This window comes from Leptodactylus fuscus, chromosome 9 (genome assembly GCF_031893055.1).
Source record: "Leptodactylus fuscus isolate aLepFus1 chromosome 9, aLepFus1.hap2, whole genome shotgun sequence".
NCBI lineage: Eukaryota > Metazoa > Chordata > Amphibia > Anura > Leptodactylidae > Leptodactylus > Leptodactylus fuscus.
In genome coordinates this window covers 41,227,739-41,299,827 of record NC_134273.1, presented here as the reverse complement: position 1 = coordinate 41,299,827, position 72,089 = coordinate 41,227,739, and the positions used below count along the sequence as shown (strand labels likewise).

At 42.8% G+C, this 72,089-nt stretch overlaps 1 protein-coding gene across 1 annotated transcript; it reads right to left on the bottom strand.

The window, feature by feature from the left end:
- Window positions 1–24,460: 24,460 nt before the first annotated feature.
- GALR3 (galanin receptor 3) lies at window positions 24,461–51,216 on the bottom strand. The gene is made up of 3 exons (XM_075286859.1): window positions 51,093–51,216; window positions 49,567–49,934; window positions 24,461–25,791 (listed from the first exon to the last, which is right to left on the bottom strand). The coding sequence occupies exons 2-3, from the start codon at window positions 49,911–49,913 to the stop codon at window positions 24,984–24,986; spliced, it is 1,155 nt and encodes a 384-aa protein (XP_075142960.1). The 5' UTR covers window positions 49,914–49,934; window positions 51,093–51,216; the 3' UTR covers window positions 24,461–24,983.
- Window positions 51,217–72,089: the final 20,873 nt, after the last annotated feature.

The following is a 72,089-nucleotide window of genomic DNA, read 5'->3' as shown; positions in this document are numbered from 1 at the left end:
ACGCAGTGCTCATTCAGTGCTGTGTATGCAGAGATTGGGTAGGCAGGGACGGTATTAAATTGTCCCTGCCTTCTCTCTGGGGTGTCCAGCTGTCTGCATAGCCAGCTCCCTGCTCCTGCATCTACACATTCACATGCAGCTCTTATCTATGCAAGGGCATACAGGACTGTCCCTACAGAGATAGCTTCCCACCGCCCAGGTGTATATAGTCAGCATCTGGTTAATTACACCAGACAACTTGGTCTTGTTATTCAGACTCTATGACCCTATAACTCCTCTGAAAGTGGAATAGGGTCAGGTAATAAGTGCAACCAGAGATCCCAGAGCAAGGCAGACCTTACAATTATCATAGCAAAGAATGATGAGAAAGATGTATAATAGAGAAACACATTCTGATCTCTTGGAATGCAAACTGCACCATCTGAATATTAGCCAGGAACTCAATAATTTAACATATACGGCAAATGCCAAGGGTGATGTGTGGCCTTACCTGATACCATGTCATGTATTATTATTCCATATTCTGTAGGTTTTTGATGATTATCAGGATCACTATGAAATGACTGGTGTTTGAGATGTAAAGATTATATCAATTCGCAACAACTGCAGTGCTGGAATATGTAATAGTGTAGAATGGAGATACTGATGATGTTCTGCTTTCAAGCTGCTGCCCACGCATTCACTATCCCCTGTTTTCATTGCAGATACATCCAATGTAATTTTCTGAGCAAACTCAGCCATCCCTACCCGTGATCCAAATCCAGTGTTAACCAGTTTCATCAAAGAAAACATAAATCAGACATCTTGTTAGCGTAATGTATTATTAGGGGAAATTCTTACTATATTTATCGACTTTCACATGGCTAAATATTCCAGTTATTTCTTTACATGATAAAAATCAGATAGACAATTGTAGGGAAACAAATCGGAGAGAATTATTGTGTTCAGCTACATTCACAAGACAGTGAATAATGGCCGTGTCATGTCCGTTTTTTTTTTACCATAACAACACCCTAGTATTGTACTCCACGCTGCTAATGGTAAATGACTGATGAAAGAACAAGTTTGACTTGATACAACAAGATACACGAAGAAATAGACAAATGGATTATTGATTTACCAGAGAAAGACAAAAAGAGAATACTGATTTTAGCCTATTATTGCTGCTACACCCACAATTGTAACTAGCAGTAAGATAAACTCATCAGCCTATGAAGTCATCAGGAATCACTTTACACAACGATAGATGACATATCAATGCCCCCTAGGGCGGACATGGTACCGACACTGGTTGAGACAGTATACACATGTTTAAATGAATAGGACGGACAGCAGTTTTCGGCACCACTGGGTAGCTGTGAGCACCGCGGTGCAGGAGACACATCGCTACGCCAGCACTGCAGCCCCTTCATTATCAGGATCAGTGGAGGCTCTTGTGGTTGGACCCCATGAACATAAAATAACATATATCTTATATAAATCAAGATCTAGTTATGTCTAAAAAGTGAATATAAATAGGCAAATTGTAATCAACCTTTTATTAGACCATCCATTTTCTTTATTTATGTTTGTAAGAATATAATATTTATATGCATGTATCTAGAAACTATGAACAGATTTTAGATTTTAATAAATTTTAGAGTACAACTAAACATATCGAACTATGACTTATTTTCTGTCTGCATTAGTGTCATTAATAACTATCACAACTACTTTATATGAGCTTGTTGGATATCATCATTCCAATACTGTAGCATTAATATGGAGATGGTCCCTATAACAGCCTTCACTGAACACTAGTTAAAGCCATGCAAGTGTTTATAAGTAAAATTCTACTGCAGGCCCTTGTTAAAGTTGGTGGGAGATTTGGGTCCCCAGGAGCCTTTGGTCTTGGGTTTCCACTCATTTTATAATCCACTAATTCACGATTGGCATAGGCTAGGTGAATGAGGGTCTCTGGATATGTTCAACATATGCTCCAGATATAAACCAGCACTCCTGAGGTCCTCTTATTGCACCACATATGATTACTGACAGGTACTCTACTGCACTACAGAAGAGAGTGGACAAGTCCTCTACCACAGAAGAGAGTTGCTAGGCCCAGCAGAGTTATTCCGTACTGGGGTAACCAGTGAAAACACATACACTGCATAGAACGTTTTTTTTTTTTTTTTTTTAAATATGGGTTCCTGTGGGTAATGAATGCTACCCAGAGGGATCTCTCCGAGGTATACATCCAATGCTTCTGTCGGAAAGTCCTCCAAAGAAGGACAAAGGAAGACTGAACCAGGGATGAGGTTGATAAAACTTAAAGCTTTTACTGTACTACGTATTGATGCTCCATAGGAGAGAAAAACACATTAAACAAGGCATTAAAATAATATATATACAAGCAGTATAGATTAAAGAACTGTTATTTGGAAGTATTCTTCTCCACAGACTCTTCACCATCTTTAAAGGGGTATTCCCACCTCACATACTCATCAGTCTTTACTGCTGTAAAATCTTTTTTCTTCCTGGTTTCTTGCATCATTTGGTGGGCGGGGTTTCACATGCAACCTGCCATTTAGCTCCGCCCCCAAATTCACGTGTAGCTCCGCCCACCCATATTGGACTATGAAGTACAGGCAGCAGCAACTCCATTCTGTGTTACATACAGAGACTGCCTGTCTCTGCCATAATGAAAACAATTGAATTAGCTAGCCTGATAACTGGGAGAACAGAAGAAATGAAAGCAGCTCCTCTCCTCTATCTGAGAGCAGGAAGCTAGGTCACGTGGTGTAGACACAGGAATAGCTAGATACACAGGTTCGCTCCCCTGCACATAGCCCCTCCTCCCTCCCCTCTTAGAGCAGCAGATACATCACTTGACTCAGGAGCAGCTAAGTCAGGGCTGTGGCTACAAAGAATTGAATAAAGTAAGATAGTGGACAAACAAAGCAGTTGTTCTGAAGCAGTGTATTTAGGAAAAGTCTTACACCCACATTAACAAGCAGTATAGATAGGATCCTTGTGATGGGACAACCCCTTTAACCATCTAACCTGCAGGGAGGGATTCTCCTTCTCCCCACTGCAGGTTTTCCAAAAGAAATTTTCATGACACTGCAGAGGCCTCTTCATCTGCAGATCAGTAACATCATTCTCTCTAATATATTTACTGTCTACAAATGCATGACTGTCCCTAACACTAAACTGTAATACACAGGTCTTACTGACCCAAGGTTCTGCTCCATAGCTGTAAGGAACATGTCAGATTACACACATGTCAGAATACACACGTCAGATTACTGTAACAATCCGCTGTTCACGCTGCAGGGAAGCACACAACACATAGTCATGACTGTTTCATTGTAGAGTGTTGTGTTCTACCCCCACAGCTAACCAGATTCTTACCAAACTCTCTGCTCAGCCGTCTTCTCACTTCCTCCATTCCATATGTGTGGCCCACAGACTAACCCAACAACTACACAGAGGCTTCTTGTTTGATTATTTTGATCACAGCAGCCAGTTTATTGACAAATATTTACAACATGAAACTGTAAATATATTTACAGTTTATATATATATATATATATATATATATATACATTAATATACAACAGTATCAATACCAGTGTTAAAAGCAGGGCCAGAGCCTCCGCAGCGTGTTGCGGAGGCTGCCAGCCCTCTCTTTCATACGCTCCCCTGCATCCAGGTCTTGGGAGGCAGGTCAGAACTTCTGCAGTGTTGTGTGGGGTTTGCCGATCTCTTCCTGAGTCGGACAGGGGCCTTCCAGTTTCCGGCCTAGCAGCAGGCCGGAGCCTATTTTATTTAAAGAGGGCTCTGGCTCGGGACCACCACTGGCTATTCAGTTGTACTCTTTGTCCTGGTAGTAAGCATTTCTCCAGTCCTGATTGCCTGTGTTCTGAGCCTCTTGCTTTGACCTCTGACCTTGCCTTTGCCTCCTGATTTTGTACTGTGCCTGCTCCTGTTTATGACCACAGCTTGTCTTTAGACCTCTGCTTTTTGAACACCATTTTTGTACTGCTCTATCGCTCCAGCTACTGACTCAGCCTGCCTGACGTTCCCTTTGGATTTCCCACTATACTGCGTTGCCCTCTTGTTGACGATCCAGACTGTATGACTACACTTTGATTCCCTGCTGCCATCTGCTGATTGCCTGCCTCAGCCTTCTGAATTTGTGGACCTGCACCACTACCCAAGACATCTTCTGGTAAGAAAATACATGCAAGGACCGGGATAAAGGACCGCGCTTCACCAGATTGCTAGACAACCTCTTTATTAAAGGGCTGAACTTTAATTTATTTATGACAATGTTATTCACCTCCCCTGGACTTCAGTACAGCTCTAGGCGAGGAAGAGGAGGAGAGCATGGCTAATCTCCTGGATCACATAGAAAAGGTTTTTAATTAATTAATTAATTAATAAATTAAGTTATTTATTTATTAGTATAGCATTATGAACTAAACTCAGATGAAAAGAGAGGATGAGAAAAAGAAAGGGATTGCTGGAAGTCTTTTTTTTTTTTTTGGTTGATTTTTCTATGTTTAGTGCTCCTTTAAAAGGAACCTGAGCAGAAGGAGCTGAGCAGATTGATATATAGTTTAATGTGAAAAGATCATTATAACCTGTCATTTATCCATGGAAATCTTTGCTCTTTCTATGCTAAGAAGTCAAGGAGACGGTCCTATGATTGACAGCTAACTTTATATGCACAGTCATGAGGGAGAGGCTGTCAATCACTGATGGGACCACCTCCTTAAGTCCTCAACATAGAAAGAGTAGAGATTTCAATCGCTATATTACAAATTACACTGAATATTTCCCTACAAACCTACATTACAATCTTCTCAGCATCTCCTGTTCTTCAACCTGTTGACTTCAGATTTGACTGCATGTTTGCTTTAAGCATTATAAGTAGGTCTACAAGAATAAGATGGTAAAACAATTCTAAGAAAAACTTGATACATTAGGCCAATAATCCTGTTAGTCCTAGGTAATGCGAGGACTGTCACATTGTCAGGTTGGACCCGATCTAGTGCATATTTAATATGCATACAAGTAAATATAATGGCAATAAATTGTAAGAAGAGAACAACATCCATCTGCTGCCAGGTGAGGAGGCCAACTCTTAGCTCTTCAGAAAGATTTGCTCAGGCCCTCCCCATTGCCTTAAATGTTACAAGGTCCCATGTATGTGTAATTATCATACATCATAAAATCCAATTAGCCACAGGCAATTACACAGGGAGGGAGCCAGCTCAGTTCTGCAGATACTGTCATCTTCTGATCTCTGTCTTCTGCTCATTATCGGTGTATGTACCGCTCTGCTCCCTGTATGCTTTATCTTGTCATCATGTCTCCGCCAAAGCACCTTGTACGTCTTCTCTAATATCTGCCTGTGTTTATTCCAAGTTGCTACCATAGATCCACTGTTTGAGAGTAATCCCCTGACCCTCTGAAATATACCTCATTTATCACTTTACCTGACTAGCGGCCCTGCAGCTGGGCATGTATACCACCCACGCACATATATACACTGCTTAAGAAATAAAGAGAACACTTAAGCAACACACTGTAACTCCAAGCAACAGTGATTGACAATCAACTTCACATTCTGTTGTGCAAATGGAATAGACAACAGATGGAAATTATTGGCAATTATCGAGATACACTCAATAAAGGAGGGGTCCTGCAGGTGGGGAGCACATCTCAGTACCAATGCTTTCTGGCTGATGTTTTGGTCACTTTTGAATGTTTGTTGTGCTTTCACACTCGTGGTAGCATGAGACAGACTCTACAACCCACACAAGTAGCTCAGGTAGTGCAATTCATCCAGGATGACACATCAATGCGAGCTGTGGCAAGAAGGTTTGCTGTGTCTGTCAGTGTAGTGTCCAGAGGCTGGAGGCGCTACCAGGAGACAGGCCAGTACACCAGGAGACGTGGAAGGGGCCGTAGGAGGGCAACAACCCAGCAGCAGAGCCGCTGCCTCCACCTTTGTGCAAGGAGAAACAGGAGGAGCACTGCCAGAACCCTGCAAAATGACCTCCAGCAGGCAATAAATGTGCATGTGTCTGCACAGTTAGAAACTGACTCCAACATTGCTCAATCTGCAGTTATTTACAAACAATTTTGAATGTTTTATCTGTGTCTGTAATGCTACACTTATTGTTATTAACGATATATATGTTCATTGTTGTCATTTTAAAAATTCAATAAAACATTATTTACAAAAAAAAAAAGAAACTGACTCTATGAGGATGGTATGAGGGACCGACATCCATAGATGGGGGTTGTGCTCACAGCCCAACACCGTGCAGGATGCTTGGCATTTGCCACAGAACACCAGGATTGGCAACTTCGCCACTGGCGCCCTATGTTCTTAACAGATCATAGCAGGTTCAAACTGAGCACATGTGACAGACGTGATTATGTCTTTGAGGTATGGGATGGAAATCCATGCAAACAGGGGGAGAACATACAAACTCCTTGCAAACTCCTTTTTTTTGCCCTTGGCAGGATTTGAACCAGGGACTCCAGCGCTACAAGGCTGCAGTGCTAACCACTGAGCCACTGTGTGGCCCCCTCCCTTTATTTTTTTGAGCACTGTATATCAGTGAGGTAGTGGCTGGAGTGTCCACTCCTATACTCTACTCCTGGTGTTACTAACCTGAACTTGGTACCAAGGGTGTGAGCGGCCGTTAATGAAGTTAAAGCTGCCAGAGAACAGTGTGGGGTGGCTGAATCCTGGAATAGAACCTGCTCAGCTGCTAGGGACCCTGGACTGTATGGAGGACAAAGCGAACCAACTGCACTGGTGAGGAGCTCCTTTGACCTATTTCTGTGATCTTGACAGTTAAAGTGATTCTATCATTAAAATCCCATTGTCAGGACACGGAGTCGCCGCGGTCTCCTTGCTGCACGGCGCCTCCCCTGGAGACGTGTTAAGAGTACTGTTGGTTGCGCTTAGGTCATTAGGGGTTAAATCTTTTCCCTACTCTCAGTACTCGATTCCATTAGCCATCATAGGTTTTGGGTGTGTTTTTCTCTGCTGTTATTTAAACCCCACCCAGGCTTGTATCCTTGCCAGCCATTCACTTTGTGTTCCCTGGTCTCCTGCTCTGTCAGATATCCTGTCTGTGTTTCTTTCAGTCTGTGTATTAGTGCAGTGTACCCGGCTCGTATTTGACTGTTCATTGTCTTCTGATTTGGCACTTTATTCTGATATCCTGGTTTAACCCTCTGCTTGTCCGACCTTGCCTTCTCTATTGTGTTTTTGCTGGGACTTGTTGTCCTCCTTGGTTCCATGCTATTTAGTTTTTTGTTTTGCATTGCATTTTACACTGTGCTTTCTACTTAGGCGTGACCCTCGTTACTCCAGCCCCTAGCACTTTCAGGGCTTCCTCTTCCTTCACCCTAGCCACCTGGACAGTAGTGTAGGAGTCACGGCAGGCGCACTTCAATTAGGGAGTGCATTGGTCTGCCTCACCTCAGATATAACAGCCTAGTTCCAGCCACAGGGCCTACAACCCCTTTTGTCATTAGTTGCACAGTTTTGCAGCTGTGTCATCTTGCACCGCCTGACCCTGACTCCAATCCTTACACCCATCTTTTTCTTGATCTCACGTAGGAATAGCCTTAAGATGTCACCTACCATTAGATGTCTTCTCCATGCCTCCGTTCAGTAGAAATCCCGGTTTTCTTCTGTATGCAAATGAGTTCTCTCACAGCACTGGGGGCGGGCCCCAGCACTCAAACAGCACTGGGGGAGTGTCCAATGCTGCGAGAGAACTCTCCAGCACCGCCTCTATCTTTGTCTGGAATGGCCTCTCCCTGCGTCTTCTTCCGGCTCTGGCTTTAAACTTCTAGGCATGCGCAGTTGGCTCTGCTGTCGGGCCTCAGGCAGAACCAACTGCACATGCCCACGGCCATTTTCTTGAGGTCGATTACTGCAGCTTACTGTGTAAGCAGCCACAAGAAAATGGCCGCTTACACCAGTTTACTTTGTAAGCGGCCACAGGAAAATTGCCACGGGGGTAGAGCCAACTGTGCATGCCTAAAAGTTTGAAGCCCGTGCTGGAAGAAGATGCAGGGAGAGGCTGTTCCAGGTGAAGATAGAGGTGGCGCTGGAGATTTCTCTCGTAGCATTGTGGACTACCCAGTGCTGTTTGAGTGCTGGGGCCCGCCCTCAGTGCTGCAAGAGAACTCATTTGCATGCAGAAGAAAACCAGGATTTCTACCGAACGGTGGTGTGGAGAAGACTTCTAAAGGTAGGAGAAGAATAGCCTTTCTTAAAGCTATTCCTATGTGTTGGGGACAAAAAATTGCTTTTTAATGATTGAATCCCTTTAAGAGATCCAGTGATGCTGCTGAAACACATTGCTTGGATGAATGGACTAAAAATTTGTATGAAGGGCCCACACTGATCTTTTACATGGAGACAGTGAGTTCTCAGCAATGCCTTTGGCACCCATGACACATCAGTTATTTATATTCATTTCCAGTTATATTTACTATTTTTAGTGTTTTATCGTATTTGGCAGTTTTTCTGTTCAGAATCATTTTAATGATATTCATTGAAAATAGGGCTTAGAGGACATAGAGCTACAGCAGACGGCGGCCGGAGTTACAGAGCAGCATACAGTAGTATATATAGAACTTGTCGATGGCTGTCTGGGATGAAATGCATGGCTATTTACCTCTCTAGTCTCTAGGTAGACAGCTAAGCGGGTTATCACTTTTCCCAGATCAAATTCAATTAAATTGGATTTTTCTGTTTTATGCTATGTCTAGGCTTCCCATCTTATCAGCATCTATAAGCTGCAGTTTTTACTTAAGGATACAAAAGGTAATGTAATGCAAATAAAGGAAATGCATTGATTTCTGGAGAATTATTGCCGGGACTGAATTTTATTAGTAAGTCAGAAAATTTGTGGACTTTGGGGAACTTGAGGAAATCTTGTATGTGCTTATAAACAAATTTGTAGTCTAAAGTGTACTGAAACGGCAAGTGAAGGGGCAGCCTGAGGCAGCCTGAGGCTGTTGTCTCGAGTCACAGCATGGAAGGGGTGGCCATGATTAAGGCTCCTCAATTCTTTTCCGATTTTCTATGTCCGCCTTCCAAAATTTATAACTTATTTATTTTTCTGTTAAAATTCTTTAAGGAATTGTACTTTCAGTTGGCACCAAATTGAAGCACATAACACATGGGAAAAAAATGTGATAATTATTTTTTCCATTTTGTTTTTTTTACCATTCACTCTGTATTAAATATGACAAGGCAACATTGTCTGGCAAATCATTACAATTACAGTAATATATTAATATTGGTTTTATTTTTGCCTGTTTTGTTGATGGAGATAAGTAAGGGATGTCTTTTGTGGGGAGTTGTTTTGATTAGTACCATTTTTTGGTATGTAAAACTTTTTATTGCTATTTTTGGGAGAGGTGAACAAAACCCATTAATTTGCAAATTGCTTTTTTTGTGTTTTTTTTTTTTTTGCAGCTTTCACTGTATGGGATATAAATAGCAGTAATTTTGTATAGTGCGGACTTATATGCACACATTGCTACCTAATACGTATGTTTGTTTACATTAATTATTTATTTAACTGTAAATATTTTATTTTTATTTAGTTATTTTATTTATACTTTTTTTTTTTTTAAATTTCAACATTTTAAAAACTTTTTTTTTATGTCCTAGAAGGGAACTTTAACTTAGACTCTCTTGATCCCCTGTACAATCTACTGCAATACGTTTGTATTACAGTACATTGCAGATGGATTCCTTATGTGGAATTAGGAGAAGGCAGCCAGGAGGATGTTGACCGGCCTCCTGCCTGCCATGGTAATCTGTCAGACCCTATGATCTCATCGCAGGGAATCCAAGAGGGTTGAAGGGGGAACAATCTTGCCCCTTGATAACTCAGATGCCATGATCGCTATTGATCGCAGCATCTGAGGGGTTAACTGCTGGAGTCAGAGTAAATTTGGCAAATAGTCCTGGTTTGGACCCATAAGTCTTATGACAGACACAGCTCCTATGCCTGTGACATGACAGGACTGTGCTATTACAACTCTGAGCTTAACTATACACTCAATTCAATGTAATATTGTGGCGCTGAGCATTAAGGGGTTAAAGCCCCACACCAGTGTTTATTATTCTTTACCCTAGTAGTACAGGTTATGGTAATATGAAGTGAATGACGCAGCCACTTAGTGGGCACATCATTGACTTTACTGAGCTGCAGAATAGGTAACGCCATGTGATAGCCTGAACTGCTGACTTACATTGGAAGTCACTTTTTTATGTATGTCTATGAGAGCCTGGATGTTATGCTCTGATAAACTTACATAGAAACCTAGCCGGAGTGGGAACTGGCAAGTCATTCTGCTGATCACATGACCAACCAGCGGACCCATTCTGCATCTCAATAAAACAAATGATGCACCGATGAGCGATGCATTATTCATTATATGGTAGTCTGACATATATTGCATTGCTGAGAATAACAACCAGAGAGGGGCTATAACAACTCGTAGCCTCACAAAGAAGTCTATTCTGGAACTTTCTCCTCCTTCCATGCAGCACTCTTTAATCCTGCAAACTTTAAATAGATACTAAAATAAAACTCACCTCTTGTGACAAGTGTATACTGTATTTTGGCATAAAGAGCCCCCAGACTGTCATTCCAGCACATTTTCCATCAGCCGGTTACTTCTATCCCCCACCTGCTGTATGTATTCTCCCGTGTATTCATTACAGATTGTGAGCTTATAAAATTGTACGGACAGGTCTTCTACGTAATGTGTCTTACAAACATGATTTTATTTCTCTGTACTGTACCGTAATAGTTATAGTGTGTTAACCCATTATTGTGCTATAGAAATTGATCCTAAAATCAGGGGCGTACCTAGACGAACTGGAGGACCACATACAGTGAACCCTGAGACATGAGAAGCCGCTGCTTATAATGCCAGAGTTCAACAAATATTAGAAGTGATACAGGGAAACATACAGGCTGTAATACCGGATTTATGGTTGCTTTTTATTTAATTAAAAAAGAAATTTATTTTTTAATAAAGTCCCCATGGTGAATACTGTGTACATGAGAACTATGTAAACTAAAAGTGAAGCTAATCCTTGTAAGCCAGATGAATTGCCATGTCTGCAGACACATTACAAAAACGGCAAAGAACTTAGATATAACAGTTATTTGTGTGTGTATATACTGCAATATACTTACAATTTTTATTTTAACTAACAAAAAACACTGTATAAGTAGCCAGTAGCAAATAAGATATACAAGACAACAGGGAACAAGATATCTGTGCTGCTAAGTAAGAATGCTTTTAGAATAGCCGTCATAATAGTTATCAAAATTCTAAGTAAATGAAGAAAAGAGAATTGTAAATCTAATACAATATTTAGTGTGACCTTTCCCCTTTGGAGAAGTCCTGGAAAGTGATGATATGGTTCCCAAAGAGCCCTGATCTCTATATCATCCAGTCTGTCTGGAATCACGTGAAGTGACAGAAGGATTGGAGCAAGCTTACATCCACGGAAGACCTGGGGTTAGCTCTCCATGATGTTTGGAACAACCTCCTTGCTGAGTTCCTTCAAAAACAGCCAGTAAGTGTACCTAGAAGAATTGATGGAAGGCAAAGGGCAGCCACACCAAATATCTCATGTGACTTAGATTTCTGTTTTGCTTGTTCACTTAATTTTGTTAATTATCAAAAATAAACTATTAACACTTTTTGACAGAACTTTTACATTACAGCATTTTTCCCATACCTGTCTGTATGCAGGTTTTAATCATTATACACGTCACCTGTAAGCTAAGGGCCCCAAAACTGAGAACTTCTGGTTTTCTGGCATAGAAGAAATGTCCTACTTATAACTGTTATTAAAAAACTGCATACAGTTCTTCAGTAAGGCCGGGGCCCCACGGGACGGAAACTCCGAGATTTGTCCACAGCGTTTTACAGTGCAAACAACGTGGGTGGGATTCTAGCGAATCACATGCCCATTTTGTGGTGAAAACCGCCGTACGGACATGCTGCAATTTCCAAAACTGGCGCGGTTTGGGAAATTGCAGCATGTCAATTATACCTATGGAAATGCAGGTGGTTTCCCCATAGATGTAATTGTAACAGAAAGTTCGAAGAGGAAAACCCTGCAAACTTTCTGTTTAAAACGCTGCGGGAAGATTCGCGATGTGTTGCCGCCGCGGTTTTTCCCATAGTGCTTTATTGCTGCAGGACGTCACGTGGGGCCTTAGCCTAAAGATGCACTGTGCAAACCGAGCCTAAGGGCAAAGAAGATATCAAAGCATTACCACATACACCATCACTAGAAATTAAAGGCAATCTATCGTTCAGATTTTCAATTTTTTACTCTGTTCTGAGTACACCCACATCATCTTCCTCTCCCTGCATGGCCGTCCCCTTCTTCCTTGTTATTCGCGCATTCTCCTCCTTGGCAAGTGTGAGATTTCATTTGCACCAACAAGAGGAGGAAGCAAAGAAGAGGAGGAGATGGTGTGAACAGCAATGAAGAGGAGAGGGAATGATGATGCGGGCAGGGTCGGACTGGGCTGCCTAGGGCCCACTAGTGGGATTGTTTCTAGGGGCCCACCCTTCTACCATATGAAATATTGCCCGTCCAGTTTTTGGCATCGTCTAAAGTGCATTTTCGTGCACAATACAGTTTGCAAAACTATTTTAACACAAAGTGGGGAAAGGAATTGCTAGAATCCCATCCACTTTGCTGTGACTGTAAAACGCTGCTTTTTTTCCACAGCATTTACACCAAGTGGGGCCCCGGCCTTAAGGACAGAGAATTGCCTTGCCTATGGCTCCTGAACTTTAGTGACACAAATCCCCACTGACCTCCACTTCCTGCATCTGGATTCCTTTCATGCTCCTGAATTATTAAGAGGCCAGAGTCACCTAACTACTACTACTTTATCCATAGCACAGACGATAAGGAATCCAGGTTCCTGGTCCTGAGAATGGGGTTGTTTTTCTCTGACTAAATTCCAGACCAAATGTAGCCATGCCCTGCTGGACAGGAGGCGTCCATGCCCTCTTTTACTTTAATGGGAGTACCTAAGATAGCCGAAATCCTGTACTTCACTATTTCAGACACTTCCATTGAATTTAATGGGAGTATGGTCGCCTTCCGTCCAGCTGGGCATGGCTACATTCAGCCTGGATTCAGTTAGAAGAAAAACTCAGATTCTAAGGAATCTATCCTATGGATAAGAGATAACTATTCTTCATACCAGGAGTCCTGCTGCTTTCTCACTGTATATAGTGTAGTTGCGGCTTTTGGTATTGTAGGGCTGCCTCATAGACTTCAATGGGACAGCGCTGCAGTACCTAAAGCTACACTTTAAATGGCTAGTGAGCAGTGTGGCCCCTGGTATGGTAACATTACTGGAAGCCATGCTATTCCTCCGCAGCTGCATATTCGACCCCTGCAAATTTAATATTGTTGATATATCAATATTAGAATGTGGATGAGCCCTTTAAAGAGGACCTTTCACCTCCTGGGGCACATGTGGTGTAATACAACTCTAGAAAGCCAACAGTGCGCTGAATTCATCGCACTATTGAATTTCCCATTCTGTGCACCTGGTGAAGAGCTATCAGTGCTGGTACCGTAGCTCTTCACCGTCACAAGGGGGTTTCTGACAGTCAGTCAGGATTGTCCGTCTTCACAGTAGCGTCTATAGCACTATAATGTGAGAGGGGGCGTTACTTACCACCCAATGATGATGAAAAGCGTTATGGCTGGACGGTGAGCAACAACCGCTCTCACAGTACAGCACTATAGACGCTGCTGTGAGGAAGTGCTTTCCTGACTGACTGTCAGAATCCCCCTGCTGACGGTGAAGAGCTACGATACCGGCACCGATAGCTCTTCACCAGGCGCACAGAAAAGGAAAGCCAATAGTGTGATGAATTCAGCGCACTGTCGGCTTTGTAGAGGTGTATTACACCACATGTGCCCCAGGAGGTGAAATGTCCTCTTTAAAAGGGGTTGTCCAGGGTAACGTTTATTTTTTAACTAGGCTGGGTAAACCGAATGACGAAGAGATAGACTGTTAAAATGGTGGTTACACACTGACTCTGACAGACCCCATTGACTAGAATGAGGTCCGCCAGGTGTCCGCCATTTTCAAACTGAAAGTGACGGACAGAAAAGTCCTCAGCGGTTTCTGCAACTTAGGTATTGTTATGCTGGAGTCTTAGAGCAGGAACCAGCATAACAATACAGTGGAAAAATAGCTGTGGGGTGGGGACTACAACTCTCAACAGCTCCAGAGCATCTGGAGATGCTGGGAGTTGTAGTTCTCAAAGGGGTCAGTGAAATTTAAACATTTGGGGTCAAAAGTGTGTGTGTGTATTTCTTACCTTCCCACTGCTGCTCTCCTCTGCTTAATCCTGCCGCCACCATCAATACACTGGTGATGCTAGCAGCAACAAGCTGCAACTCTATTGGCTCTTGCAACTGCCCGTCACAAGTTCAGTTACACTACAGGAGGCGGGTCCAAAAAGGTAGGAATTTTCTCTGCTGCTGCGTGATGCCGGCAGCCACTGATCTTCATGCAGCTTCAGGACTGCGATCCGGCCCTTCAGCACTTCCAGTACTCATGTTCCCAATGCAAATGCATTGCTCAGGGGCCAGATCATCATTGTTAGGGGCCTGATTGGGACCCTGATCAATGCATTTGCATTGGGAACATGAAGACGTATGCTCGGGCCCACCGGGGGATTCACCGGTTCCCCGGTGGGCCAGTCCGACCCTGGATGCGGGTGTGTTCAGAGCACAGGCAGGGAGCTGTTGTGTCATTGCTTCCCCATTGTATTTAACTCTCCAGATGCAGATAAAGTGGAAGCTTGGACATAGTGCTAAACAACCTGGACATCATGCAAAATCTGGAGCTGTCCCACTGAATCCATGTGGTTTCCTGGCCCATACTCACCACTCCATGGTAGAAGCAGGGCAGTGTGTAGGGGACCTGATGCTACTGCTGTTAAAAGTGTTTCCCTTTGATTGCATTATAGGGAATAAAGCTATTTTATAGGAAATGTATCATTTTTAGTTTGCCATAGAGAAGAGGGTTTCTGCTGCACTGCTGCAATTCTTTAGATGGAGAAATTGCCGCCTAAGGCAAGATGCTCAACTTGCTTCATGGCTGGTTGTGCCTCTGACAGTAGATAAATAGTAATAGGAATCACAGTTTGCATCAAAACACATTTACTTTTATGCAGATTTACTAATGCTAATTTAGACAGCATAAACATCAATGAGGCAGTCAGAAGCTGAACTATGTAAAAACAAAAAACAATGCCAGAATTGCTGTTATTTTTGGTCACATTGCCTTCCCAAAAGAGATTAAAAAGTGGTCAAAGAGTCCCTAAATAGTGCCCCTAAATAGTACCATGTGCCCCTAAATAGTACCAATGAAATCTACAGAATAAGTAAAAAATAAAATCAGAATATGAAAATATAAAATAAGTGTTTTTATGGTGCTAAACATAAAACTTGATAAATTTGGTTTTGCTGTCAGTGTACTGATCTGCAGAATAAATGTAACGTGCACTGTACGTGCATTGTGATCTTACACACTAGGCCACCTACAACTGTTACTTTTAACTTGTCATTTGTTGTATCACTCGATTCTATCCCATGTATATCCATCATCTATTTAAGTAAAGTGGACTCAGTGAGAAGTGAAGTGTCTGTGTCCCTCATCACTTGCGACTGGCTTCTGATGAGGTCGAGTTTGGATAGTTTCTTGGGAGGGGTCAGGCCATGCAAGACACCATAGTGGTGCAGCCATATTGGTCCTGGCACTGGCGAGTTGTGCCTAAATACATTGTCTAAACTGCCAGACCTTCACCTTTATGGTCACCAAGTATTGGCATCAGCAATTTGGCAGCTGTGACTGGTTATGTCTTTTTATATGATTTACATTAATCTATTTCTCCCTATTATCAATACAATCCCATCTAATGAGAATTTCTGTTCATTTTATTTAATCTCTGATAAGGAACAATAATTTTAGATTTTATAAGTGGATCAAAATATAGGATTCAATGCAGGGCTAGCTCCATCAATACTGTATGTCCTTAGGAAACAGTCACAGAATGGCCGTGTCTATCCACCCTCAGTGTGACTGACGTACAGCACACTTAGCCAGATTGCCATGGGCTCTTTCAAACTCAGTGGGCCTTGACGTGTGCTGAGTGTTGATGTCAGACCTGAACCTATGTCATGCACCACAGGAATAAGATCATGTTTTTCTCTGAATAATTCACTGAGCAAGACACAAACATTTCATTTGTATTTATTCGTCAACATAACAGTAAGATGTCCTCTGGATAAGAAGAGTAAAATGGCAAAAGAATGAGATTGGTCCAATGTGTAAAATATAATTATTGAGAGAAAATGGAAATAGAAGATTCTACATGCCCTTTTATTTAGGAAGTTGATGCTGCTTTATAACTGTGATCAATGAGGACAGGGTGTGAAAATTCCCATAGGGATTAGGGAAATCTGTATCAATTATTACCTGCTAATTACTTACAATAAAGTCATCAATAGCCTGTAGATATCCCCTTCCTTCATACCAACCAATTTAACAGAAAGAGATAGACATAATTCCATGACAATGAGATCCAACTGTGTTTAGTGTATCTAAACACATTCAAGGAGGCTTAAGTTGAAAATCTTGGCACCCAATGTAAGATCTGTAACAGAACCCCACCAACCATGTGTCATTTCTAATACTGGTGTCTTCTAATGGGGAAGAGAGAACTTAGGGCCCTGCAGGCACTAGGGCCTGTGTGTGAGTGATACCCCTGCACCACCTATAGTTATGTTCCTGTTCATAAAAGATAAAACCATTTAGAAATAAGGCTCAATATCTTTCTTAAAGGTGTTATCCACTTTCAGTACATAAATGCTATTGCTTATATAGCAAGATGTTGTATACCGTACATACTCGAGTATAAGCAAAGTTTTCAGCACAGTTTTTGTGCTGAAAAAGTCCACCTCGGCTTATACTCGAGTCAGGGAGTCAGGGAGAGATGACATGAGGCGACCCTGGAGACAGCGCTGCTGCCGATAGGTGAGTGGTGAAGCAGCGCTGTCTCCAGGTCTGTCCCAAGTCATCTCTCCCTGACTTCAGCGGCCGCCTTTACCACATACTGAAGCGACATCCCACTCATCTGACCCCCTGGTTCACATTAGCCTATGTATTCCGTCCGGGGAGTCCGCATGGAGTCCCCCCTTACGGAATACAATTGCAACTGCAAGCGCTGTTCAGTTAAAGCACACGGACCCCATAGACTATAATGGAGTCCATGTGCTTGCCATGTACTGTCCGCTTGGGGAGTGGGAGGGCTAGGAATGTTAAGCGCCAATCCTTTTCATGCCTCTGATGAAGATTACAGGTTTTTAGAACTTACCAGCTCTGGATTAGGTTATAAGTGGTTGTAGCGCTCTGGGGTGGATGGAGAAAATGACGGTCCTAGCAATCAACTATAGCTAGTCCTATGAGAATTTACCCCCCAAGCGATTCCCTTAACCTTTTTCATTAGGCAATCTTTATTAGCCCTAAATATTTAGAAACTCTGGTACAGTTAATACAGACGTATTTAGAATTAGTGGTTATGTGCCTCTCTGAAGTATAATACACAGGGCTATGGTGGTGATTAAGAGGTGAAAAAAACTTCTCATAAAACCTCTATTGTACACTTAACCCTGGAGTGTGTATTGAGGTATATACCACTGTCTGTTAGTTGTGGGGCATTGCTTGTATTTTGGAGTATAGCCAAAGTTGTGGTTATACAGTAACTCCCTTAGTCCTTAGTAGTGTAGTCTGTCATCATGCTTCTAGTGGTGTTTTTAATAAATTATATCCTACTAATGGGTTTGGATGTTTGTGGGTTTGGATGTTTGGATGTTTGTTCCTCAATCACGGCCAAACCGCTGCACAGATTTGGCTAACAATTGGCACATACCTAGCTTGGACCCTAGAAGGAAACATAGGCTGCCTTTTATGCCACTAAATGGCAAGACATCATGACCGCTAACACCGCTGAAGGGCCTGAGATGATGTCATCCCAGGTCCTTCAGCCCTGCACCGATAGGTTCGGGCATTGTGTGGGCGGGCACATGGACACTGTACACGCCAGAGAAGATGGCAGCTGCTCATGGCTCCGGAGAATGCCGAACATGCAGCCTTGCTGTGCGCGGCTCCACAATGTGTTTCGGCTGTTGCGGATCAGTGTGAGTGGCAAAGGATACGGCGGCTGCTCGCGGCTCTGGTGAGTTGCCACAATGAGGCCTTGCTGTACGCGGCGCCTCACGTCTGTCACCTGGCCGGGATGTGTGTGCATACTGAAGATGCCAGCTACTCGCAGCTATGGAGACTCGCGAACATGCAACTTGGCAGTGCGCAGCACCCAGAGTGTATGAACTGTGCCTGGTGTGTGTGAGTAGCCTGGAGGACTGGAAGGTTTGGGGCCAGGGGGGGCGTGGGAGAGGGGTTTGGGGGGGGCCCCAGGGAGGAGGGCTTCGGAAGATGTTTTTCAGGGGAGACTATGGAAGGGGTGGTCGCAGAGGAGGAGAATTGGTGTCTGGAATGGGGCTAGTGGGAAGGGGGAACACAGGCCAGGGGATTGGGAAAGGGGGCATCCAGGAGGTGGCGGCGCGCTTACATACAGACATGTGCAACAGCTGACACGCGGGCGCAGTCGCATCATTGCCAACGACACACGGACGAAGTCGCAGGCAAATGCTAGTTTATCAATAAAGTTTTTGGTTTTAGACGTCTCTCGATAAATTACTCACCTATCCTATTTTTCTAATTTAATTTGGGCACGTTTGGTCCTAAACTGAACTGAACTTGAATTGTTTTGTAAAGAGGAATGGTCCAAAATCCCTTCATCCAGGATCCAGGAACTGATTAAAAGCTACAGGAAGCGACTAGAGGCTGTTATCTGTGCAAAAGGAGGAGCTACTAAATATTAATGTCACTTTTCTGTTGAGGTGCCCATACTTTTGCACCGGTCACATTTTGGTTTAATTTATATTGCACATTTTCTGTTAGTACAATAAACCTCATTTCAATCCTGAAATATTACTGTGTCCATCAGTTATTAGATATATCAAACTGAAATGGCTGTTGCAAACACCAAAATATTTACAACTAAAAATGATTAAGATTGTATCTGCCTTCATGCATCTGCTGTAACATTGAATGGTATATGATTCTTCTATTGTATCCATCCCACCTCTGCTTGCTGCTGTCTGTATCTGCCTTCATGCATCTGCTGTAACATTGAATGGTATATGAACCACTATTTTACCTCTGCCTGATCTCTGACCTATATTCCAGCAATTAATCCAGGCTGTATTTTTGCACTTCTATGTCTTATCTGTACTACTGTAAGTCTTTTGATCCTCACTGATTTTATTGCTGTTTCTGGCCAAGTGTTTACTAGGATCCACACTGCCAGTCTCCTCATGTGTCACAGCTTGTAGATTAATTAGTTAACGACTTAAATTAGTGCTAGTTCTGAAGATGTGCTTTCCTATATAAGTAGATGTAGCTTATGGGGTGCATCTCATATGCGGGGGCATCTCATGTGCAGCATGCATCTTAACCGAAGTGCAGATTAACCAAAGTGCACTTATACATGGCACTTAAACAGGGCACGGAACAGGCCAACCATGGCAGAACACCAGGTACATTCAAACCTAAAACATCAAGTTTTACCACATGGTATGCTATAGCTGCACTGTCTCTTACTATCTTAGCCATTGTCTTCCTGCAGACCTCTCCTCCACCTCTACCACCAGTACACTCCATCCATGTCAGTCCCTCTCTTCTTCCCTCTCCCATGTACAGCTCTCACACACTTTTCACACTCTGTAATCATCCCTTTATTTCTTTTAGCAGTGACACCAAACAGAAGCGCCCACATAAATCCCTGAACCACCTTCTGTCTCTGTCCATGTTACTCCTCCTAGCTGCTGGGGACATCTCTCCTAACCCCGGCCCTCCTTCCTTCACTAACTCTTCTTCCTGCACACATAGAAGGCCTACAAACCTCATCAATATTTACCGTGTTCCTTCCCCTCACCTGTCTCTTTTAGCTGCTCTCTCTGGAATGCCCGCTCAGTGTGTAACAAACTAGAATACATTAATGACTTATTCCTTAGCAAATCCCTTGGCCTGCTCGCCCTTACTGAGACTTGGATCCAGCAGTCAGATACGGCCTCCCCTGCTGCTCTGTCTCATGGTGGCCTACAATTCTCACATACCTCTAGGCCTGACAACAGGCAGGGTGGTGGGGTAGGCTTACTTCTGTCACCACAGTGCATTTTTCAGTCCATTCCCCCGGTCCCCTCACTCACATTCTCCTCATTTGAAGTCCATGCTATCAGACTTTTCCGCCCACTCTCCTTGCGTGTAGCTGTGATCTACCGTCCACTTGGCTCACCCTACCAATTTTTGGATCACTTTGCTTCTTGGCTTCCCCACTTCTTATCCAGTGACATTCATACCCTCATCATGGGTGACTTTAACATCCCTATTGACACCCCTCACTCCCCAGCTGCCTCTTGGTCTCTCACAATGTTCTTCTTCTGCTACACATGTAGATGGAAACATGATTGATCTAGTCTTCCATCGACTCCTCACAGTTTCTAAATTTACTAACTCTTCTCTGCCGCTCTCTGATCATAACCTTCTATCTCTCACCATCAGTGCTCTCTCCCCTTCACAAGATACCCCTACCCATCACACATATAGGAATTTGCGTGCTATTGACACCCAGCACCTCTCAGATACTCTACAGTCCTCTCTGTCCCCCATCTCCTCAATCTCCTGTCCAAATCTGGCCACCAGTCACTATAATGAAACCCTTAAAAATGCATTGGATGAGGTGGCTCCCCCCTCCACTCGTAAAGTCCCACGTAGGAGGCAGCAGCCCTAGCACACGCCACAGACACGATTTCTTCAGCGCTGCTCTAGGTGTGCCGAACGTCTCTGGAGAAAATCACGCTCACCTGCAGATTTCCTCCACTTCAAGATCATGCTTAAAACATATAGTTCTGCCCTTCACCTAGCCAAACAAGACTATTTTACCGCCCTCATCTCTTCTCTCTCCAGCAACCCTAAAAGGCTTTTTGAAACCTTTCACTCCTTACTCACACCCAAGGTGCAGATGCCATTCACAGACCTTAGTGCTGATGACCTGGCCACGTATTTCCATGCTAAAATTGATAAGATCCGTCAGGAAATTACTGCCCAAGCCCCAGGTGGCATTGATCCCACCACCTACCATAGCAATGATCCCCTCACCAATTGCACCTCAGACTGTCTATTCTCATCTTTTGAACCTGTTACAGAAGAGGAAGTCTCCCAGCTACTTTCTTCATCTCGCCCTACAACCTGCAGTAGTGACCCCTTCCCCTCACACCTTCTCCAATCTCTGTCGCCTGCTGTCACCACTCACCTTACTAAAATATTTAACCTCTCTCTCTCTTCTGGAATCTTCCCATCCTCCTTCAAGCATGCTGTTATAACTCCGCTATTGAAAAAACCCTCCCTGGACCCGTCCTGTGCTGCTAACTATCGACCCGTCTCTAACCTCCCCTTCATCTCTAAACTCTTGGAACGCCTGGTCTATTCTCGTTTAATCCGCTATCTCTCTGCTAACTCTCTTCTTGACCCCTTACAATCTGGTTTCCGTGCTCTGCACTCTACTGAAACGGCTTTCACAAAAGTCTCCAATGATCTCCTGACGGCTAAATCCAATGGCGATTTCTCTCTTCTTATTCTTCTGGACCTCTCTGCAGCTTTTGACACTGTTGACCATCATCTCCTCCTCACTATGCTCCGCTCAGTCGGCCTCAATGACACTGCGCTCTCCTGGTTCTCATCTTATCTCTCAGACCGCACTTTCAGTGTATCATTTGCGGGCTCTGTTTCCTCCCCTCTTTCCCTTGCTGTTGGGGTTCCTCAGGGCTCGGTCCTAGGCCCCCTGCTCTTTTCTCTCTATACAGCCCCCATTGGACAAACCATCGCCAGATTTGGCTTCAGGTACCATCTTTATGCTGACAACACCCAATTATACACATCTTCCCGTGACATCACCCCTGCACTCATACAGAACACCAGTGACTGTCTCTCTGCTGTCTCTAATATCATGTCCTCGCTCTATCTGAAACTAAATCTCTCTAAGACTGAACTACTACTGTTTCCACCATCTAACAGATCTGTCCCTGATATATCCATTGCAGTCTCAGGCCTTACTATAACTCCTAGGCAGCAGGCCCGCTGCCTCGGGGTCATGTTTGACGCAGACCTTTCTTTCACCCCTCATATTGAATCACTCGCACGTTCATGTCACCTCCACCTCAAAAATATCTCCAGAATATGTCCTTTCCTTACCAGAGATACACTAAAGACACTTATTGTCTCTCTGATTCATTCTCGCCTTGACTACTGTAACTCCTTACTAATCGGTCTTCCCCTTACTAAACTCTCCCCTCTACAATCTATTCTGAATGCAGCGGCCAGGCTCATCTACCAGGCTAGACGCTACAGCGATGCCTCCGGTCTGTGCCAGTCGCTACATTGGCTGCCCATTCAATATAGAATAAAATATAAAGTTATTACTCTCATCCACAAGGCTCTCCATAATGCTGCACCTCCCTACATTTCCTCCCTCATCTCTGTCTACCGCCCAACCCGTGTTCTCCGCTCACTCAATGACCTAACACTTACATCCTCTATTATCAGAACCTCCCACGCTCGTGTACAAGACTTCTCCCGAGCTGCACCACTTCTCTGGAATGCTCTACCCCGGACAATCAGATTAACTCCCAATTTCTACAGTTTCAAACGCAAACTAAAGACGCATTTTTTCAGACAGGCCTATCACAATTCCTAATGCAAACCCTTCTTGACGCCTTTTCAGCCTAACATATTTGTCCATGCTCTATCCACATGTTAAAGGACACTACTAGTGACGGCCCATAAAGCTTTGTTTGTGTAATGGCTGCAACCTCTATTACAAAATTGTCTGAACACTGTATAAGCAATGCCGCCCCTCCTACCTCTTGTGTCATCCTCTCTACCTCATAGATTGTAAGCTCTTGTGAGCAGGGCCCTCAGTCCCATTGTGTGAAATGATGTTCTTTGTTTTGTATCTGTCTGTATCTGAACCCTACAAATTGTACAGTGCTGCGGAATATGTTGGCGCTATATAAATAAAATGTATTATTATTATATTAAGATTAATAGGGGTGCCCAAACTTTTTCATAGGACTGTATTGTATATGTGTGGCCAAAGCAAAGAACTGACAGTTGGTATATTCATTCCAAGAAAGGTACAAAGGACCAGGCGGCATCAACATAGGAAAGGGTTCTTTACAGTTAGAGTAGTAAATCTATAGAATGCACAAACCGTATTTAGTAATAGATTATATATTACAGCATTCAGAGTTCTCCATATTTATCTAATGGCATTTTGGTTAATGTTTAGTTTCGCAATGAATGACATACAGCGATCTTGTGCTGCTGTGAGGCATCGCTGGCAAAATTTGGCAAGTGAATATGTGGTTTGTTTCTTCTGAGGTCTAAGAAAGGCACAGTTTGAAGGACATGTGTCTTTTATTCAAGCAAAATAACTATGTGCTATGTAATACAGATGTCCCTTACACAACACAACCTTCTACATTGCAGCACACACAATTCTATATTCCTTCATGTTCACTGCTTTCCTCTGTTTGGTAAGAAGGACTTTCAGAACCAGTAAGAATACTGTGCTTGGTAACAATGATTCCCTACAGTACTCACGCAAAGATCACTGCAGTAAAGACCTGTCATATGGAACCGTCATGTTATACGTGCTTACGGCATGCTTACGTCAGTCTCCCAGTAATCGTGTATGAGTACAGTACTATATTTATACATCTTTTTTATATGGATGTTCCTCTAACCCCCTCAATGTGAAAGGGATATCTATGGTATGGTTTATTTCAATTGTAATTCCGTGGTATAAAATAATTGTAAGGCAATGGAAACATTTCTTTTTGGATCTATTATATCAATATATTTTAATACAGAAATTAAATTGACTTTGCAGATCACTTTGCTTGTGTTTAATACATTCAATATACATCATGACTTTAGATGGTATTGCTGCTGTAAAATACTCCTTACCTACAGTCTATGTTTGAGTATCAGCCTTATGACAACTAAATGGAATAACAGTGCTCTTGTTATTGACGTTAGTGTCAATACTGCCAGTGTGAATGAAGGCTACAGTTATATGGATTGACAGTAGTTATGGATGCAGCACAGTTATATATTCCTCTGCTTGTTAGATGTCATGCTTTAGGACACGCATTGCGCACATTTAGCATACGATTCTTTAGCTTCAGTGGAGCGTTCAGATAGCACAGCTCTAAGTGAACAAAATTTACAATGGGATCTGTCAAAGATATTGTTCTTTTCAGCTACTTTAAGAATAGAAATTGTACTTAAAATTCTTCTGGTCATAGGATAAACTTAGCAGCATTATACAGTGCAGGGTAATATAGCAATTATACCGTCATCCTATGGATAAGAATCATAGTGCAGGCAGTACTATGTAAAGCTCATGGAAAGTTATCGTAACTCATTCAATAAAATAGAATTTTCCATCTATTATAAAGGTGGTTTGTTGAGCAGCGTGGCATCTTCTATTTTCAGGCTTAGTAGTTCCTTCATTAAAAAGAATTGTATGTAATTCATGTTGCCTGAGGTACATTATAACGTTGCAAGTTGCAACAGCACCTTGAGAGCCTTGTAGTAAAGGAGTGGGATCACCCTCTACCATGGCATTGTTTGCTGATGCTGCTTTTCATATAACCATTGAGTGCAACCATTGAGCTTTCCTTTTTATGTTGCCTGTGTTGTAAAACCAACAGTCTTGGGCAATCGTGTCCCCCAACTTCCTCCAACCATTCTACGGCTGGATGATTCGTCTGGGCTGCCAATCTCAATGCCTTCTTCTCTTGCTGCTCTTCCACCACGAGCGCTTTCCTCCTGGACTTGGGTAACCTCTGTATGTCCAGCATAGAATCCAGCTACTGTATTTGCAGTCTGCACTGCATGGACTTTGTTTCGCGCCCGCTTCTGAGTGAGCATACATGTGAAAACTTGCTTAAACCTTTTACGAAAATGCTTGGAGATAAGAGCGTACACAATAGGATTGAGACATGAGTTGGCATAGGACATACAATGGGATACAAGGCGGAAGGCATATGTAGCCCTATTGAAGGGAAAGTGTCCAAACCAGAAACATAAGATCACCAAGTGATGAGGCAGCCAACAGATGCAGAACAGCACAGCGACTATTATTATCATTTTGGTCACTTTGTGTTTTGCTTTTCGAGATTCAGATACCGTCTTTACAGGATCCACTGAAGTCCACAGAAAACAGATGGTTCTAGCATAGGACAATCCAAGAATTAGCACTGGGAGAAGGTACCCAAAAACAAAGGTTGATACATCCATGATCTTCCTTCTACGATCTTCCCAGTTGGGAATGCAGATGGGCACTTGATTGTACAGAATGATATGATAGTAGCTCAGGTAAGGGCCAGCAAACAGGATAGAAAGCGCCCATATAACTGCAATGGCTGCCAAGGCATTCCTAGCTGTGCGGAGGTCCCGTGACTTAAGTGGATAGCGGATGGCCAGATATCTGGAGTCAAAGGAAAACAAGGTAAAAGTCAGAACGATAATAAATGTCAAGTATGTATATTACTACCAATAGCATCAAATTATTGTAAAATAATAAATAAAATAATAAATAAAAATTACTGTATGTCAACGAATTTTTGAAGATTTAATACAGGTGAAGTAGGGTTATGTAAAATTGGATAGTTAGGAAAAAAGTTGATGAAATGTAAAATATGTGAATTTTAATGTGTTTAATTTGCCTAGGTGTATGCAACCAGGAGATTCATTAATCTAATATAAAAAGGCAGTACGAGTCAGGAGATTAGAAGTTCAGTACATTTCTCATGATCCAAAAGCGTATGATTGAAAAAAGTTTAATAGAAAAAACTATAGCGACATTGTTCTTGACCTCTCTAGCAAGAAGTTTTAAACTAGATCTTCAGGGAGATGTAAAGTCAGAGAAGGGTAAACCAGATGGGTTAGACAACACTCACACTATGATTAAATACAATTATACAATTCTCATAATGATAAATCTATAGATCCAATGAATTTCAATATAACGGAGTCTTCATCAGTTTTATCATGGTTGTAGGACATGGAGAAAGGTAATCCTTGCATGGCTTCTTAGTACTTATTAAAATAAATGGTTTGGCCACCCTAATCTGCTCTCCTTCTATCCACATATCCCATAGCGACTATGGTCTCTCACAGTGGTACCTATGGTTTTGGTAGCCAGCATGACACATGCCATGAGGTCCAACCCTTCTCAATTTACAGTGAAATATATCACAGTGGAATACACAGAAAAAGAGTGGAATGGAACAAGATTACAAGTTGTGATACAATATCTCAAGATTGCCTGTGATACAACATGCTTCATGATTACTTGTGATCTCTGCATTTTTCCACCCTCTTCTAGTGGAAACCTGGTGGACTCCATTATAGCCTAAGGGGTCTGCAGGTTTCCACTGGTAACCGCTCTTTTATGCGGATTAGGTTTCCGTTCAGAAGTCTCCAAGAGGTCTTGGACCAAATAAAATGGCCACTGCCACATATTGGGCAGAAAATACAGAATAGACACGGGTTATGAGTCAATGTGTGATGTTCTAGCATCACCTAACATCAGCTGACAGCCTGTCTGCCAGTAGACAATGGTACATGTCATATACACTATATAAGGTACTTCAAGCATCATTACAAGCTAGCTAGTTGCAGTAATGGTGGAGACAGTGAAGGGTCTGTGATTCACATCACTGCATCATACAGAGCACAATTCTGAAAATCTTGCAAACAATAGTTGTAATAGGAGAATTTAGTCAGATTCAAGCAATTGTACAGGCAGATTAGTGATAGAAATCAATAGATAGATGCAAAGGCATAGTTGTGCTGCTATTTGAGCTTGAGATTGCTGTATTCCTGCTCTAATGCAGAATTACAGATACACAGCAATATCAGTTAACCCTCTCACTGCCAATTATCTAATTTTGCCTGTCTGTTATTCAGTAGAGAAGTTTCATCTATTTACACATTTCTTATGCATAGATTTATTGACAAAACAATCCTGTTAGACAGTGTGCACACTTGGAAGCTCTACCTTGCACATGCACACTGTGTCTTATGGGGAATGCACAAATGCAGTGCCGTTTCCCCAACGCCGGTATGGACTCCCATCGCACCAGGCATTGCTGGTAAATTATTCACACTTTCTGGTATTTGTAAAATGGTTTAATCTAACGCATCTGAGTATAACTCCTTTTCTCAATTTAATTCCCGATATAATTCAATCAGAATAGGAATGTGCACCATACCAATTAATATATAGCACCTTTTTTGGGATTGATTTTGATTTGTATACATCTTGTTTTATTTGTATATATCTATATTTTGATTGTCTACTGTTGTATTATCACATCTGCTACAATGGGTTAATGGAGTTGGTCATGTGACGTTAAGAGCCACCTCACCTCTCCCACCAATTAGTTCTATCTTTTTATATGCCCTTTGATTATGGCTGTTTGTTAGCACTGCTACCCCTTGTTACACTAAAAAAAGGGGAGCTATCCCTGAAATGCTTAGTGTGGCTTGGATTAAAATAAAGACATTTTTGGACATTACACGTCGGGACAAGTGCAAACTTTTCGATTGACTTTTTTTTTTATTTTTTTTTTACTGGACTTAATTCTGTATTACTTTTTAATATGGCAAGCACATTGATATTGTGCCCTAAATGTTCCTTAAATTTTGTAAGTTGTCACTCAATGTTGAATTGTGGATGTGGCATTTTCTACCACCCCATACAGTGATAACTGGCAGGATAATCCAGGTTCTTTTCTGCATCTTAGGTATTGTTTTCAGGGTAAGAATCCTTTCAATTTCAGGAAAATATTATAGCTGGCAGGCCGGGTAGGCTGATAGTGTGCCTCAAATCTTTCTTCAAATCTTGTATTTGTCACTCATTGGTGCTGCACCTGCTCCCATAAAGGAACATGCCTTCTCCTCAAATACCGACGTTCATCTTGTACATCGACCACTGGCTTCCTCCTGGCTACGTTATCAGCCTTGCAGGTAAGTCAGCCCACAAGTAGTAGCACTTAAGACTCCGAACCAGACAAGGACGTTACATAAGGTGTGGTTCGTACCAAACTTGTTACCCTAAAACGAATCTTGGATCTGAGCCAACTGAACCCGAAACAAAACAAATCTTGAGAGGTTCACCCATCACTTCTCATGATTACTTGTGATACAATATCTACTCATGGTACAATATTTCATGATTACTTGTGATACAATTCCTCGTGATTATGCTTGTGACACAATATATTGAGATTACTTTTGACACAATGCCACATGATTACTTGTGATACTTGATCTCATAATTCATTGTGATACAATACTTCTTAATTTTTTTTCTGATATAATATTATGATTACATATAACACAATATCTAATAATTGCTTGCGATCAAGTAGTTCATAATTTCTTGTGATATAATTCTTCGTGACTACTTGTGATACAATATCTAATAATTACTTGTGATAAATTTGGAAATAATAATAAACAAGAAGAACCTTTCTTAAGTAAGCACATTTACAGCGATGAACTTATAATTCACTAAGGCCCCCTCACAGGTTTAGGAACGTACTGTTCAGACATATACAATGCTGTAAGAGTGGGCTTACTGTAACCCTTAAAATATGTAGGCGATTTGGAGTGTTAAGTTTTGTGTGTTCTTTGTGATTAATAAAGACACAAATTTAAGCTGAGTACTGATAAAGCTCTTTATGAAATATAAAAAGTCATAGCATTTATTGAAAAAACAAAACATACAGATGTATCCCTTCTTACCTTTCCTTCTTGATCAACATATTCCAAGATGTATGGTGTGAAAATCAGCTTTTGAAAAAACAAAACAAAACATGATTTTTCAATATTCTGTGCCAAAATGTCTAAGGGTGCATTCACATGGAAGAAAATGGCGTGGATTCTGCGCAGATTTTGGTGCAAATCTGCGCAGAATTAGCAAGGAATCCGCAACAGATTCTGCGTGGAAAAAAAGCCTCCCCATAGAAATCCTCATTGGAGTTCTAAACAAATCTGAATGAAGGTAAGGGTGAACACTCTCTAACTTGTGTGAGAAGGTAACAGGTATATTTCATCTAGATTTGTAACTTATGTGTGGTCCACTGAGTAGGCCTCAGCCTAGGTCTGGGTCTTAGGCTCATTACTGGGCCAGAAAATTCTGCAGATCCTGCACTTCAGGGCAGATCCAAGGAGTGAGAGTAGGTGCCTGGGTCTGTCCTGTTAATCTCAGTCCGGTGAGACTGTATTGTGTTTATTGGTTTGTTCATGTGGCTGGTAGTAGGCCACATGTATACCGTTTTTTTCGGCGTATAAGACGACTTTTTAACCATTGAAAATTTTCTCCTAAGTCAGGGGTCGTCTTATACGCTGGGGGATGTCTTATAAGGGGTAGGAGAGCGGAGAAGCGGGATCACAACATCACCATGCTCCTACCGCCGCTGACTTCCTGCAGTGGTAGGAGTGGGGTGATGCTGCGGGCAGGGGCAGATCCAAGGCTGGGCGAGCCGGGCAACCGCCCGGGGCTCTGCGACCAGAGGGGCCCCGCGGCGTGGTCCGGATCCAGCGCCGCACCTCTAATGGGGGCGGCAACCCGGGCGTTTTTTTTTTTTTCTTTTTTCTTTGAACCAGCGCAGGAGAGCTGCCGCTCTCCATGCGCTGGTTCAGACGTCTACGTATCAGTGTGGGCGGCGTCATCACGCCGCCTACACTGATACATAGACATCTGCCGAGAGAAGAGGATCGCGGAAGCAGTGGGAACAGCAGCAACGCGATCAGTAAGTATAATAACATTTTTTTTTGTTTTATTTACCAACCTCCCCGGACCTGATCACTGCCGCCCACGCTTCCCCTTGTCTTTTCAGACCCCCGAGTATAATAATCGGAGCCCCAGGGGAGGTGAGGGAGCATAATAAACAATCTTACTTACCTCTCCGGGATCCGTGTTCATTCTAGCTAACTTCGGTCCTATATGGTCACGTGGCCTAGACGTCACGTGGTCTGGTATATTACCATATAGGCCCAAAGCTTGTGCTAGAAGTACCATATTGGCCTGAAGCCTGCTAGGATTAAAGGGATTCTACCACTAAAGCAACATTTTTTCTAATTCCCACGGCTATTCGTCTCTTACCTTTAGACACGGTCTCCGTGGCGCCATTCCTTAGAAATACCAGTTTTAAACAGTATGCAAATGAGTTCTCCGCAGCAATGAGGGTGGGCCCCAGCACTCAAACGGCGATGGGAGCATTCCCACTGCTGCCTGAGAGCTCACTCCAGCGCCTCCTCCATCTTCAGCTGCAACTCCGCCTCTACTGTCTTCCGATTTGGTCCAACTTCCAATGCCTGCGCAGTACTCTCCTGAATTGAACTAGAAGAGCAAGAGCGGCCTCCCAAAAATGGCTGGCGCTCCGGCGGCCATTTTTGGGAGGCTGCTCTTGCTCTTCTAGTTCAATACAGGAGAGTACTGCGCAGGCATTGGAAGTTGGACCGAATCGGAAGACAGTAGAGGCGGAGTTGCAGCTGAAGATGGAGGAGGCGCTGGAGTGAGCTCTCAGGCAGCAGTGGGAATGCTCCCATCGCCGTTTGAGTGCTGGGGCCCACCCTCATTGCTGCGGAGAACTCATTTGCATACTGGTTAAAACCGGTATTTCTAAGGAACGGCGCTGTGGAGACCACGTCTAAAGGTAAGAGACGAATAGTCTTTCTTAAGGCTATTCCAACGTGGTAATTAGAAAAAATGTTGCTTTACTGGTAGAATCCCAACCCCAAATCGGACCAGAATGGAAACTGCTGTGGCCTCCTCAGGCAGAACCAGCATTGATTGGCCGAATCCCGTAGACTGGCCAATCAACGCTGGTCAATGCATTCTTATGCGAAAAAGTCAGCTCCGGCATATCGCAAGCTGACAGGGGATCCCGACATAATAAAGGTACTTGATGCCCCCAGACATGCTTCCCCTGCTGTCCCAGTTGCTTTCCAGGGTGTTGACATAATTTCCTGGGGTGTGATAGTGGACTTGGTGACCCTCCGGAGTCGAATGGTCGGATCCCCTGTAGCGAAGCATTTTCTCCCATAGACTATAATGGGGTTCAATATTCGATCGAATAGTTGAATATTGAGCGGCTATTCGAAACGAATATCGAATCTCGAACATTTTACTGTTCGCTCATCTCTAGTCTGCATCACTGCTGCTACCGAGCTAACTTCCCCACACATACCGTATACATATTTATGTGGTTTTGGATGCCATAGCAGATTGCCATATTCTATTGTAACATCCTTGTCCGTTCAGACTTCTGTGCCATCCTACGGCCACATTGTACAACACAGGAGCGTGTGTCCACTTATCATCCCCTGTTCCTTGGCCTCCTGTTGTATTCTGTTTTAGTACAGCTGAATGTTTGTTTCAGTGTATTAGTCCAGCCAGTACTCCAAGTTCCTTCTGGTTCTTGAAGAGTTAATGTTTGTTGTTCTATGATTGACATCTCACCTTTCAATCACGTCTGGGGCAGATTCTTGGCTTCCCATATACAGTCCATTAGTCCACACATGGGTGCTTGCTATTAGCCCCTTAGAGTGTGCTAGCATATTACTTTCTTCTCTTATTATCTGTATTCTGACCTTCGCTTTGACCTCTCAACTATTCTTCTTGATTCTGACTGATTTTGTGCCTAGTTGCCCATCTGGTTCTGGCCTCTTTGCTAGTCTGCCCTTCCATTCTAGTTGTCTTGTCTGTGTTCAGTGTTTCACTTATAATAGGAAAGGACGGTCAACAAGTTGTCTTCTACCATTTAGGGTAGTTGAGGCAAGTAAGGTAGGGACTTCAGGGTGGGCCTAGCATCAGGGCTCACTGTCCCTGTCTTTCCCCCTCCTCCCAAGTTCCAGCAGACATCTACTGGAGAAATGCTTAACAGGCAATTCCCTAATATTTATGCAGCAAACAAATAATTCCTGATACCAATCTATGAAATATATGCATAAAGGACACATTGACTTATGTTTGGTCATTACAACCTATAAGCACACATCTTTCTTACAAAGTATAAATCTTATAAGATACTGCAATGTATGTTCAATCTGAATATGGCACATAAGATACACTTCATTGAGGACACTTAGCACGTAATGATCTTTCCCTCTCTTACATATTCCAGATAAGTAATGGACAGTATTTAATTGCTGCAGTTATTAGATAAAATTGCAAGGATTATATATCGCAGGACTAATAGAGTAATTAATGGGTCACCTCTAAATGAGTCCTAGCAGAGAGAGAGAAATTCAGGCTTGTGAAGACCGAGTTATTTATCCATTATTCATTTTATGTGTAGTGTAATTGTATATACCATTTTACATGTCTTTGTCTAAGTGCTTGATCAAAGGAACATATCATTTAATTGCCAAAGTAAGTGCATGTTTCATTTCTCAGCTATCACCGGGATCAGACACAGAATTCTGTTTAACTGCCTTATTTTCTCTTCTAATTCACTTTAGCATTCTTTTATATGTATCCTTAAGAGTAATTGGAGTGTTCAAGGAGCAGAACTGTAGTGGGGTTATTGGTTGCAATCATACAGTGGCCTAGGGTCAGAAGGTAGCCCACACATCCTATGCGTTGAGATGGATAATACATATTACGGGTGGTAGCTAAGCATTCTATTACACATTTGATATTGTATCCTTGGAGCATCTGGGATCTCTGTGACCATAGTCTATTGTATCACGATGCATTAAATTACAAGGTATGGTATTTAGGTATTTAGGGTACATTCGGATATATCAGTTGCATTTGTATCAGTGTTTCTGTTCCTTAGTCATTACAATAGATGCCAAAACTGATGCAAAAATGCATCAGTTGTCATCGGGTTTTTTTTGGGGGGGTTTTTTCAACAAATTTGTACTCCAAAACCATAAGTTGTCATCAATTTTAACCATGATGGTCCACGAGGCATGATGGGCTTCTGAGGCCAATAGAGTAATGGTACTCAACTACTTTTAGTTAAGGTCCATTGACCGGGGTCTGCCATTAAGTAAACGTCCAAGCTGAACACGTCCAGTATTTACAGTATTTTTTGGACAAAAAGACGTGTTTGACTATAAGACCCAAGGTTTAGACCAAAGTGGCATTATACTGTGTATGTAGGAGGGGGGTGTATGACTAACTTGGCATTACACTGTGTGTTGGGGCGGCATTATACTGTGCAGGGTTAACTAATATGGCATTATACTGTGTGGAGGCAATTAACATGGCATTATAGCAGGGGCACTAACATACCATTATACTGTGCAGGGGGCACTAATGTGGCATTACAGTGTGTGCTGTGTGGGGGTTAATGTGTCATTATATTGTACGGGGGCACTAATATAGCCTTATGTGCATGGGTGACAAATGTCATTATACTACTCAGGGGGTGCTAACATGGCACTATACTGTGCAGGAGGCACTAAGGAGCATTATGCCGTGAGTGGGGGAATTAAGGATCATTATAATGTTTCCCATTAGTGCCACCACACAGTATAATGTTGCCTTATTGTGACTCCTCAGTATGCTCCTTATTATCCCCCTTCACCCACAGTATAATTCCCTATTTGTGGCCCCATACATTATTTACATTAACCCTTTTCCGACATCCACCGTACAAGTACGGTGGATGCCGGATGTTTAAAGATGGTGGCTGCTTGGGAGTCGGGCGGCCGCCATGACTGCTGGGTATCCGCTGTTTTACACAGCAGACACCCGGTGCTAATGCCGGCGATCGCTGCCTGCATGTCTCTGAAGCCCTTTATCAACTCATCAGCAACATTATGAACCTCCAAAATTCTCAGCTATCGATTATAGGTCTAAAATAGCACAAGCATATTTGGAAACAGTATTTTGATTAGATGTCGCTCCCTTTAAATTGCTATATACAGTCCATTGAGAATGCTAGGAGTCTATCCTCAGCTTAGCCACGCTATCTGATGCAAACAAGTTCCCATACACACTGGTTTTCTTCTGCACCATGAGTATAACATATATAAGGGTATATTCACACAGAGTTTTTGGCAGGCGGATTTTGATTCAATATCTGCCTGCAAAAATGTCTCCCATTCATTTCCATGGGAGTCACTTGCTTTTTTTTCCCGTTAATTATTTAATACAATAACGTTTGATTCTGGGATGACCATTGTATGTTGAAACCATAGTAACTTGACACTATAGCTTAATAGAAAACTAGAAATTGGTTCCAAAGAACCCATAATGTCACCAAAAATCTGAAAAAAAAAAGATAAAAATGAAAGAAAAAGATCAATATAACTAATACAGGTATAGCAAATCTTTACACATAAAAATCACAGAGAACTGTTGGAAGCTTTAAATCATTTCTACAATGGTAATAGGAGTCATGAAAAGTACAGACAGTACATCCAAAAAATGACAGGGAAACGCTCTCACCTGGTGTCAAAAGGAACAGCTAGCTCGTCCTGACACAGGTAAGGATAAGTACAGAACATGTAGTACTGATCTATACTGTAGAGAGGCGCTACTAGTCATCCAGTCAGTGCATGCAGCTCACTAACACAGGGGATTACCAGTGAGATGACCACGAAGATTTGTAGGAACCTGCAGCAAGGATTATATGTACAGTCTGGATTGTAGTTACAATGGTTCTAAAAGATCATTATATGCTGGAAGTATTATATACTGAGGCCATTGTAAGTGCAGGGACCATTGTATTATGTTTAATAAAGGGGGTGATAAAGTGGTGGCTGGAAACTTATAATCCTCAGGCTCCTTTATGTTCTAGAAAAACATTATGGCGCCATGTCATAAGAGAATGTAGTAAAATGAAGGCATACGTAAAATTCTGCCAACATCAGAGACATTTCTGACAAGTGACATTTTGTAAAGAGTTCTTGTATAGACTGTGACATATTCACATACGCACAAAGTTTTTTTCTGACATCTTAATGTACATTGAACCGTCTACATTATTCTACAGTAAATGGCTGTTATGGGTAGCCCCATGTCAAGTATTTTGTATATTTCTTATGAGACATTTTTTGTGAATAGGTCAAACAAGCTGAATGGAATATGCTCCATTTTATTATTTCAAAATTTTAAAGGAAAGTACAGTTTCAGAAAAAGGTTATTCAATATGTGACGAAAAGGTGCACGCATGGTCTCTGCTCCCAGCCATTGAATGAGAACCCTTATTGTTTGTTCCTTATTGGGTAAAAATATGTCCTGATCGTGTCCTGGACGCAAGTAAGTCAGGAGGCTGGGATTAGTAGTACTTGAACTAGGACTTGTCATGGTGGTTATAAAACCACCAATTCCCCCAGTTCTTCTCCTAGGCTGGTGCAGTGCTGAGGGGGTACCTGTAGTATTTCTAGTTGTGGTCAGCCTTCCTGAGGCTGATTAGAGTTGGGGTGCCCATGATGGTCATGTCGGGATTTCCCCTACTGAAATAGTCTCCACTTTTTCTATGCGCCTTCCTCTCTCTTTCACAGAAGGTCTCTACCGGTTCCCTCTGCAGGGTGTAGATCAGCAGGGTGCCCTGTAGTGGAGACAGGATCATTGCTCTGAGGACCATGTAACACTTATCCCCAGATTCCAAATCGGGCACACAGCCCTCTGTAATGTCAGGTACGTAGGGATATTTTTGTTTCTTCAGTCTGTGGCTGATCTGCAGTACTAGACTGGCTATTAGATCTCCAGGAAAGTCAGGGGTCTAGGCCGGGCTCTCTATAGCCATGAAAAAAACTCCCTGCATCCTCCTCCTCTCTAGAACTCACTTAGCAGGTGTAACAGTGTGTGTTTTATCTCTTGCTTTAGTTTTAAAAACCTTATAAACTTTTTACATGCACTTGACCATCTGCTCGGGCACCAGCTCACACTTTGGAGGGGTAAGGAGTTATAGTATTGGTCTGCTTTTAAATATCACTATAAGACAGACTGGAGTTGGAACTCTTTGGATTGGGTCAAGGAGCCTTTCCTAACAATACTCTATTAAAGGGTGGCAAGTCAGGGCTCCAAATTATGCACACCCCTACCAATAGGCTGGACAGGAGGGGGAGTTCTAGAAAAAGAATCTTGTGTGGTTGGGAGTCGTGCCTGTGACTTTGTCTGACAGGACTTGATCCTGGCCACATGGAGGAAGGAAAACCAGAGACTGAGAGTTGACTGCTCTCCTACTAAGGACTTGTGATTTTAGCTTGCCCTGGCATTGTGGTACTGGGTGGCATCCCCAGACTCATTTTACCTGTAGATGTGGTGGGACACTCCATAAATACTGTATGAATACTGTAATAATGAATATGAGCTGTTGGTTTTATTAAATTATTCTTGATAGCGTTCCATTCTCCCATCCATGTGGGCTCTCTGCTATCTACACTGTCGCAGAAGGTTGTACCAAATCTCTGCTCCTCATTCACAGTGGCACAACTCAATTCGTAGGGTAAACATGCATTGTATAAAGGAGAACCAGAAGGAGAAGGACCCCAGTTGCGCTCACAGGTAAGAAGGTTAGAACAAAATTGGAGGACGCCAAAGTCGGAAAATACGTATGTGTTCTCCATGACTTTAGGGAGCCAGTTGTATTTATTGTTGCACTTGATAAAGGGGAGGTTAATCCCCAAAATGCGTTGTGCCCTGTTCATAGCTATTAAAGAGATTTATTTTCCAATTTTGGCATCCTCCAGATTTGTTCTAACCTTCTTACCTGTGAGTGCAACTGGGGTCCTTCTCCTACTGGTTTTCCTGTTTTGTAACATCTACCAGAAGACGCTGACACCAGTTGCTGCCACCTTTCACCATTTGTGCCAAATTTGTTGTTGTGATTTACTCCCAACAACTCCAGGTGAGGGGCTAGACAGGATTTTTCTTTGAAAATTATTGTGTTTCTGATGTAAATACAGACGGATCTACACTATGGTCAGGCACTCGGTGTCCTTTTCTTTTTTCTGAGTACGCATTGAATATAAATTATGTATATATGAATATACAACTCAAAAAATATATATACATTTTGCAGCACTCCAGCGTCTGTGCCTTGTAAAGCTTACTGCATCAATGTGTCTGTCACATCACCAGGACACCAGGAAACCAATTAAATGACTGCAAGCAGAGAACTTAAAAACCATGAGGACTTCATACAGAATAGAGATTTTACATTGCTGTAAATATTTGGCTGTAAGGTCTCATTCACTTGCACATATTCAGCTATAAGGGTGACATGAGGATAAATAAGAGCATAAAATACAGTCATGGCTGTAAGTGCTGGCACCCCTGAAATGTTTCCAGAACATGATGGAAAAAAATATTGCAATTACATGTTTTGTTATATACATGTTCATTTTCTTCGTGTTTATTGGAATAAAACAAAAAAACACAGAAAATAAGGCAAATTGGATATAATTTCAAAACAAAACTCCAAAAGTGGGCATGACAAAATTGTTGGTAAATAACTTTGTGATGTGATGCTCGTTCAAACTCTTCTGTGGTAGGTAACAGGTGTGGGTAATATAAAAATCACACCTGAATCAGATAAAAAGGAGAGAAGTTGATTTAATTGTGTGTTTGTGTGTGCCACACTAAGTATGGAGAATAGAAAGAGTAGAAGAAAACAGTGGCGTAACTACAGCGGAGCCGAGGCAGCTGCCACAGGGCCCGGGACATTAGGGGGCCCGGCGACAGCCGCTACCACCTGTTGTAATGGGCCCTACTTACTTAGCGATCCTTAGCGATCGGTAAGTGACACCACAGGCCCCGCAAACATCATTATTATACTCAGGGGTCTTTTCAGACCCCCGAGTATAATGATCGGAGGCCCGGGAGAGATAAGCGAACATAACAAAGTGTTACTTACCTCTCCATGCTCCGCGAAGGCTTCGGGGCCTACTTGTGTCTCAGACGTCACATGACCAGGGCCTGCGTCCTTATGCATTGCGACGCAGGCCCCCGGTCACATGACATCCCTGACGTCATTGAAGATAGCCGACAGCGGGGAGCGCAGGGATAGGTAAGTAACAGTGTTTAAGTTTGTATCCCCCTCTCGATCTCCAATTATTATACTCTGGGGTCTGAAAAGACCCCAGAGTATAATAATTGTTAATGGGTGTCCACAATGGAGCATGATACTGGGTGATGGGGCCACTATGGGGCATAATTCTGGGTGATGGGGCCACTATGGGGCATAATACTGGGTGATGGGGCCACTATGGGGCATAATACTGGGTGATGGGGCCACTTTGGGGCTTAATACTGAGTGAAGGGGCCACTGTGGGGTATAATGCTGTGTGCAGAGGCAACTATGGGGCATAATACTGGGTGAAGGGGCCACTATGGGGTATAATGTTGTGTGCAGGGGCAACTATGGGGCATAGTAGCGCGTGCAGGAATGCGGGGGGGGGGGGGGTTGGTCGGGTTCTTCGGCATCGGTCGGGGGGGCCCATGTCAAAGGTTCGCCATGGGGCCCCGCCATTCATAGTTACGCCACTAGAAGAGAACTGTCTGAGGGCTTGAGAACCAAAATTGTGGAAAAATATCAACAGATCTCAAGTTTACAAGTCCATCTCCGGAGATCTTAATGTTTCTTTGTCCACGGTGAACAACATAATCAAGAAACTGACAACTCATGGTGCTGGAACTAATCTCACCGGACGTGGATGGAAGAGAAAAATTGATGACTGGTTGCAACATAGGATAGTTCAGATGGTGGATAAGCAGCCCCGATCAAGTTCCAAAGAAATCCAAGCTGTCTTGCAGGCTCAGGGGGCATCAGTGTCAGATCAAACTAACTGTTGACATTTGTATGAAATGGAACTCTATGGCAGGAGACCCAGGAGGACCACACTGCTGACACAGAGAGATAGAGAAGCTAGATTTCATTTTTCCAAAATGAATCCTTGTGGACAGATGAGAACAAGATAGTGTGTTTTGGTGAAGCACATCATTCTATTGTTTACCAAAAACGAAATGAGGCCTACAAAGAAAACAACACAGTACCAACAGTCAAATATGGTGCAAGTGCAAAGATGTTTGGGGGTTGTTTTGCTGCCTCTGTCACTGGGTGCTTTGACTGTGTGCAAGGCATCATGAAATTTGAAGATTACCAAAGGATTTTGGGTTGCAAAGTAGGGCCAGATGTCAGAAAGCTGGGTTTGCATCCTAGGTCATGGGTCTTCCAGCAGGACAATGATCCCAAACATACTTCAAAAAGCACCCAGAAATGGTTGGAAACAAAGTGCTGGAGAGCTCTGAAGTGGCCAGAATGAGTTCGGATCTAAATCCCATTGAACACATGTCAAGAGATATTGGAATAACTCATGGAAGAATGCACCCTTCAAATATGAGAGACCTGGAACAGTTTGCTAATGAAGAGAGGTCCAAAATTCCAGTTGAGAGGTGTAAGTTGTAAGAAACTTGTTGATGGTTATCAATTTCAGTTATTTTCTTCCAAAGGGTGTGCAACCAAATACTAAGTTGAGGGTGCCAGAAATTTTGTCCAGCCCATTTTTAGAATTTTGTATAAAATTATATAATTTTTTCTGTTTTTTTGTGTTGTTCCAAAACAAAAGGAAATGAACATGTGTATAACAAAACATGAGTAATAGTTACACTTTAAATGGGTTATCTGGTGAAATGAAACTTTTGGCACTGTATTCACTGCAGCTGAAGGAGAAATTTACTAATATAGACATCGATGTCTTACAGCATTAGGAACTTTTAATTGCTCTGTCCAGTGGCGGGAACTCTTCTAGTTTGGATCCTCTGCTGATGCTCCCACTAAATCACAAGACTGACTCTACTCTACTGGTGGAATCGGCCACATAGTCCAAAGTTGGAACATTAGCAAGGGAGACAATCTAGAAGACTTATGGCGCCAATATAAAAAAAACTCCAAATTGTAGGAGTGGCGCCTGCATTAGTAAGTTTTACCTTCTACTGCAGTGAATACACTACTAGAGTTTTGGCACTCCTGATAAACCCATTAATTTCATAGACCTAACCTGTTTGACTTAAATATAATATGTGATATACTATATTATTATTATTTTATTATTATTATTTATTTATTTATTTATTTATATAGAACCATTAATTCCATGGTACTGTATATTATATTAATTCCATGGTGCTTTGCATTTGAGGGTTCACATACGATACACAAAATGTACAAACAGATATGATACTAACAGTGACCGACTAGCACAGTGGGGTAGAGGTCCCTGCCCACGAGGACATACAGTCTATGAGGGAGAGGGGTAGAGACAGAAGTTGAGGGGAGAGACTGTACAGATGGAAATGCGGTGACAGTAGTGTTATTGGAGGTTGTAGGCCTTCCTGAATAGGGGGGTCTTCAGGGCCTTCTTGAAGCCTGTGATTGTGGGGGTCAGTCTTATGTGTCTTGGTAAGGAGTTCCAGAGTATGGGGGATGGTAGATTTTAGCACTGACTACTCTGACTCAGCACTGTCTAATTTTTAAGATGGCTGCACATTCGATGATTATCAGCAGAACCTGATGAGACTGACTGACTAATGTGTATGGGGTCCTCTACTGTCATGGAACAGTGGATATCAGAGAACTAAGTATCAACAAATAGATTTCAGCTGGCCGATCATTTTATTCTAAGGGAGATAAGCCACAAACAGAGGTTTCTGTCAGCAGTATCCTCACTGTATTTTATTCACATGTATCAGTCAGCCAGCCTCAGTTATGATGCCAACTAGGGGGAGATCCCTTTAACATCATGCCCGACCTTCCCAGAGGCCTTTGCTGCAATGATGTGGGATTTTACCAAGTCCCTCTAGTGGGCAGCATAACTGAGGCACTGTCTCCCTATTTAAATCTTGGGAGACAGATTTGAATATTCTTCCCATGTAGAAATAATAAGAAAACCACAAATATAACACCATACTTTATTGCATGTCTATCTCCACCGCCAGTGCTCCTTTGTTTGTATTTTCTGCTGCCAGGGCTGTATTAACACATTTTTGGACAATAGATTAATAAGTGCTCCCGCATTACTACCACCTACACATACCTCCCAACTTACAGAGGACACAAAGGTGGATTACCATAAATTACTTAGTGTTATGTTCTAACCCACCCCATTCCTATCATGTCCCTTTATGCCCTTAAATAGTAATAGTACTCTTAAATTTATAGTATATATTAATGATGCTATAAATGTCCCCTAAGTGACATGCAGAAAGTATAATGCCCCTTAGTGGCCTTTGCACAGTATAATGCCTCATTAGTGGCCCCCAAACAATATAATGCCCCTTCAGTCGCTCATCAAATAGAAAAATTCCCCTGCAGTGGCCCCATATAATATAATGTTCCCTCAGTGAACCATAACACATTAGAATATCCCCTCAGGGGCTCATTACACATTAGGATTTCCTACCAGTGGCCAATTATATTAAGATGTTCTCCAGTGGCCCGTCACACACTAAGATTTCATTCCCACGATTGAGTGTGCAGGCCGAGACTCCCCTGATGGAGGGGATCAATGCTCCATTCCAGATGATCATAGAGCAGGTCCTATCCTAGAATGGAACCCCACATTGAAGTCAATATAGGATTGTGGCACCTGAGTACATTCCACTATAAATCGCTCCCCCTCCCCTTTCGTTTGCATATTTGGTTGTAGTTTTGGATGTTACCCCCCAATGGCCCATCTTATATTAAGATGTCTCCACAGTGGCAAGTGCACATTTTGCCCTATGGTTAAAGCAGCCCTGACTGCAGCAGAAACCTTCATGTATTGCTCTGTCCAATTTCTTATCTAGTAAATTTACATAGTACTATAAATATTTTGTCCTTGCAATTTTTACAACTCACTGACATCTAGGCTTTCAAGAACAACGGGCAATTGTTTGTAAAGTCCATGGACACACAACCGTGAGAAGAAATAATACACAATAAAGTCTAATAGCGACATCCATAACTCTACATTACATTCTAATATTCTTAACTAGGAATATAGTTGTGCCAATACCTTGATGTCTAAGTCCAAAGCAGCTGTACACATTCTCCTAAAATCCTTTGAACTGTTCATTGTTAGGAGCTCCGTGTCCCCAATCCTGACTAGAGAAGGATCTAGATGTACCGTACTTCCAATCTCCTGAGGCATCCAGTCCTAGAGGTTTTAATCCATTCTATAAAACTACAAAAGATGCATAAACCCCATAAGGAGTATTTGTAGACTTGCCAGATTTTGGGCCTGAGCTGTATTACTGCCTCATGATCACTAGTGGTGGAGGAGATTCCCGCAGGAGATCCTAGAGGTGCCATGTATTATTCACATTCCAGCATAATGAATACGGGTTTAGGGAACACTGTGTCAGTATGAAGAATAGTTACCATGTTATAACTACTGAAAGCAATGAGTGCTATGTAAAAATGTATAAGATGCTGTTAAAATACAGGATTGTGTGTATTAATGCTGCACAAAAACAGCCAATCCTACTAATATAAATGTGAAAGTTTGGATGTTTGTTAGTCAATCAAGCAAAAAACTGTTGAATGGATTTGGATGAAATTTGGCACATCGATAGTTTCTAACCTCGATTAACACATAGGCTACGTTTTATCCCGATAAATGACATGGATTCACGACTGTTATGAATTTATGTTCACATACTATATTACACTGCTGTTGCTGCAGCTTATCTCAGCTTCTGATAAAGCCAGGGCTGTTATCTCTCTATGTAAACACACAGCTAACCCTCAGTTCATTGTGTGCATGCATTTGCATGTTATCTGATCTGCTCCAGGCAGTGCTCACAAACCCCTTTAATCCAAATTGGCTGTTTACAAATTTTAAACAAGCTTGGAAAAAATAAATCTAATTTGTCACAAAATTCTAAAACAATGAGAGCTATAAAGGTAGCCAGAAGTCACAGAGTTCTACTCAAGTGGAGCTCAGGGGGATCAATGACGCTAACATACTCATTATATTGCATCTCAGCAAGCTTGGCATGGTGTGAGGAACAAGTTCAGCGGCAGGCCAGTATGACAACTGCCGAAACACCAGAGCAGGCGGGTCATCAACGCCAACAACACACTAATTATAAGGCGTCCCAGCGAGCTGCTGAGATGCTGGAACAATCACGGGCACGGCGTGAGGAATGAGTTCAGCAGGACAGCTTAAGAGCTGCTGAAACGCCGGTGCAGGCAAACCATCAATGACAGCAATTTCCTGAATATAGGTGGATCATCAATGCCAACAACACACAGACGAGGTCGCTGGCAGAGGCTAGTATTATACTAAACTGAAAAAAAATCAGAAAATGAGTTATCCTTCCTGGTATACAGAACAGTCTTTATATCTATCTGTAAGGGGTCGCACTTCTAACCGACCTGCGTTTTTCGGTTAGGTCTGGACCACAGGGCCCTGCTGGCTCGCCCAGCCCATTTTTTGTGGGCTTCTTTAAGTATTTCACACTGACACAATAATTTCAGAGTGAGAAATTTCAATATAACAGATTTCTATGTCTCTTTTACTCTTTGCTTGCTTATGGGCTGGTTGAGCTTAAGGGCCTTGCGCTTCCAACCGACCAACCCATGTTTTGTTAGGTCTGCGCTGCGCCGCGGGGCCCCGCTGGGTGCGGGGCTCCAGGCGGTTGCCCGGCTCCCCCGGCCCTGGATCCGCCCCTGCATTCTAGGACCTTCTGCTATCCATATATAATATCTACAGGTCAACATTAAGTGCACAGTAAACCTCCATAGTAGCAAGGAACTTGAATATGAAGAGATGTCAACATTCAGAGAGCCCTTCACAGTGTGATTCGAAATTGTCAGAGTGTGGTAGAAATGGGTGTGACAATTATATATAAATAATAATATTGCAAGCAAAGGACCAATAACTATGTAAAACTAAGCTTTTAATAAAATATAGTAAAAGAAACTAGTGTTTAAGGTGATCACAAGAAAACATAATTTAACAAAAAGGTGCACATGTCAAACCATGCTCTACATAGGAGTGGAATGGTCTTACCCAGACCAATTGGGGTGTTATGGAGACTCATCAGGGACTTGAAGGTGGGGGTTTGAGGTCTTGTAGCCCTATGGGAGATAATTTGAGAATAGGTGTGAGATAGGGCTACAAAACCTCAAGCCCCCACCTTTAAGCCCCTGTTGAGTCTCCATGGGTAATATTGGTCTACGGAACAGCAATTAGGGATAGGGCTCTACACTGTTTTGACCTCAGTTCAGGAGAACAGTTGCTGGTCCATAACATATGTTCATGGAACTGGTCTAACACTACTTTACCCATAATTGCACCCATAGTATGTAAAATTGGCCCAAGGTATAGACGATAAATAGACAGATATTTCACATTTTTGCTAATGACTAATAATCTATGTGACATCACAGAGATGTCTCCAATGTGACATAAACACATGACCACGATCACGATCATCCTGCGTATATAGGTCCGCCATGACCTTATTGATAAGTTGTCCTATATGAGTAAGGATAACAACAAAGTTTAAGATGCAGTTAAGGGGGTTGTCTGAATAGTGGTGATCAGCGGATCACTGGATAGCAAACCTCCTAAACCTCTAGTGATCAGCTGTTATTGCCAGAGGAAACTCTGCCAGCCATATATTTACACAACGGCCATTGGCATGAATGGCTGACCATGTAAGCAGTATATGAACAGGCTGAGACTGTCAGTGCGAAAGCTGCTGTTTTCAGTAACACCATGTTTTTCTCATACAGGGATTCACAAGTGAAGATACTCCTCCCTGATGTCCACATGGACAGCAGAGTATAAAGGGTCATCCACCTGTTCTGAATCCACCTGCCTTAAGTAATCCTTAAGTAATCCATCAGACACTGCACACAGATAGACATACACAGATACACAAGTGCCTGTAAATACATTAAAGCTGATACAAAGGTAAAGCAAGATTTCTAACCAGGTGCAAACTCATAAAAAGTTTGTAACTATAGGGGGCAGCATTTTGAAAATGGAGGTGCATGTGCAGTTTACTGTGACTAGATATGGGCAAATTGGTTCGTACCAAGTTGCATACTAAAATGTCTGCCGCATTATACTCTTTTGTCCCTTCTGATAGGTGGAGGCACAGGGGAGTTGAAAAAAATAAATAATACATTCTCTCCTTGCAGTATCTGGCACTCTTTCGTGATGTCATCAGCCCAGGTCATGATATTCCACGTGCTCATGTGACCACTGATGGCCCAATCACAGGCATCAGCAGTGACCCCCGGGCTGATGATCACACCGAAGAGTCTGTAGAAGAGACCTCAGAGTATAATAATGTCACTTCCACATTGAAATAACTGTCTGTGTTTGACTTAGAGAGCTAGAAATTGGATAGACTGTTTCCTAAAAGCCCTAGAAGTGTTCTACACTATCTAAACTTGTGCGACCTGAAATGAATCAGAAACCAAAGCCATCGAACCCGAGCACGAAACAAATCTTGAGAGGTTTGTCCATCTCTAATTGAGACCACCTCCTAGAAGTACCATCAAACCAAATATACCATAAAGAGGACCTGTCACCAAGTCAGAAAACCCCAATAACATACTTTATCTGATCGGCGCTGTCACCTTGAGCACCTTGGTGGTTTCTTTATCCAAATCCATTCAGCCATTCCCAAGATTTAATCCCTTTTAGTGTTGATACAAATTGGGTATACCAGATAAGTGGTCATTAACACTACATGATGTACAGCATACAGAGACCCCACCGCAGAGAACTCACATTGTTACCGCCCACTTGGCCAATAGACCATAATTTGCATCAACACTAAAAAGACTGATATCTTTGGAATGGCTTTAAACAAAACACTAAAATGCTCAATGTGACTGCACCTATCAACATGGCGTACTGCGTGTTGTTGGGTGTTTAAAACCCAAGACAGGTCCTCTAAGTCTGAATCAACAAGTATTGGGTCCTATTCATATACTGCAAATTAGCAGGGTGGAATGCTGTATGTGATTATCAAGGACCTCATATGTCGGCAAAGTGTGAATAAGTACTTAGTCTGTGCATGGCTGAAGGTCAGTTATAGAATGAAGGATAATTACAGAAATTGACTTCAATTGTATATAGATAACATGGAGAATGTTACAACAATGAGCATGTTGTTTTATTGCAGTATTTTATGTTGGCGGTGCTACAGATATATATTCATTTTATATAATGAAAAATAACAGTATGACGTGCACAGACATCAAGGTATAGACATGGATGGATAGTGAAGCCACACACAGAATAGGAATAGAAAAGAGATGCAGAGATCTATGGCAGGAGATTGGGGAGGAGCGCTGATGACTGTATTCTACAGGGACTTCTATAGGAAATCAAATGAGCACAAAGGTACTTGATTCCTAAATGTATTCATGGCAATGTATCACCTCTGGGGAGAAATGGAGGAGGAGGAACAATAAAGCATAAGAATGAGCACTTGAAGAACAAATAGGAAAGAATGTAGCAATAAAGGAGCCAGAGTGGAAGAGGAGATGGAAAGATCTGTGCACCTGTTATTCCTTAGAGATGACTTATTTAGTAGCTGATGAAAACGCCTTGTATTGGGGTTATTAAGATAAACTACTTGCAACCCTGAACCGCAACTCATCAAAAAGTATGTCTGACCTGGACCTTATTACTGTGCACAGGACTGGAATTGTTCCAGTGTAGTTAAAGGGGTTTTTCAGTGCATTAAACAACTAAAGGGTGCATTCACACTGAGTAAACGCTAGCTTATTTTGTAGAGTAAAATTACACTTGTAAATTTTGCTATCCCATTGACTTCAATGATATTTTTTTACAAGTGTAAAAATACGCCTGTAAAAAATACGCCAGTAAAAAATACGCCTGTAAAAATACGCCTGTAAAATTTCATTGAAGTCAATGGGATAGCAAAATTTACAAGTGTAATTTTACTCTACAAAATAAGCTAGCGTTTACTCAGTGTGAATGCACCCAAAGGCTGTATTCACACAGAGTAACGCCAGGCGTTTTTTGTGTGTTTTTTGCACATAGCGCCGCGTTTACGCCGCGTTAACACCGGGCAATGCCACCGCTAAATAGCGCGGCGTTAACGCGGCGTTAACGCGGCGTAAACACGGCGCTATGTGCAAAAAACACACAAAAAACGCCTGGCGTTACTCTGTGTGAATACAGCCAAACATGGGCTTGTTAACAAAACAAAAGGTTACACCCCTTCCTCCCAACCCCATGATCTGGTCCATTGGCTGCCCAGGTACCTGTTGAAATCCACTACCTGGTGTCAGACCCAGACAGAAAATTCTCCAATATGAGGGTCAATGCTCCTGCTAGTTTTTTTTTTTTTTTTTTAATGCTGGATAGGTATCTCAGAACATAAATTGGAATTGGTTGAGAAGTGAAGACCTGGGCAGCTTATGGACTGGAGCAGTAAAGGAACTGGGAAAGCTGAGTAACTAATATTCAGCTGGTTGTGCTTGAATATCCCTTTACATGGGATTGGTAATGCACTGTTAGATGTTGCTGTTTTTTTGCATTGCTTGCCCATGTGTGATATAACTTCTCTTCCACTGCAGGCCTTATAGAGTACACTGTGGGTTATATTGAATGTGCAATTTTGTAGGCAGGCATGTGAACTGCACTGTTTCTGGCCACAAGTCTAAATCCCAGCAGCAAACCAGCCTGCTCTGTGAGACAGCATTGTGCTTGATCTGTACCAGGCTGCAACTTGGATTGGGTCTGCTATGACTGAGGGAGTCCCTTCAATGAAGGTACGGTGTCCCTGTAGAATTGGTTCTAAACTTATGGAGAGTGACTGTACCTTGGACTAAGGAAGGCCATAAGAAATAGTACTGTGTGACCAGAGACTGAGGATGTGCCAAACAAAGGTGCCCTGCAAGATTTAACTAACATAAGATGCTCCTGCAACTTCTTGCTGCAGATAATATGCAGCTATATCTATGTGCAACCTGAACGGTCGAACAGTAAGGGGCATGCCACCCAGGGGAACATATATAGGGTCTCCTGGCAGTCCACCTTCTGTGAATTCATTGGTACCCATATCCTTAAAGATGACCTTTCACCACCTCCACTCACTCAAGTTCTCAGCATTTTTTTATTTATTTTTTTACACTATAGACTGTGAGCCCCATATAGGGATCACAATGTACATTTTTTTTTCCTATCAGTATGACTTTGCAGAATGGGAGGAAATCCACGCAAACACGGGGAGAACATACAAACTCCTTGCAGATGTTGTTCCTAGCGGGATTCGACCCCAGGAGTCCAGCGCTGCAATGCTAACCACTGAGCCACCGTGTTGCCCCATTCATAGCATCTTTTATTAGGTGCTGCTCCACTTATTCCAACACAGTTAGCCCTCACTTTACCTGACTAACAAGCATAGCTAGGCCTTCAGGAAGCGTGGTTATGCCATAAACGGCCATCGCCTTGTATTCCTCAGTGTCTGTACTGTGATTGTGTTAGATGTCCTTGCAGTATAGAAGCCTTTTAATGGAAGGTGAGTGCTGCTTTCTTTTTTAAATTTGGTAATACTTAGTTTTGGTGCCTGATGTGCTATTTCTGCTTTGTCATGTCAGGAGGGCGGTGTCAGGCAGGGGTGTGTGATTCAGAGCTCCAATCAGAGGCCGCCAGTGTCAGAGCTCAGTATCACACCCCTTGTCTGCTCCTGTCTGACACCTAGTATATCAGGCACCAAAACTAACGGCATGAATGCTCAGAAATAGTGGGGACTGGAGAAAATAAATTCCAACTGTCCTGGAATCAGTGGAGCAGCAGCTATTACATGATGGAAGGAACTTGACTTGTTGGAAGTGGTGAAAGCTCCTCTTTAAGACTCACACACAATGAAACAAGTTGCAGACACCTTCCACCACTGCTTGACGCCTCTATGATGCTGGTGACATAATGATGTCATCCCACTGGCTGCATCATTCTTCAGTAGTCCAGTCATAAGCGGACTACTCTGGTGTGGCCCAGTAACAGGGTGATGTAGAGCCACACACAAAACAAACCCTCTTACACAAACATAGACTTGACTAAAGAAGCACTGATTAAAGAAAGATGGTCTATAGAGGTGGAAGAGAGAGGCAGGTGGTGAGAGCATGGGCGCAGTAAGACAGATGGTGGCAGTAGAAGATCATGGCTTTTGCAGATAGAGGTGTTGTATGGACAGAACTGCTAAAGATACAATCTAGACAATAATTAGAATGGACTTTTTCGTTACCTGTCAACTGAGACGGCAGCCAATGTGAAACTGCTGGCATACATGGACAGATAGATGGAGAAGTGAACAGCTTTGCAGAGGAATGCCCCAAATAACCATCCATCCAAGGTGTATATAGTCGCTTGAAATGGGACACATAGTAGTATGAAGCATAAGTCAGCTACCCCTAGGTTTAGAATGAAGAGGTTTGTAGTGTTGTACTTGGTCTGGCCATTTCTTAGCAGCACAACCAAAACTAGACCATTCCCCACTGTGCCCAGAGCAAATATCAAGGAAAAGACGACAGGAACAATGATTCCCCCAGGCGGCAGTTCTGTTGAGACTGATCCGTTCCATGCCTGAGACATTGCTCTGAATCATTCACCACCCTGTGGAGGACATAATCAAAAAATACTAAGTATAGTAACTAATATAAAAATATCTATCTATCTATCTATCTATCTACCTACCTACCTCATGGAGTCCTTTTTACCACTTTCAGGTTATTTAATGAACAACATGACAATTTTGTGGAAATAACAAATGAATATGTTCTTATCATAATGAATATTATCAGTCATGGACCGTAGTGATCCTATTCATAGATAACATAATGTATAATACAGATGTAGCAGATCTGACATTTTACTGTTACATATACTGACCACCACTCACTATATGTACCTACCTTTCTCTGTATGGTCATAGATAACACATGGTGATACCACCTTAGCTCCACTTTTCTGCACTGACAAATTCGACACAGTCAATGTCTACCATGTAAGTCGAAGTGTTACTTTATCTAATAAAATTTACCTGTTTACACTGGCTCTACAGGCAAATCCATAAATGCAAATGATACATCATTGTAAGTGATAGATCAATATATCTGATGCAATATTATATCTCATAGTATTAGTAAAAGTTTGATCACACATGAATAATACATCTAAATTATGTAGATTAATGAATATATCAATACTGCAGGATAATAGGCTGGACTAGAAGGACATAGGTATTTTCTTCAGCCTTAGAAACGATGTTACAATAAACGGTATAAATATCACATGACAATATATTATATGGATTTCCAAAATAAGTATACAAAAGAACAGTCTGTAAAGGTTAATATATAGTTAAATGTACCCCCTAGCTGCCTCTCTAATACTATAGGTTGTACAGATTTAGGAGAAGCACTCACTTACTTGAGCAGAGAACACTATGTGTATATATATATATATATATATATATATATATATATATATATATATATATATATATATATAGTGTTTCTTCTGGATTGTGATGGCTCTCCTTGATTAGGTGCTAATATATGTGTACTTCTATACAGCGCTGCCTGATACACAGATGTGAGCCCCTGCAATCCTCCTTGATAATTCGATTTGTACATGAACACCTGCCTGCAGATACAATATATATGCAGATAAGCTGATGTGAAAGAATTTATAACTCTAGAATAAAGCCAAGTGCCTATGTATTGTGTTGATTTGTTCTATATAATGTGTATATAAAAGATTTCCCCTTACCTTCTGCCTAAGCTGCTGTACTTGTTTCATCTCCCTCTTTCTCTGTTGAGCTCTCTCTTCTGCTCCCTCCTCCTCTCACATTCATTCTCTCCCTCCCTCTTCTAGTCCCTTTCCACTTCTCTTCTTTCACACAAGCCGTCTTGGCTCACTCAGATGGTCTCCTTTAATCGTGTTGTCTTAGTTGTGTGACGGTATTTGTTATATATGTGTTCCAATGTTACATAGACCAGGATTAGTTACTTTCCTGTAATCATGTTTGTGCTCTGCCAATTTGCTTATTCTTGGTCTCTTTTATTGACGTCAATGAGCAATTAATATCTCACGTTCTCTCTTTTGTCTTTTATGTCTCTCACGTTGCTGTCACGTTTCCATCTAAGACTATTAAACATAAACATGGGATGAGGCTCAAAAGGAAGGGTCCTCCAGATTACATGGACTGCTACGGCCGCTAAGGAGAAAGGAGGTTTCCAATAAGGTCAGCCCAACTTACCTGTTAAAAGCCGAAATCTCCTCTCTCAGACAGGAGATCCTATCCATTTTAGACCAAAAGATTAAATGCCTCAGGGGCAGGATATTAAGGGGGTTCTTGGAGGACAGCCATAAATGTCCTGGTTAGTCAGAGCTGTTCATCCTTGTACCCAAATTTTTGACTGACCTACCAAAGGACTGTACACTCCACCACTGACATCCTAGATGACTTCAGCTCATACTACACCAAACGTTATAGCATACAAGGCAATGGTGGACCAATCCTCACTTTGCTTGAAATCCAGGACCTGAAAGGTTTACCCTGGAGGGACCATGGGGCCTGTAGATCTATTTTGTTACTCAATGTTGAGTTAAAGGTTTTTTTCCAAACTCGTAGCTCTGCACCTACATTGTGTGACCCCTACCCTGATCCACAGAAAGCAAGTTGTCTTTATTCTGGGCTGAGAGGCCCGTGGCAACATCTTTAAGACAATTTCATTAATTACAAAAGCCTAGGCTTCTGGGAAACCACCTTTGCTTTATAAGTGGACGCTGACAAAGCATTTGATATGGTGAGTTGGGGGTTACTATAGGCTATGCTCAGATTGATTTGGTTTGGGGTCTTGCACGCTGCAGGTTTTCATGGCTTTGTACAGCTGCCCGATGGCTAAAGTTCAGGTTAATGGTTCATTTTCCTCTCATTTCTCTACTCTGAATGGGATTAGGCAGGGCTTCCCTGTGCCCTACTACCAATACATTTTGGCAATAGAACCCCTAGAAAATACCCTGTGGTCAAATATTTTATACTGTGGTCTTCAGGTAGGCACAACCGAACACAAGTTGTCCTTCTTTGCATTGTGTTGCCCCCACAATTCTCTCTGCCTTTTATTCTCTATGAATTTCAAATTTATGGCAGACATAGTAAATTCAAAATCAATACTCACAAGTTAGAAATCCTAAACATTACCAAACATTACCATTTCTCCAGGGAACTTCACTCAGTTTTTTTCTGAACTTCTGAACTTTTTCTTCAAATGGCAAGAGGTATCCATAAAATTCTTGGGGTTACATGTTTCTTCTGACCCAGAACTGAACTGTATTCTGCTTTTTCTGAAACCATTACTGGTGACCTCCAAAAAAGGTTTGGTCTAACCCTATCCTAGTTTGGAAGGATCAACATTCTCAAAATGGATATCTTCCCCCACGTCCTCTATGTCTTTCTGACACTACCCCTTAACCTATCCTGCCCTTCTCTACTCAGACTCTATAAACTGGCCTGCTATTTTGTTTGGAACAGTATCTGATCCCGACTAACGCTAAGGCCCCACTGGACGGAAACGCAGTGCTAAAGTGCTACGGGAAGAACTGCAGCGTGAACACATTGTGGTTCTTCCTGCAGCGCTTTCAACAGAAAGTTCACAGAGTTTTCCTCCGTGGACTTTCTGTTACAATTATATCTATAGGAAAGCCGCCAGCGTTTCTGTAGATATAATTGACATGCTGCGATTTTCAAAACCGCGACGGTTTTGGAAATCGCAGCGTGTCCTCGCATGGGCATGGGATTTGCATGCAGCTCATCCACTTTGCAAGTACTGTAAAATGCCGAATCGCAGCATTTCCGGCCAGTGGGGCCCCGGCCTAAGGGTTGGTTCACATCTGCGTTGGTATTACGTTTGGGGGAGTCTGCATGGGGACCCGTCCGAATGGAATACCAAACGCAATTGCAAGCGGTGTGCAGTAAAAGCACACGGACCCATAGACAATAATGGCGTCCATGTGCTTGCTGCCAGATCTCCACACAGAACATGCGGAGAGGAAAGTACTCCACAATCTACTTTCCTGTCTGCATGATTCGTGCGGGCAGTGCACGGCAAGCACACGGACCCCATTATAGTCTATGGGGTCCGTGTGCTTTTATTACACACTGCTTGTAATTGCATTTGGTATTCCATTTGGGGGTCCCCATGCGGACTCCCCCGGATGGAATACCAACGCAGACATGAACGAGGGGTAAAGTCACACCATTGTTACTCAACCTAAACGATTTGGTGGGGCTCTCAGACTTCACCCTATATCATAAATGAACTAGATACACTTGTGTGGTGAACTTTTTTCATCACTGGATCTCCAAACTGTCAGTCGAGATGGAACTGGACCCTGCCTTTTTATTAGCTCAGAATGTTTTCTGGTGGCAACCCCTAGCATCATCCATGCTCTCACCCTTTATTTGTACCTAATCCTTGCATAGTGTAAGTTTGTACCTAATTCTAGGCTATCACCTTTCCTGGTCCACTCACCCTGCTGGGGGGGTAATCTGCATTTCTTTCTGATGCAGGACATGCTAAAATGAATGAAGTAAAGGAATGATGTTCTGGCTCCTACAGTAATCCCAGTACCTTGTTAACTAGCAGTGTTCTACAACTTGGTTATCATTTTCAAGTCATTTTAGCTATATCTGTTTTGTTCTCTGTCTAGTTATCTGTTATTATATCTCTCAGCAGGGAGAGAGTAAAGGACTAAAGTGAACCTCCTCCTACTCTGCCTCATATTGTTAAAGTATGCACCCTGCAAGTAGATGAAACTAATGAACGATGTAGAATGTTTATTTTTTTTAAGATTTTCTGATATCTTGAGTTTACACATCGAGGTGTGAAATTATAAGGAGCCAATTGGCTCAGGAGAGATAACAATGTAAAGTGACTCCTGCTGTGATCGGCTTCTGAATTAGAAGGGAGGAGGTTTGTACAGGAACAAGTTCATTCTTGGTTGGAAGAGACTATAATAATAAATAATAAATTTTATTTATATAGCGCCAACATATTCCACAGCACTGTACAATTTGTAGGGTTCAAATACAGACAGAAAGATACATTACAAAGAAAGTCATTTCACACAATGGGACTGAGGGCCCTGCTCGCAAGAGCTTACAATCTATGAGGTAGAGGGGGTGACACAAGAGGTAGCAGGGGCGGCATTGCTTATGCAGACTAGAGGTAGAAAGCTCCTGTCGGGTATATGGTCAGGTGCAAATAGATATGTGCAGGCTCACTTTGTGATCATTAAATTCTTACAATATAAATGTTACCCCATTCCAGATGAAACTAGTAGTTCCTTTTTTGCAGCTTCCAAAATAAGTTGTAAGGCCTGTTCCTGCAAAACAAAAGTGATTATATTGAATTGCTTTGGTCCAAGTCCAGATGTCACATTGAGAGCTGCTTTTCTTCTTTGACTTTCCACTATCAAAACCCCAACACACAGAGAGTTGTGAATACCGCAGCACAGCCTCAATTATTCAGTTAGCTAACCGGCCCAATATCACAGCAGGTTACGGAAATTTTCTTCTATTAACTGTCCCAATCTAACATACAAAGATCCTTATATTTAGAATTCAAAGGTTTTTCTTATGTGCATGCACAGTGCTATTGAATATAGAATAAATCGACAATATAATGCCTAGTATAGGTTTATATAATACAGATACATCATAGGTAGCCTATTATAGTTAGTGAGCAAATACTACCTGCAAAAAAACCAGACCTGGGGCTACAAAAACAAAGTGGCACGGTTCAAGGGCAGCCATTTTACCAAATGGCGCAATCAGTCTTTACCACATATTTGATTTGTACTTTTCTAGTCCTGAAAATAGTTATCCGTGCTGTAAAAAGTTTTCCCCTGCAAAGAGCATAAAATATATTAAAACATTTTTTTACTCTCCCCTTTCCTCCATCAATCCAGCGCTACCCTCCTCTGTATCTGTTTACATGCAGCTGACATTTGACCACTGCCACCAATCAGTGGCCACAGAAGTCACATGGTAGCAAAGTGGTGGGAGCCACAATACAGGTAAAGTGATACCTGAATTCTGAAGTCATTGGTTGGCTGCAGCAGTCACATGACGTCTCCACGTAAACATAGACTGGGAGCACTGATGGGGAGCCAGTGCTGGGGAACACATAGCTCAGAACTCAAACTTTTTTAACTATTATTTTATGCTATTTGCAGAAGATTTACACAGTTTTATTATATGGTACAATTCTTTAAACTTTGCATTAAAAGTTAAAGTTTCTATGCCAATCCCCAAAATCTCCCTAATGCCTACTCATGGAGCTGTAGGTCTCACTACATACAGTACAGCATAATAAACGTTAGCCCATTGTAAACCACATTAAAGCAGTTTTAACACAATTTTAACCCAATTAAATAGACCATCATGTTTATTACATTTTAGATAAATTAATAGTAAAGGTGAATATAATAAACATTGCACTTTATCTTATCAGAGAAAAGTGGTTCTTTCTCCACTTGTTAGACTCTTCCATACTGACATTAACTCTGAAATCTCTGCTGTTCATTCCAGTTTATGGACAAGGAATGAGCGGAAGATACTGGCGGTTAAACGGATGTTTCCATCTACCTTTCCATAATGGACTACTGTATATGACCCTGCTGTTTAGTGAGAGACTGCTAAAGGCTAAGGGCCCACGTACTGGAGCGCAGAAAAAAAAATGCTGTGGAAAAAGCCATGGCGGCAATGCATCCTGCAGCGCTTATCATAGAAAGTCTGTTCCATACAGACTTTCTGCTTCAATTATACCTATAGCAATCCCATAGGTATAATTGACATCCTGCAATTTCCAAAAGTACAGCGGTTTTGGAAATCGCAGTGTCTCTGTTCTGCCTATTTTCCCGCAATGTGTGTATGGAATACACTTGAATCCCACTCACTTTGCAGGGACTGTAAAATGCTGCAATTTTTCATATTTAATCTTATTTTAATCAACCTCTATAAAAATCTGAATTGCACTTGTGACTTCCAGTAAAGCCAATAGTATGTATGATATATTATCCTCATACTCTGCCATGTACTATTCATGCCTCCGTCTGTACCATGTTTTCCTTGGTTTAGTGTTTCTTCCTGTGTTGTCTGTCTTTATGACAGTGGGATAAGTGATTCACTCAAATCTGTCCAGAAGACGGTTTAGTAGAATTATGGGTATCAGCACACTACAGAGCAGTAAATCATCCAGCAAAAAGATGATTCCTTCAAAGTTTTTTATAATAAAAAACACAATCTTGAAAACTGTAATGCTAGCATTAGATGTAACTATCCGAAGCCCACCTTGGAGGAATAGACGTTACTAGTAAACTCATTTACCAATGTAAAATGCAATTTCAGCCTTTGCTGTAATTCTCCCCAGATACCGTGAAAGCAATGTACCTCTACCCACATTGCAAAATGTTCACAATAAAGAAGGAAACATTAGTCTGGAAAGTAATAGAAATTGTCACTTAGACGCAGTAAATTGTAGAACTGCTCACAACTGTACAGAATACACTCAATATATACAATAACAGATTGCAAGAAATTGCACATTATTGCGATGTACAGTCAGTAGTGCAGCCAGGAACTTAACCAGGAGGAGCTTAGAAATTAGAGTGCGGTCATCTGGGGGTGTGATAACACAAGAGAAGGGCTGACATTAAACAGGGTAGAAAAACGGCGTAGAGAGCGTTGTGCAAATCTCTTACATTTAATCCCCACGCATTTTCCTGGGCACATGCAGCATGTGATCCACAAATAGTACATAACTCATTTGGCACATCCCAAAATGAATACAGAACATACACGGAACAAATACACATCATACAAGTAATCTGATGTATACCGCCCATTGGCAGTCAAAAAAAAATCGGACTTGGGGATAATGAAACAGTCACACTCAGGGTTGTACATTATTGGAATGTATGCATGGGGTCACAAACATAATGGTGCATTACACTGTATATAATACTAAGGTGGAGACTGTTTATAATAAGGAGAACACTGTATATAATAGAGAGGACATTGTATATAAGGAAAACTTTATATGATAATAAGAAGACTATATATAATAAGGAGAATACTGTATATAATAAGGGATGGCGCTATATAATAAGGAGGGAGGATGCTGCATGATTTGATGAGGGATGGCGCTATATATAATGATGAAGGACAGCACTATGTATAATGATGAGAGATGGCACCGTATGTAATAATATAATCTGGACCTATATAGTATATTATGATGAGGGTCAGTGCTATATATCAGGGTTGACTACAGGTTAAAGGGAGTCTACCACTTCCTCCACTTTGATAAACAACATACTTTTTTGTTTGTCACATTTGTGGATAAATAACTTAATCAGTTGCAGTGCAGTTGGTGCACTGGGGGCCGGCCTTCAGCTCCTTGGTGCACTGCTGCTGCGGCTCAAGTAGGATGAATGATGTCAAGGAACCATCTTCCACTGTACAGGTCCAGGCAGGAGTTGATAGGGGTTCGAGGGGCAAGAACAGTGGTCCAGGGAGGTGAAGGCCTTCCTCTAGTGCATCAACTGACTCATCTACAGTAGACTTCAAAGTTATTTTTCAGAGATATGATGTTTATCACTGTAATGTGCGCTGTGGTGACAGTTGAGCATTAACTTTTTTGACAATTTACACTACAGTATATCCACAGGAAAGCCAACAGCGTTTCCATAGATATAATTGGCGTGCTGCGATTTCCAAAACCGGATTTCCAAAACTTTTGGAAATTGCAGCATGTTCGCGCTGTGGATTTTAACGCAAAGTGGGCATGTGATTCGCAGTGCAAATCGCGGCATTTTCTTCACCCCACTGATTTCTTCCCAGAAGAAACACAGCTTTTTTTTGTTGCAGATTTTGTTGCGTTTTTTTTCAGCCAAAACTGTGAGTGGTAACAAAAGGAATGGGAAATATATAGGAAGTTCTTATACTTCGCTCTTCTGCTCAACCCACTCCTGGCTTTGGCTCAAAAAACTGCAGGGAAATCTGCAACAAAAAAGCTGTGTTTCTTCTGGGAAGAAATCAGTGGGGTGAAGGAATCTACCTGTAAATTAAATCTATTGGTAAAGATATTACGTATCATTTACTGTGATCAATAATGAATTTGTGAACTTGTTGACTACATGAAGAGTTAAAGATGAGTTAGTGTCCTTGCCATATATCAAACATACTGGGCCAATTTTTCATGGCTGCCTTGTAGTTTGCTATTCTTAATTGTCAGCTTTGCTGGGGTGAGATGTGCTAAAAATATTAACTGTTGCATCCATCTAAATAATTGTGGCGCAACTCGGGAGGTACGCGTGTCAGAAATAAAATTTCCACTAGCTAGGGGCTGGCATAGACTGGCATAGCCGCTGTTTATGCCAGTTTTCTGGAGCAAAGCGGCCGGACGCCGGCACAGGCTGTGTGCCAGCTGCATCCGTTCATTTCTATGGGACCTAGCTAACATTGTTAGCTTTTCCCACAATGCTTGTTCAGTAGCAAAGCATTGTGGGAAATAACCTCCGACCTCGACCCCACCTAAAAAGATCGGGATCGGAATTCCGATCTTTTCCAATCCCGATCGCTCAACCCTAGATTCTGGCTAATCTCATCCACACATTGCAGAAAAAAATCTGTAGTGGAAAAGTAATGTAATCCACGCAGACTTTTTTCTTATGTGCTATATGTGTTTTCTAGGAAGAAATCCGCATTTTCTAGATAACTGGATGTGGATGTACAGCTATAAGTGACAGGTTCACACTTATCTGTTAAGACCTTAATTCCCAGTATGAATGCGCACCCATTTAACTACCTGGAGAAGTAGGCCATTTCAATAATAGCTTTTCTACTGGATTTACAGGGCACGAATGTGCGAAGCTTTTATTTTAGCTGAATAGGCCTATTGTTACTGTAAGTAATAGCCTTTTAACCCTTACTGTTATACCTTCTCTATTTCACTAATATTAGGTCCCTGGGTTAAAGGGGTGGCTGTTTCCTCTATCTTCTTTAATGCTTTCCTATCGTTATATACTGTAGTTTCACCTTCTTTATGTTCAGGTTTTCAGATGCAGATTTTGTGTGTGTGTATATTTTGTGTGTGTGTATATATATATATATATATATATATATATATATATATATCACACCTGTCCTTTATGCTTTTATATATTGTGGTTTTTTCACATTTTTTTCCCCAGCATTTCCACAGGCATAATTGACATGTTTTTTTTAAAATGCAGTTTTTCTTCTGAAGAAATTTTTCAGCAGTATCCCATCCACTTTCAAGGTGATGTAAAAAGAAGCTTTTTTGCCGTGGCATTTCCACTGTGACTAAAACACTGCATTTTTGCAACATGAGGCTTCAGCCTTTGGGGTATGTTCACACAGCCAAATTCGGTGTAATTTTGTAGAAGATTTCGACTGAAAATCAAGGTCAAATTCTCCCGATTCTGCCATAAAATGCTGAAAAAAATAAGTTCGCCATTTTAGGCTACGGCACCACGTAAGCAGATACAAAATGCAAAAAGTGGAAACACATCATGTTTTTTTCCACAGCGTTTTTCATTGCATTTTTGGCTGTAGTTTTTCACTGCAGATTTTCTTCCGTTATTAAACCTATAGAGAAGACTTAAGCATTTACCTTGATATAATTGACATGCTGCAATCTTCAGGCTAAAGCCTACATTGTAGAAACGCAGCTTTTTTTTGTTGCAGATTTTGTTGGAGTTTTTTGAGCCCAAGCCAGGAAGTTTTTATACTTCTACCTTTCATTCAATCCACTCCTGGCTTTGGCTGAAAAAAAATTGCTACAAAATCTGCAACAAAAAAGCTGTATTTTTGCAATGCGGAGCCTCTACCTCAAAAATGCAAGTGGTTTTGAAAATGCAGCTTTTCTGCAGTGTGTGGATGGGATCATTCACTTTGAATACTGTAATATGTGGTCTTTTTATCTGCGGTGTTGCCACAGCGGCAGAATCGCTGCATTTATGGTAAGTGGGACTTCAGCCTTAATGCAGTTTAAGGGGGCATTCACACTAAAACACATTCAGAATAAGCGGCGTATAAAGCAGCTCCATTCATTTCTATGGGAGCGGGCATACGAGCGCTCCCCATAGAAATGAATGGGCTGCTTCTTTCACTGCGAGCAGTCCCATTGAAGTGAATGGGAAGTGCCGGCGTGTACGGCTCGGCATGAGCAGAGCTTGCCGTATACGCTGGCACTTCCCATTCACTTCAATGGGACTGCTCGCAGTGAAAGAAGCAGCCATTCATTTCTATGGGGAGCGCTCGCATGCCGGCTCCCATAGAAATGAATGGGAAGTGTTCGGCACCCCTGCTGTAACGCCAGCGTGTACGGCTGTGATACACGCTGACGTTACGTAGTGTGAATGCACCCTTAGGCTGGGGCACCACGGGCCGGAAACACCGCAATTTTCCTGCAGCGTTTTACAGTAACTGCAAAGTGGATGGGATTCATGTGAATTCCATGCCCACTTTGCGTTTAAAACCGCAGCGAGGACATGCTGTAATTGCCAAAATCGGCTCAGTTTTGGAAATCGCAGCATGTGAATTATATCTATGGAAATGCTTGCAGCTTCCCCGTAGATATAATGGTAACAGAAAGTCTGTGGAGGAACACTCTGTGCACTTTCTGTTCAAAGCGCTGCGGGAAGAACCACGATGCGTTCCCGCCACGTTTTTTTCCTCGTCCTGTGGGGCACTAGCCTTAGGCTCATTGCAGAAACACAGCAGAAAAAAAACATTGTGTTTTACAGTACCAGTAAAATGAATAAGATTCTGGCTAATCCCATCCACATTGGTGGAGAAAAAAAACAATGCAGAAAAGCTACATTTTGAAAAACACACTATGTAAATTTTACCTGCAGAAAACCTCATGAAAAATGGAGAGAAAAACGCAGCAAAAATACTGCATTCCACAGTGCTTTCATTGAGTTTTTCCTGTGTTCATCTCGTACTTTTTTCTTTTATATCTATAGGTAAAACACTTGCAATTCTGCAGCTAAGATTTACATGCTGCATTTTTCACAATTTGACCCGGATTCCACTCCAAATTCAGCGCCATTTTCCTCTGTGTGAACACAGCCTTATATTCCCAGCAAAGCAGATAAGGTTTCTTAAAATCTCATAGGCACATTATTGAGAAAATCAGAAGCGGAAAATGCAATGTGTTGCATTTTCATTATGTTTTTGCTGCTGTTTTTCTTTGCTGGGGAGGAAGTATTCCTGGCATAGACTCGTATTGTATTCAACTATATAAACAAGATAAAGTCCTCAGTTACAATGTAGCTGCAATAAAGTTCCCATTCAACTGCAGGGGAATAGAACATTTTTGACAGTTTTTACCCTAAAGTACAAAATAGCAGCAAAACTCCGCATGACAAGCGTTTATCTAGATAACTTTATCACTTGAAGTGATATCTCCAGAGAGTTCACCATATATTATAGCACAGTAGTCTAAACACATTTTTCTTCTTCAGGACCATTATGCAGGACACATTTCTTTGCAGGTTCCTAATCCATTTTCATCATAGGCCTCTTGCACAGACAAAATGTAATTTTCCCTGTGTGAGAAAGAAGAAATTATCTGTCTTGTCTTATCATGTCTTACTCTATATGGAAACCACCAGATTATTTCAGGGACAATAAGGCTGGTTTCATACAACCGTAATAAAGCCACATTTTAGTTTTAACATTAGGGCCAGAGCAGTCAACCCCTTCGTGCAGTTCTATTAACCTCAGATTATCATAGTATCCTACAGTATATGGAAGGTTTGTATTATGTAGTGACAGTGTCCCATGGCAGGGCCATAGAACAAGGCATGGCATTTTGCGCACTCCTAGGTCCTCAAGAGGTTGTTATCGGTGTAACTATGAAGAGCATGGAGCAACAGTAAATTGGGAAATTGTTCTGAATATAGCAAATAAATTCTGGGGGCAAATTTCTTTACACTTGTGTTTTTAAGATCTGTTATACGACATGTTTGTGTCCTTCAAAAAAAAAAAAAGGCCAGCAACAGATCTGGGGAGGGGGGGTTAACATTGATGTCTATGTAAACTGATGGCCATGCGTTTCCATTCATTTGTGTCTTTTTTTTTCTTTCTTTTTTTGCATCTGTGAAACAGATGTAAAATGTGAAGTGAATAGAGTCTAAGAAGTATATTGTGGATTTTGATATAGAAGTGTTGCCATTGAAGTATTAGTAATTCTGCCATGTGCTTGCACCTAGTGGTCTGACCATCTGTAAATATATATTTCCATTAATGGAAATATATTGCTGATCAGTTGTAAATTTTCAAGGTTATGGCCATCTTAACTCCTTCACTGGGTATAATATCAAACATTTCTTGTTCAGGAGCGAACAATCGGATTGTTTGACAGTTTACAACATTGGCTTCTAGATAACAATACTTTTATGGTGTTTCATTATCGTGGGCTTTCGCTTACTTCATCAGAATATCTTTGGGGCAATGATCAAGAAGGCAGAAAACACTTCCATCGATTCATGTGTGTGCCTTTATCTACTTGGAGAATGCAGTTATTAAACTGTAATATACCATGAAGATTGATGGATCTAATTCCCCTTCGAAATCATTGCTCAGCAATGTATACAGCAATTGATAATTCATTTGATCCTTGTGTTCACGATATACCACCGCTCTACACTTGGCATATCTATAAATAAAACATGGCCATATAAATCTTTTTTTTAACTTTTTTTTTTTTTTTATATCTTTACTACAAATATACAAAAATATATAAATATGGTCATCCATGCCAGTCTACCCCTCTAAACACTTCCTTACCCAATCACATAAAAAGGTCCAAAACAATCACAAGCCTTTCCTTGTTAAAATTTTTCACAAAAGACAAACATGCACACATTTTTCTGCCCCACATGGGAATGAAACCTTGGATCTCTTGATCTCCAGTGCAATGTACTGCAATATTTCTCTAGTATCCCTATGTGCAGTAGGGAAAGGCAGCCAGGTGGTCCCTATGAGGAACTGAGAGTGGGACAATCTCGTCCCCAACCACCCAACTGTCATGATAGCTTTTGGTCATAGCATCTAAGGGGCTAAAGGGATTGTTCAGGAAGTATTTATTCACTTACTGGTCCAGCAGAATGTTTTTCATGTACTCCAGGGGAAGAAGGATGGGGGCGACCAAGGGAGCAGTATGTTGCCTCTGATCACATGACCTGGGGTTTCTGAGGTCGCTGGACTCCCCTGTGTCCTTCAAAAGCATTCTGCCTGACCAGGTAAGTGAATAAATACTCACCGAAGTCTTAGGCCTAGTTTACATCTGCGTTAGTAATCAGTTTGGGGGAGTCCGCTTGGGGACCCCGCCAGACAGACTATCGAACGCATTTGCAAGTGGTGTGCAGTGAAAGCACATGGACCCAATAGACTATAATGGGGTATGTGTGCTTTCCGCACAGTCCCGCACAGTCTCTCTGTGGAACATGCAGACAGGAAAGTAGATCGTGAACTACTTTTCTGTCCGCATGATCCGTGCGAAGACCATGCGGAAAGCACATGGACCCCATTATAGTCTATTGGGTCCGTGTGCTTTCACTGCATACTGCTTGCAAATGCGTTCAGTAGTCCGTTCAGGGGGTCCCCATGCGGACTCCCCCGAATGGATTACCAACGCAGATGTGAACTAGGCCTTAGTGTTTTCTGACTGCCGCACCTATTTCGAGATCCTGTCTGTGTAAGACAGCGGTGACCCAGAAGTCATGCTGCAGGTACAACTTCTGTGCCTACAGCATAAGACCACTATACTACAAGTGCTGAGCATTAACTATACGCTGTGTGTGACATAATAATACAGCGCTGATTGGGAAGGGGGTTGACCAAGCTCCACAGAATACAAACCGCAATTCTACCAGTTAAAAACCTCTGCAACGATTTCACTTGAATCAGTTCAGCTTTGAGATCTTCCACCACATATATGCAATATCTGGGGCCAGCATAGAGCACTGCAGATTCTCTGCTAAATGCCTAATTCTATTTTTATGTAACCAATAAAGTGCATAGTAAATCTTATGAAAGATTTTTTTTTTTATTTTTAAAAAGACCTAATATTTTTTTCACAAAACACTTTATATAAGAAGGTTAGCTAATAGGATCATGTGTCTGTGTGGGGAGGGGGTAATTTAATGCATTTATTAACGCCTACAGACATATCTTCAATCTGAATGTACGTTATTGCCATTTGTTTATTAGAAATGTATTACTAAGTCCTAACCTTAAAGATGCCCGCTGCTGCTTAGAGGAGAAGGACAAAGACAATTCGATCCATTCTAAGCCACCTTCAAGTTGTTCCCATATTGATTATCTAGTGGATGCAAATGTATTACTGCAGGCCAAGAGTGCTAAGATTCAATCAATTACATATTCTCACCAAGCCCAAGATGAACCTATAGATACTGGGCACTAAATAGGAATCAGAAGAATCAGTATACAGTAGGACTGCTTTACCTATAATGATACTACACATGTAACATCATAGGTTGCACATAAGGTCTGGATCCAAGTTCTATTATTTCAATCCCGACTCAAAACCGGAGAGCAAACTGAAAGAGCTCACATAGTCTTCTCAGAAGCTTCTGCCAAATACTATGTAAGACCAGATATGGCATGTGTGCACTCAAATTCTGGTCCTAATAATACAGGATTGTATCAGGGTAAAATACACCACTATGCCAGATTATTGAGCCACAGATGCCAATAACCAAATATAAGCAAATTATGAATGAAACCTATAATAATGTCATATCATTGTGTGTGTGGAGTAATGAGGGGGTTTCCATTGTGTGGCAATGCTCTGATTGTGACAAATAGTTCATTTACATATTGACAAAAACAGTGATATTTTAGCAACGAAAAACATCATATGGTTCAGATGACCCTAGTCCATCTATTTACAGGACTGTGTTGGTATCCTCGTTGCTGGTGACGGACTATCTCTAGATTAATATCAACCTGAGTTAAAGGTGTAGTTACTTCAGTCTTTTAAAGTTATACGGCCAAATGGGTTCAAAATGAATATTACCATAAATTTGCTAAAGACATATTGATGTACCCCTCTTCATAAAACCTGGAAAGAGCTCTTTGCTCCCTTGGAATTATAGGCAGATATCATTGCTTAATGGGGACCTTGGAAAGTGACTGTACTGGGGCATCTTATAGGAGCTGATCATATGGGGTTTATGTCTGGGAAACCTTCGGTTGAGCAGTTATTTTGATTCAGTTCAAGGGTTGCTCTGGAGCCTCCGGAGCACTACTTTCTTTAGGTGCTGACAAAGCCTTTGACAGGGTTTCTGAGAGCTAGGGTCACTTTTCTATAGTGCTCCTTAAAGGGGTTCAAGAATTAAAGATCTCTGTTAGGAGGCCGGAGAAGGTGAAAAAAACCCAAAAACCTCATACTCACCTCTCCCTGGACCTACGGTGTCTGGTCGAGTGACGCCCAGTGGCTTGTTCCAGCAGAAGTCCTCACCATACAAGACCACTGCAGCCAATCAGTGGCTGTCACAGGAAAGGACATGGGAAGTTACCGGTGGGAATCATGTCCCTATATACGTATCCTAATGCACAAATATGTCATCTAAACTAATTCTGGTGAATTTACAATCACTAATAGAACTTACCATGGCTATCCCCTCATTTTTAATAACCTCTTTTACAAGCTGTCAGGTCGGGCCTTGTTCACATCTGTGTCCGCTTGGGGACCCTCTGAATGGAATATTGAACACATTGACAAGCAGAAAACTTATGAAAGCTCAGAGGCCCCCTTAGACTATAATGGAGTCCATGTGTTTTCCGCGCAGTGTCTGCACGGAACATGCAGAAAGAAAAGTACTTCATGAACTATTTTTCTCTCTGCATGACTCGTGCAGAAACTGCGTGGAAAGGACATGGACCCCATTATAGTCTATGGGGTCCGTGTGCTTTCACTGCTCACCACTTGTCAATGGGCTCAGTATTCTGTTCGGGGGGTCCCCTTGCGGACTCCCTGAACAAAATACTGAACGCAGATGTGAACCAGGCCTTAAATAATAGACATTTATGTCCTGTTCAAGCCAATATAGACAAAATGGGGCGAAAATGGGGGTCTGCGACCTAAAGGAGTTATTTGTATATCAGCCAATTGGGTCGAACAAAATTAGACAGTCGGTGTATATGATAGTGATAGTAACTAGAGATGAGCGAACACTAAAATGTTCGAGGTTCGAAATTCGATTCGAACAGCCGCTCAATGTTCGTGTGTTCGAACGGGTTTCGAACCCCATTATAGTCTATGGGGAACAGATACTCGTTAAGGGGGAAACCCAAATCCGTGTCTGGAGGGTCACCAAGTCCACTATGACAACCCAGGAAATGATGCCAACACCTCTGGAATGACACTGGGACAGCAGGGGAAGCATGTCTGGGGGCATCTAACACACCAAAGACCCTCTATTACCCCAACATCACAGCCTAACAACTACACACTTTACACACTCAATACCACCTCTCTGACAGTAGGAAAACACCTTGAAACATGTGTATTTGGCACTTGCAGTGAGGAGAGCTTGTCACCAGCAGTGAATTTGGCCCTTGTAGTAAGTTGAGGTTGGCACCAACATTTGTTTTGAAAATCAGGGTGGATTGAGCCTCTAACCAGCAGAGTTTGGGCAAATTCATGGTGGAGGGAGCCTCTAAAAACCCCAGTTTGGACCAATTCATGGTGGAGGGAGCCTCTAAAAACCCCAGTTTGGACCAATTCATGGTGGAGGGAGCCTCTAAAAACCCCAGTTTGGACCAATTCATGATGGAGGGAGCCTCTAAACAGCCCAGTTTGGGCAAATTCATGGTGGAGGGAGCCTCTAAAACCCCCCAGTTTGGACCAATTCATGGTGGAGGGAGCCTCTAAAAACCCCAGTTTGGACCAATTCATGGTGGAGGGAGCCTCTAAACAGCCCAGTTTGGGCAAATTCATGGTGGAGGGAGCCTCTAAACAGCCCAGTTTGGGCAAATTCATGGTGGAGGGAGCCTCTAAAAACCCCAGTTTGGACCAATTCATGGTGGAGGGAGCCTCTAAAAACCCCAGTTTGGACCAATTCATGGTGGAGGGAGCCTCTAAAAACCCCCAGTTTGGACCAATTCATGGTGGAGGGAGCCTCTAAAAACCCCAGTTTGGACCAATTCATGATGGAGGGAGCCTCTAAACAGCCCAGTTTGGGCAAATTCATGGTGGAGGGAGCCTCTAAAAACCCCCAGTTTGGACCAATTCATGGTGGAGGGAGCCTCTAAAAACCCCAGTTTGGACCAATTCATGGTGGAGGGAGCCTCTAAACAGCTCAGTTTGGGCAAATTCATGGTGGAGGGAGCCTCTAAAAACCCCCAGTTTGGACCAATTCATGGTGGAGGGAGCCTCTAAAAACCCCAGTTTGGACCAATTCATGATGGAGGGAGCCTCTAAACAGCCCAGTTTGGGCAAATTCATGGTGGAGGGAGCCTCTAAAAAACCCCAGTTTGGACCAATTCATGGTGGAGGGAGCCTCTAAAAACCCCAGTTTGGACCAATTCATGGTGGAGGGAGCCTCTAAACAGCTCAGTTTGGGCAAATTCATGGTGGAGGGAGCCTCTAAACAGCCCAGTTTGGGCAAATTCATGGTGGAGGGAGCCTCTAAAAACCCCAGTTTGGACCAATTCATGGTGGAGGGAGCCTCTAAAAACCCCAGTTTGGACCAATTCATGGTGGAGGGAGCCTCTAAACAGCCCAGTTTGGACCAATTCATGGTGGAGGGAGCCTCTAAAAACCCCAGTTTGGACCAATTCATGGTGGAGGGAGCCTCTAAACAGCCCAGTTTGGGCAAATTCATGGTGGAGGGAGCCTCTAAAAACCCCCAGTTTGGACCAATTCATGGTGGAGGGAGCCTCTAAAAACCCCAGTTTGGACCAATTCATGGTGGAGGGAGCCTCTAAACAGCCCAGTTTGGGCAAATTCATGGTGGAGGGAGCCTCTAAACAGCCCAGTTTGGGCAAATTCATGGTGGAGGGAGCCTCTAAAAACCCCAGTTTGGACCAATTCATGGTGGAGGGAGCCTCTAAAAACCCCAGTTTGGACCAATTCATGGTGGAGGGAGCCTCTAAAAACCCCAGTTTGGACCAATTCATGATGGAGGGAGCCTCTAAACAGCCCAGTTTGGGCAAATTCATGGTGGAGGGAGCCTCTAAAAACCCCAGTTTGGACCAATTCATGGTGGAGGGAGCCTCTAAACAGCCCAGTTTGGGCAAATTCATGGTGGAGGGAGCCTCTAAAAACCCCAGTTTGGACCAATTCATGATGGAGGGAGCCTCTAAAAACCCCAGTTTGGACCAATTCATGGTGGAGGGAGCCTCTAAACAGCCCAGTTTGGGCAAATTCATGGTGGAGGGAGCCTCTAACCAGCCCAGTTTGGACCAATTCATGGTGGAGGGAGCCTCTAAAAACCCCAGTTTGGACCAATTCATGGTGGAGGGAGCCTCTAAACAGCCCAGTTTGGACCAATTCATGGTGGAGGGAGCCTCTAAAAACCCCAGTTTGGACCAATTCATGGTGGAGGGAGCCGCTAAACAGCCCAGTTTGGACCAATTCATGGTGGAGGGAGCCTCTAACCAGCAGAGTTGGTGGAAATCAGGGTGGAGGGAGCCTCTAACCAGCAGAGTTGTGGGAAAGCAGGGTGGAGGGAGCCTCTAACCAGCAGAGTTGGTGGAAATCAGGGTGGAGGGAGCCTCTAACCAGCAGAGTTGTGGGAAAGCAGGGTGGAGGGAGCCTCTAACCAGCAGAGTTGTGGGAAAGCAGGGTGGAGGGAGCCTCTAACCAGCAGAGTTGTGGGAAAGCAGGGTGGAGGGAGCCTCTAACCAGCAGAGTTGGTGGAAATCAGGGTGGAGGGAGCCTCTAACCAGCAGAGTTGGGGGAAATCAGGGTGGAGGGAGCCTAGTATTAGCAGAATTGTGCAACGCTTATGGTGGATGAGTATGAGGATGCGGAGGAATTGGAGAGGTTGAGTACAGACATGGAGTTTCATGTTGGGGTGCTTTACACAGGTGGGCACAAAAATGAAGGCTCTATCCAGTGGTGGTTCATTTTTATCAAAGTGAGCCGGTCGGCACTCTCAGCTGACAGACGGGTGCGCTTGTCAGTGATGATGCCACCGGCTGCACTGAACACCCTCTCAGATAGGACGCTGGCGGCAGGACAGGACAGCACCTCCAAGGCATATAGGGCAAGTTCAAGCCACAGGTCCAACTTCGACACCCAATATGTGTAGGGCGCAGAGGGGTCGGAGAGGACAGGGCTGTGGTCGGAAAGGTATTCCCGCAACATGCGCCTATACTTCTCACGCCTGGTGACACTAGGACCCTCCGTGGCGGCACTTTGGCGAGGGGGTGCCATCAAGGTGTCCCAGACCTTAGACAGTGTGCCCCTCATTTGTGTGGACCGATGAGAACTTGGTTGCCTACTGGAGGAACTGCCCTCCCTGCCGCCAACGTCACATGCTGGAAACATCTCCATCATATTCTGCACCAATTGCCTGTGGCAAGCATTGATGCGATTGGCCCTCCCCTCTACCGGAATAAAAGACGAGATGTTGTTTTTATACCGGGGGTCAAGGATAGCAAAGATCCAGTACTGGTTGTCCTCCATGATTTTGACAATACGCTTGTCGGTTGTAAAGCACCCCAACATGAACTCAGCCATGTCTGCCACAGTGTTAGTTGGCATGACTCCTCTGGCCCCACCGGAAAGTTCAATCTCCATTTCCTCCTCATCCTCCATGTCTACCCATCCGCGCTGCAACAATGGGACGATTCGAAGTTGCCCGGAAGCCTCCTGTATCACCATCACATCATCGGACAACTCTTCTTCCTCCTCCTCCTCCTCCTCCTCCTCCTCCTCCTCCATTAAACGCAGTGAAGCGGACAGATGTGTGGACCTACTCTCCAGCTGTGACGGATCGGATGCTATCCCTAACTCCTCTGTGTGATCTGAGTTATCCCTGATGTCAATCAGGGATTCTCTCAGAACACACAAGAGCGGGATTGTAAGGCTCACCATCGCATCCTCAGAGCTCACCCTCCTTGTGGACTCCTCAAAGACCCGTAGGATGTCACAAAGGTCTCTCATCCATGGCCACTCATGGATGTGAAACTGAGGCAGCTGACTTTGTGGCACCCTAGGGTTTTGTAGCTGGTATTCCATCAAAGGTCTCTGCTGCTCAACCACTCTATTCAACATCTGAAACGTTGAGTTCCAGCGTGTGGGGACGTCGCACAAAAGCCGGTGTTGTGGCACATGCAGGCGTTGCTGGAGAGATTTTAAGCTAGCAGCGGCTACTGTCGACTTGCGAAAGTGGGCGCACATGCGCCGCACTTTCACCAGTAGCTCTGGAACATTGGGGTAGCTCTTTAGGAAACGTTGCACCACTAGGTTGAAGAGGTGGGCCAGGCATGGAACATGTTGGAGTCCGGCAAGCTCCAGAGCTGCTACCAGGTTCCGGCCGTTATCACAAACGACCATGCCTGGGCCCAGGTGCAGCGGCTCAAACCATATTGCCGTCTCATCGAGGAGGGCATCCCTCACCTCGGAGGCAGTGTGCTGTCTGTCCCCCAAGCTGATCAGCTTCAGCACAGCCTGCTGACGTCTACCAACGCAGTGCTGCAACGTTTCCAACTCGTAGCTGGGGTCAATCTAACAGCGGAGGAGGAGGCGGTGGCGGAGGAGGAGGCGGTGGCGGAGGAGGAGGCGGTAGAGGAGGAGGAGGAGGGGGGTGTTCTTCTCGTGTCCCTGCCAGGAATGTTAGGCGGGGAGACGAGGTACACCGGGCCAGTTTGGGAAGCAGTCCCAGCCTCAACTACATTCACCCAGTGTGCCGTCAGTGAAATGTAGCGTCCCTGTCCGCATGCACTTGTCCACGCGTCGGTGGTCAAGTGGACCTTTGTGCAAAGCGCGGAACTAAGGGCCCGCCTGATGTTGAGTGACACGTGCTGGTGCAAGGCGGGGACGGCACACCGGGAGAAGTAGTGACGGCTAGGGACGGCATAGCGAGGTGCCGCAGTTGCCATCAGGTCCAGGAAGGCGGGAGTTTCAACAAGCCGGAACGCCAACATCTCCTGGGCCAGCAGTTTAGCGATGTTGGCGTTCAAGGCTTGCGCGTGTGGGTGGTTAGCAGTGTATTTCTGCCGCCGCTCCAATGTCTGAGAGATGGTGGGTTGTTGTAAAGAAGCGCCTGATGGTGCCTTTGATGGTGCAGGAGAAGGAGATAAGACAGGAACAGGGGAGGATGAGGGAGAAGTCAACAAAGTGGCGGAGGCAGATGAAGTGGTGTCCTGGCTCGTCCTCTGGAGTGCATCGCCAGCACAGTCAGCAGTGGCAGTGGCAGAGGCAGAGGCAGTGGCAGAGGCAGTGGCGTGAACGGCAGGCGGCCTTTGTCCTGCCGTTGCTGCCTGCCATTGATTCCAGTGCTTGGATTCCAAATGACAGCGCATTGAAGTGGTGGACAGGTTGCTCTTCTCAGAGCCCCTAATCAATTTCGAGAGGTAAATTGTGCAGACAACACTATATCTGTCCTCGGCGCATTCCTTGAAAAAACTCCACACCTTCGAGAAATGTGCCCTCGAGGTGGGAGTTTTTCGGGGCTGGGTACGAACTG

Bases quoted from the DNA above. Each gene is read 5' to 3' on its own strand.
- GALR3 (XM_075286859.1), bottom strand. From the start codon at position 49,913: ATGTCTCAGGCATGGAACGGATCAGTCTCAACAGAACTGCCGCCTGGG. The intron at 25,792-49,566 runs GTAACGAAAAAG...CTTTGACTCCAG, and splicing joins GCTGCCGTCTCAGTTGACAG to ATATCTGGCCATCCGCTATC.